General features: G+C 41.9%; 2 protein-coding genes across 2 annotated transcripts; both read left to right on the top strand.

Moving 5' to 3' along the window:
* Positions 1-14,436: 14,436 nt before the first annotated feature.
* On the top strand, positions 14,437-18,260 carry LOC144224960 (uncharacterized). Its single transcript, XM_077756054.1, has 2 exons — positions 14,437-14,985; positions 18,183-18,260. Exon 1 carries the CDS (start codon positions 14,437-14,439, stop codon positions 14,959-14,961), a length of 525 nt encoding a protein of 174 aa, XP_077612180.1. The 3' UTR covers positions 14,962-14,985; positions 18,183-18,260.
* On the top strand, positions 18,188-55,849 carry NR4A3 (nuclear receptor subfamily 4 group A member 3). The gene is made up of 8 exons (XM_077756098.1): positions 18,188-18,356; positions 19,243-19,314; positions 20,581-21,131; positions 24,835-24,964; positions 25,425-25,597; positions 35,744-35,943; positions 38,227-38,405; positions 52,567-55,849. Exons 3-8 carry the CDS (start codon positions 20,583-20,585, stop codon positions 52,812-52,814), a joined length of 1,479 nt encoding a protein of 492 aa, XP_077612224.1. The 5' UTR covers positions 18,188-18,356; positions 19,243-19,314; positions 20,581-20,582; the 3' UTR covers positions 52,815-55,849.
* Positions 55,850-72,089: the final 16,240 nt, after the last annotated feature.

Raw genomic sequence — 72,089 nt, 5'->3', positions numbered from 1 at the left:
GCGTTCTGTGTTCCAGTGCCACACCTGGAAGTTTCATCCCTATTTGCTGTTTAGCAAGTCCATTAGCCTCTACTGTCTTATCAGTAAAAATGGGATAACTAGACCTATGCTACTATCCCCCAGAGTTCTGATAAGACTAAAATGAAATTATGGATCTGAAAACACTTAGAATACTATAAAATTCTATGCAAATATGTATTCTTCTTCTTCTTATACTTTATCTGGAATTCCAAATGAGGTTTGGAGCGTAGGCTCTTTATTCAAAATCCACTTGCTGTAACCCTTTACACAAAAATCAATACATGCTTAATTTTAACAATGCCAAAATTCTATCAATTCTTAATATCATATTTTATTTATAGAGTTAAGCTATCACTAGTATACATAGTACCTCTTTAGTGCTAGGATTTAATGAAGGCCTAATTACCACTAACCCTATCATCTATTTCATTTCCCTCCAGATAATCTTCCACTACTGTCATACTAATTTAGTAAAGAGACCATCTAATTGGTTTATTGCCCCCATATATATTAACAAATCAGTTCTAGCTGATTTGCCTTCAACAATACCTGTGAACTCACTTAACATAATCATAATTCTTTCTCTAGCTGAACTTAATTATTCCAAACTGAATTTTTCTCAGTGAAGAATGAACCATTAATAACCTCTTCCTCCTATTTCTGGTTTTCCCCAATAGGTAGATCCTGATCTACTGCCAGACCTAGTTCTTCTTTCTAAAATCAAGTATATTTATGAAGTATAACCATAAACTAAGGATATTACTTCCACAAGTTATGCACAAAAGTTCATTTCATAACTCTATAATCTTACTTTACTCATATACAAGTACTTATTTCCTAGAGAATTTTTTCCATTTTTATTTCACATAAAACATTTTCAGACACATTCTAAGTTATTAAGAGGTTGGTTCTATGGCAAGATGCAAAAGTCTTTCCTTCGGGGCAAAGAAATTTGACATTAAAATAAAGAAATGGCACTTGGATAATGCAGTCTTGGACTAGAGTTTGTTTTCTTGTGCCTTAATCATTCTATTTTGTATTAGAGTACAATGGCACTCAAATCTTTCTTAGATCTAACCCAGAGTTCAATAAAAATTTGTTGTCTAAAATATTGCCTCTTCAGAGATCTTTAAGTAAATGTAAAGAATTCTTCCCAAACAGCAGTTGAACAATAAAAACTTGAAGGACTTTGAGATTTGTAAATGTAATAATCACTTGTAATTATTACTATCAACAATATACATTCTTAAAATGAGATGCCCTTCAAGAATGCATTAGGTGTTCCTACAAAACCACTGAATTGTGGGTAATATGTTATTTTAATCTACGTAACTTCACTACCTTTCAATAGAAAGCAATTAAATCAACTTCAAGATGCATGATAAACATTCAGTTCTCAGGATGGCCCTAAAAACTTTCAAATCAATAATTATACTTAGGAAATCCACAGCCATTATTTTGTATACATAGGTGAATACTACTGTGTGGCATTATCCATAACTTTAAATATAGGCTTTATCCCCCTACAAATGGATTTATAAAGGTACCTACTGTATTATCTCAGATCAAGAACAACAACAATAGTCTTATTTTCATGCTCTCTTAAATGACCTACAAAAAAGTAAACTGTGAACCACCTTCAACTGTAGCCTCTATATTTTTCAATCAATTCCACATGAGACTGCCAAAATACTACTTAATCTATGTGTTAATTCCCTTGATAAGGAAGATGGGGTGAAAAATCTTCCTTAAAAGTTCTGACTCTAGATCCTCAGAATTCTTCTTAAGAAAATTAAAAAACTTCCTGGAACAACTGGCTGGCTCAGTTGGTAGAACATGAATTTTAAGGTTGAGCACCACAGGGTGTACAGAAATTACGTAAAAGTAAAATCTTAAAAAACAACAACAACAACAACAAAAACCCTTTAAAAACATGCTAAAAAGACATCCGTTCCCCAATCACCCATCTTAGCAACCAAAGTATAGAATCTGGCCCCTCGCCACTAGAGGGGGGTGTTTCTTCTATTGGTTTCTCTTTCCCCTAATTTGATTCACCAGAATTTCTGGTTGGACTAGAAATAAGCCTCAAGATAAACATTCTGACCTTTATTTCTTCTTCATAATTGTGTTCATTCATTTTATTTCAGGCTATATGTTGCCACTAAAATATCAACTTTAATCCATAATTACTTGTATTATGACCCACATCACACTTCTTTGCCTTTTTATACAGGCTAACAAGCACTACACAGCGCTGATTCTAGAGATTTCGACATTAATTCACTGGAAAATAATCCTAAAATCCAACCAAGCCTGAGAATTCATTTTTTAAAAACTTTTTTTTCTAAATTTGCCATGTTCATACGATTTCATTTGAATCACAATAATACCATGAAGAAAAAAAAGACTTGGTAACAAATTTCAAAGAAAGCAGATGTCTTCAAGTGGCTTGCCCAAGATTACAGGTATGAAATAGTAAAGCCATAATGAAGACTCAAATACTCTGACACGTACACATTCCTGGTACTACTTAGTCTAAGACACGAGATGAGAAAATAGACCAGTTCTTTACTGCATTCTGTGAAGAACCCTGGTCTGAGGCAGAGCCCCTTAGAGAAGACAGAGACAAGAACTGGCCGAGAATCTGCATGCACTCTATGAAGCCAGAAGTCAGGAGAAGGAAGAACCCTGATAAAAGTAAATCTACCATAATAAAATCAAATCCATCAGATGTAAATCTGCTTGGGGCAAAGTAGGTATGACCACTCAGAATGCTTTTGGCTGCAAGTGACAAAATCCCAAATCATGCTGTATTATCTCACAGAACTGGAAGTTCAGAAGTAGAGCAGACCAAGAATATAGTCAGCAAGTCAGTAAGGTCATCAAGGACTCAGGTTTCTTCTATTGTTCTGCTACCTTCTAGATGAGCTTCATCCAAAGCTACTTTCTCTCATTGTCCTAAGAAGGCCTGAGCAGTTATAGGCATCACATCATCAAAGGAAGATGAGGTACCATCTCTCTTTTCTCTCTTTTAGGGACAAGAAACTCTTTCCCAGAAGCACTCTGGACCTCCTCCAGACTTCCTTTCAAATCTCATTGGCCAGAACAGGTTACAGGCCATTCCTAACCCTTCACTGGCAAAGGAAATGGGATCAACCATAATTGCTTAGACTAATCATCTGGGATAGAATGAATGCTGGAGAGTCCATCGCCATGACCATACCATGGGCAATTTATAATGATGAGCATTATTGTGACACTGTTTTCACTCCAGAACAAAACAGTAATTTAATTATGCTGCCTCCATGATCATAACAATGAGGCATGTGCTTTGCGTGAGACTCAGATAATTACTCCTTGCTCACATCTCATATTTATCATCATAAACTTATTCATTGGATATAAAACATTTTATTAAAACTTTCTATTCAATTCACTATTTTTTAAATCTTTAATGCAACATTGTAGAGCAAGAATGGCAAATAGATTTGTGTCCCACACCTATTCCAGTAGATACAGCTATCTAGAACCCCATTTCAAGAAAGATCCAAAGCAAAGCTTGATCAGTGAAAAACAGTGACATGACTCATTAGCGATGTCTTCCATGGACTTGGGTTTGAGCACAATACAGAGTATATTTGCCAACACTGATTTAGAGAAAATCTCTTTAAATAATTTCCCTCCAATGATCATGGATTTCTCTGCTGCAATGCCTCATTATTTGTATTTTAGTGGAAATTCAATCTATTCTTTTCCTCTTTATTCTCCCTATGTAATTTACATATATGTAAACATAATATTCATCAAACACAAACTCCAAGAATTATCTTATATATAATCAGAATTCCATAGGAATTCTGAAAACTGACCCCTTTTCTAAGTTCATAGAAAAGCTTGGCAGAATGGCTTCATTTACAAACTGTCTCACTTAAAGGCAGCAGAGAGTCTTTGGGGCCCAGTCTGGATGTGGGCCTAGGCAAGACTAAGGGACAGCAGGAAAAAAAAAAAAAAAGAATGGCCATCTATTCCCAATGAAGATGGCCCAGTCCACAATTGCCAGACAAAAACCAGAATGGAACTAAAACCTAATCCTAGACAAAGGTGACTAATCAATAACTGAAGAATGCTTAACTAATGACAGATTACAAATGACATGCAGAGTTTATGTGTATAAAATGCATTTGAAAAGACAGGGAAGGACAAGAGTGGTTATTCTGGGATGAATTAACTTAAGGCTTTTTTCTTTTGTCCTTCTATTTCTTATCTACATTTTTCTGAGTACCCTGTACTGCACATACACTGCCTTTTTAATGAAGTAGAGGGAAAAAAGGAAAGATTTTTATCTTATCATTTGTTGTTTTTGTTGTTCCAACTAACCTCTAACCGCCTTGTAGTTAAGATCAAGCTTGTCCAACTATTCCTAAGGTTGGGAATCGAGGTTGTTTTAATTTTTTGATATCAAAAGCAACAAAATATTCTTGTAGCTGAAAATTAATTTGAAATATAAGAGAAGAAAAATTAGAAAAATCCCTAAAAAATGAATCAAAAGTGTTAAGCACCTCATAATACTCTAAAATTATCACTATTCAAAAATTTAATTAACTTAGGATATTCTCTCTTTCTCTCTCTCTAAGTCAAATCATTTTTTACCCAAACTGCCAGTTGACCAGTTTGCTTTCACAAAATTGGTTTTGGACATAATAACTTTTAAGTCAAATTGGTATTGGACAAACAACACACCATCAACATGAGGGGAAAGTCTGAAGGCACAGATAAGAAATAGGATCCCCAAAAAAAGTTCAGAAATAAAGAACAAGCAAGATAGCCTGGACAAAGTCTGAAAAAGAAAAATCACCTAGGGCAATGGTTCAAAAGTGGAAGGAAGTCTTTTATTAAGGCAAGCAGCTTAGTAAGTGCTAGTAAGGATACCAAGTAAACTGGCTTTCATCAGCCTGCTTGGATTCTGTCCCCTGGGTAGAACAGAACTAGGGTTTTCCCCAGGTTCCTCATGAAAAAGTCTAATCTGCCTAAGGCTCCAGTTGAAGACAAATGTTCCCCAAATCATTCCATAATCACTTTCCCAGTAAATGAGGTTCTGGAGCTGGCCACTGCATGACAAGAGGCATGTTATGGTTCCCATTCTAAACTATAGAAGGTAATATCCCACATTGTCAGACAAAGCACAGACGGCAGATGATACAAATTTGCACAGAAAGAAGCGACCCAAACCAGACTGCCTTAGGAGTGAAGAACTCAGGTAGCGGACTTCAACTTCTACAATAGCTGGTCAATATGGCTACCAAAAGCCAGAAGACATCCCTCGTTCAAAGCCCTCTAAGGAACCTGATTATAGTTAGGATTTCTTTTTAGCCAGTTAATGTTCAACGGAAAATCCTGGAAAGCTTTCTGGGCAGCCTATATTCAACTCAAATATTAACTGGTTGCCAGGCTGTGGGTGCTGCTGAGGCAAGTAAAGAGGTAGTAGGGCAAAAGACATTCTTGCCACTATCATTAAGAAAGGTGTTCTATAGGAAGGAAAGCAGAGAACAGTATTTACATTCAATCACAGCAAAGCAGGTATGAAAAAGAAATAGGTAAGTCAGTCTTGATTTTGGAAAGAAACAAAACAACATAGAGATGGACTATTCACAAATGCTTCTGGGGCAAGTGAGGAGCCATTTGGAGAAAAATATAGTTGGATGCATCCGTCACCTATACACCAAGAAAATGGGCAAAAACTTAAGTATAAAATAGAAACCACAAAAATAGTAAAAGATAATATGAGAGAATTCTTTTACAACCTTGTACTGGGACAGGCTTTTCTAACTATGACCCAAAATCCAGAAGTCCTAAAAGACTAACAAATTCAACTACATTTTAGAGAAACTCTACTTAGCAAAAACACCATAATCAAAGATGAAAGACAATAACGGGGATGGGGAACATGTTGCAACTCATATTACAATGGGCAAATTAAACACATCAGCTACAAGGTGATTTTAAACGAACAATCCCTCCCACCCCCCAAGGAAGGTAGGGATAAAAGACACACTTCACAAAAAAGGAAATACAAATGGCTCCTAAACATATGAAAAGATATTCAAACTCACTCATAAGGTAAATAGAAATTAAAACTACACAAAGATAACATTTTTCACCTACCCGGCTGGAAAAATCCAAAAGTTCAATAACACATTTTGTGGGCAAGAATATGGGTAACCAGTCACTCCTATACATTTCTGGTGGGGATGTGCATTGTACAACCTCTGTGGAGAGCAATTTGGTAGAACCCTATAAAACTATAATGAGATATAAGATATACTCTTTGGTTAGCAATTCCACTTTTAAGAAGTTACCCTACAAATACATTTATACAAGTATGAAATAATCTGTGTAACAAAAGTACATATTGCAGTATTGTTTGCAATAGCAAAAGACTGAAAATTTCCCAAATGCCCATCAATATGGGACTGGTTAAATAAATGATGCTATATCCTCACAATGATGTGGAAAAGACTTCCAATAGATTATTGAAGTGAAATATACCTGGGATATTTTCTCAGTGCAATGGGAAGAACTCAAAGAAACACTGTTAAGCGAAAAAGGGAGAATAATACATATAAGCTTCCATTTATATAAAAAAGAAAAACAGAATTTATATTTGTATCGGCTTGAATATGCACTTAAAAACTCTGGAAGGAGGGGGAACAGGGGTGGAAAGGAAACTGTTCATTTCTAAACATTCTGTTGTTTGAATCAAGTGAATGCATTACCTTTTAAAAAGCTAAAATTTAAAATGCTTAACATATTAAATGTTTAGTAGATATAATTCCAGTGATATCTAGTGAATGTTCCACATTTGGATCCCTCAGTCTATGGGTGATAGATGGTAGGCAAGTGACTATGCACTTGGAGGCTGCCTTAAATAGTAGCATCCAGAAATGAAAAACAAAGTGAGGGTTACAGTTGGAAACCTGATGACTAGAAGTGAAGAACTCACTATGCCCAGGGCAGAGGTGGTGAAGAAAAGAGGAAAGAACACAATCTTATGAAAGTATTATAGTAAGAGAGGCACATCAAAATAGAGATAAGCCTGAGATTAATTCTTATGGGCAGTTAAGGTCAAAAGGTGGTACAATTCCTTAGGATACCTGAACTGGTTCTTAGTTCAAACACAGATGTCACAAGGTGGTATGAGTAGGGGCATGGTCCTTCTGTAGACTAGCTGCAATGGTGACAGCATGACAATGCCCAACAGGCCTCCTTGACTGCCCTCTTATGCCTGAACTCTAAGTAAAACTCTCTCAGAAAAGTTAGTAAGCCACAAGATTGGTTAGGATAAAGAAAATAGAATATTTTGAATAAAGCTTCTTGAAAACTGCTTTCATTCATTCATCAAATGTTTACAGAGAACCTACTCTGTGCCAGGAACTGCTCTGAGTACTCAGTAAACCCATTCCCCAAAATAAATATGTCCAGAGTAATTTAAACAAAGAAGAGGTTTTAAAAGATTTTGAGAAAACAGAAGCTTCTCTTTAAAAATGTTTTGAAATATGAAAAACTAAAAAGTCAATTGACAGCTCTAAAATGCTATGAAACTATGGTAAATGAATTTCAATTTTTATCCAATTTATTCTATTGTTTTAAAAGAATAAAAATAGTGACTGAACATATGAATTTAAAATAAAACAATCATTCTCAGAAATAATAAGGTAGTTTGTTTCAATTTCACTAAACTTAAATAGGATAAATCTTTAAAATATATGCTTTCTATTCTCATCACCACAATCAATAAAACAGGAAAACATAACTGGAAAAGGGAACTAATTCAGAACAGATGTCAGGGAGGAATTTTTCCAGTAGTGAACTATAAACATGCGGAATAAATACTGGAAAATGTATTATGGTAAAAAAAAAAAAAAATCAGAATCAGTTACTAATTACATGATCTAAGCAGGAAACCAGATACCTAAATATGTAGAACAGGCATTTTAAAAACAGCCCTAAGTTAATGGGCAAACCATGTTTTGACTCTCCAAACCTCAGATAATACATAAACCTGCAATGGGTTAAAATGCAGGTATTTCTCAATGAATATAAAGTTGGCTCCTATTTATCCATAAAAATGTATCCAACTGCAAATGTAACGAGTTTGCAAACAGAATTTATTGTATTCTTCCTGCTTGATGTGCCAATATTTTTTTCAACCTAATACCTATTTGGTACTTTCCTTTTGACCAGCCTTCTTAATATTTCTACTTACACTCTACAAGGAGATATAAAGACTTACAACCTCACCATCACCAATCATTCTCAAGAAAAAACCAAAAAGGACAGTTATTCCTTGGCTGCTACATCTAAGAAGAAATAAATGGTTTCTGCCTAGCATGCAGTGAGGATCAGAAAGGAACTGAAACAAACAACAGTATCCATTCCAATGAAAGTTTATTAATTTGTATGAAGTCAATTTGCTGCTCATCCATATTCAAATGAAATGTACAAAAAAACAAATTCCATAGCTAAATATAAAATGACTTTTGGACTATCCAGGTTTCTGCTTCTTTCTACTTTATGGATAAGAGAAAGCTGTGATGCTAGCAGTACATTAACTCCTTCAGGCTACCAGGATCCCACTTAATAGCTACAACTAATTATCACACAGGCCAAAGCAGTTTAATATGTTACTAGTAATGTTACTACTATAAGCACACATGTTAGATACAAAAGAGTTACTGAGCCTATGTCAGGTAGTGACAGGAAACTAGACCGGAGCTGATTCATGATTCATAACCGGCCTAAGCAAGCATTCCACTCCAGAACCTGAAAAATCCTTAAAGATCACACAGTGAGCCCAACNAAAAAAAAAAAAAAAAAAAAAAGGTTAATAAACTCACCCAAGTTTGGGCAGCCTCATGGCATCAAAGCCAGACGCAGGCCTCTGAGAAGCAATCTAGTGCTCTCTGGGAAATACAGCATCCCCCTCTTGGAGAACATGCTGAAGCAACTGAAGTACATGTGAGGCAATCTTTCTTATTTCACAGTTGGGTGATAAGTAAAAGGGTTATGTGGTTATATCTGGAAAAAGATTAACTTCATCTATCATTTCTAGCTCAAATAAGTTCTCATTTTATAGGTACACATAATATCCCAAGTTGATTTATCACACAAAAGTAATAACTTTTCTCCCCCAAATCCCTATGGTCTTCCAGAGTTTACCAGCAACTGGGGAAAAATATGACTAAGAAATAAACTCTCTTGGGGCGCCTGGTTGGTTGGCTCAGGTGGTTGAGCATCTATCTGACTTCAGCTCAGGTCTGATCTCACATTCTGTGAGTTCAAGCCCCACATCAGGCTCTGTGCTGACAGCTCAGAGCCTGAAGCCCGTTTTTGGATTCAGTCTCCTTCTCTCTCTGCCCCTCCCCTGCTTGCACTCGGTCTCTCTCTGTCTTTCTCTCTCTCTCTAAAAAATAAACATTAAAAGATTTTTTTAAACAAATAAGAAAATTAACTCTCTTTTTAACCACACTGCAAGCCTGTTATTTATTAATGAATTAAAAAATATATCATTTAATAAGATTTTAAAATATTATTAGCAGTTATGCTATTAAGTAAATTTTCTATCTCAGCTTTCACTCTTTCCTAAAATCTTTTATATAGAAAGCCTTCCCTCATCTATTACTTCTTCCTTTTAAAGTAAATTTTAATATTCTAAGTCACAAGAGCCTCTCTCTAAAACTTCCTACAAATAGAATTCCAAAATCTCTTTGCTGAGTTCACTTCTGCATATACATAGTGTCATACACATCTAGTTAAATATATTTCGGAAGAGGTAGAAAATTAAGAAATTTTTATATTTAACTCATTATACACAGATGTCAGAGTTCTCAATTTTCTAAATCTTAAGAAATTTTTCCAAAAGCATATGACATTACATTTCCTAGCCTACAGCATCCGGTTCATCACTAAGAAAAAGCAGCATAAGAGACAGTGCAAAGAGAGGGAGAAAGAGGGTAAAATAAGAATCAAGTCTATCAGGGGGAAAAAAATCATAACAAAACTTCCTATACAGATACAACAGGTACAAGCCGAATTGCAATTTCCTTGTATCAACACGCAACTGCCTGGGCTTGTGGTAGCCATTATATGACAAGGTATCTTCAGTCAGGACTGTCAGAAGTTGAGGTGAAGAAAGGTTAATGTATGATCTCATATACACCCATTCATGCCAAGAAGATCCTAATCTATATAATTTCCTATTTATATTATGGCTGGTCTCTATTTATACTCAAATTTAGAAGAGAAAAATATTTTATGGATATTTACTATCTATGTTAAACTTAGGTGCCACAGAAATTTCAAAGATTGCGCGAAGCATCTTTGTTCCTGAAGCGTATAGCTTGACAGGGGAATAAACTATGAACACAAAAGCACAAAAAGAAAGCAGTAAAATAAGAACTCTTTAAAGGACTAAAGCACAATCTGAGTTCATTTCTTGAGCTAGTTTGACAGGAAAGATAAGATCTCGATAAGCTAAAAAGGAGGAGAAGGGAATGTAATACAAAGGAAAACTATGAACAAATGTGGGAGGGTGAAAAAATGTTTGAAGAGCAGTAAAGATACCAGTTTGATTTGACTAGAACAGGGGAATTCTGTGGAAATAAAGAGGCCAGGATGTGGAGACCTCTGAAGAGAATGTCCAGCTGCGGAAGACTTTTGAGCAATGACAGAATTGATATGGAAGACATGACATGCAAGTAGATCAGACAGAAAACTACTACAGTAGTACCACATTCCTGAGTCCAGAACACTAAAGTTCGTAAGTGAATGTCAGCTACAGTTACCAAATTTTACACACACAACTTTTACAGTGATTCTAGAAACTTTGACTTATTCTTCGACAATTCTTCTACTTTCCCTACCTATTTTCATTTCAGGTAACATCTTCTGGCTTGGACTTTTTATTTCACTTTTCCTTACCCAATCATAGCATTAATAAGAATCATCATCACTCATTGTTTATTAGCAAAATCAACAATATATGTCATTGCTTAATCAGAAGAGCATTTAAAGCAATTGTTTAAATCCCACTTTGTTAAAACGATTGTTTTCTATCACACACAATAAATCTCCCCCAAACTTCATATTTTATTTTCCAAGAGCAAGAGCACTTTTTTTTTTTCTTGAAGACTTCACCTACAAAACTGAAACAAAATGAAAGGTTAATATCCAATGAATCTATAATAGTTACTTCATAGAAAGGCTTTTTTACATATTGGCTGCCGTACCTTTCATGAAAGCAACAACTAACTGCTTTCTTTGCTTTGTATGTGTAAAGTAGGCCACACATGAATGTCCCTTTTCTAGAAAAAGGACCAAACCAGGTAAGTTTTCAACATTTCACAGATTAAGGTAGCCTTATTCTGTTTGATTTCCCAAAAGAAGATATTTAATTCTAGAGTATTAGGTTTCATTTAATACAAAATAATCATCAAAAAGGTAATTTAGACTACTGAAATAGTCATATTACACATGCCTTGCAGAATATGAAAAGGTATAGATCAATACATATTAATTTGAAAAAGAAAAGAGAATGATTCGTTCTGTTTGAGGAACTGCATAGTTTAGAGACCCAGGATTAAGCAGAGGATGGTGTCCCAATTTGTAAGAGAGCCCTCCTTGTCTCAGCTTCCATGACTTTCCATTTGAGTGCAAAGATGTTGCCACTTATCAGTGACTATTGGAACCTCTCCAACAGTCAGCCCAACTTCCTACCCAGAGGAGTACTAAGCCAGCTGATTGGCTCAGTGCAGTCAGACAACAGCCCTCAGCCCAACTGCAGTCAAGGAACAAAGATTGGTGACCTGATACTCAGGAAGGAAAGGATGTAAAAGAGGGGTTGGGGAAAGCACAGAATTAACCAACACAGGCACCCAGAAAAACACATCCATTTAAAAGATAGAAATCCTTTACCTGAAGATATTCAGCCAGGGATGGATTTTTTTTTTTTTAAAAGGTAAAGATTCGGGTTTAAAGATTCTTTAAAAAGAATCGCTCACTGGAGGAGCCCGATTCATATGAACAAACTTAGTAACTTCATAACTACCCTGAGTGGGCAAAGACCTTTTTATATATTAACATTTAGAAAATGAAGTTTATTCAATAAAGTCATTAAAAGATGTCCTGTTTCCTAAAAACTGTACCTAATTTTAGGGTTCCTGCTTTACAGTCACTCCAGTTCTGCATGAGATTTCAAACTGAAGGGGGAATGGGTGGGGTGCAGAACACATGAAATTTTTACAGCATGGAAATAAAAGTATTTTTAAACCTTCTTGGGGGTGAAGAATTAGGCAAGAAGTAATACGTGGAAACTGTCAAGTGCTTCTCTACACACCCACCCACCAGATACCATCACAGCCGGCGAGGGGAGTCTCCCTCTTCTTGCCTGACAGCTTCACTTTCTTTGAGGTCTTGAGCTGGTGATCACACTGGCCCGTCATGGTATTTTCAGTTAACAAAGCAGTTACTCAACAGGGGAAAAAGCCACAAAGGAGCAGAGCAGCTGCTGCTGCACCCGTGATGCAAGTGCAGGATGAGCCCCGGGCCGCCACCGCCGCCTCGGCTCCTCCGTGACGTCCGGGAGGGGTATCCCCGGCTCTCAGGAAGTGGTGGCCGCGGGCGGCTCCGCCCCCACGCGACTNGGCCAACCGCCGAATTTAGTAACATCGCCTGCGTCAATCACGCGCCTCCTGTGCGTCAGCGCCGCGCGGCTCCAGGTCCTTGCTCCCCCCACCCCCCAGCCTTTGAATGGACAAAATGTAGCAGCGCCCTCCTTCCTTCCTAGACTGGATTGGAACCCGCCGCAGTGCAAAGGCTCCATTCCTCTCTGCCGGGTCAACTTTCGGAGCATCCTCCCACGGTCTTCTCCACCCCACCCAGCCTAAAGTGGAAGTGGAATCGAAGAAATACACCAATGCCATACATACGTATAATAGTATATATAACAAAAATAACACTAGTTTTGTTTTCAAGTTTCTGGTGCTAACTCGAACCTTCGATTTTGAACCTTGAGCTGTCGACAGCGGGATGCTTCCCGCCGCCCTACTACGCCACACACACACACACACACACACACACTCAAAGACTGGGACAGGTCAAAGAAATGGAATGCCACATACGATTCAAGTGGACCACATGGGGACCATGCCTGTCTGCATTGTTTCACTCAAATATTTTCTCCATCTCAAAAATTAATTTCTAGAAGAGGTTGCTTTCGCTCAGATGCACGTTGGAACTAGGAGACTTTAACTCTGATAAATTTTTGTTTTTGTTTTCAGCAAGAAATTCACACTTAAATTCAACATTTCCAGGAAGAAATTGCTCTCCTTCACACAGTCGCCCAGGCTTTCAGCACACCATTTCATGACAAATGTGTCCCAGAAGACCAGAGCAAATCCCATGGCGAGGGACTCACTAATAAATCTTGTTGATTGATTTCGAAATGTTTATTTTGGGAAGTTGGGAGAGGGGCAACTAGCANCGGGGGGAGGGGGAGTGAGGCAGGGTTGATTTGCAACAGACCCGCTCAGCTGTTCAACACGTGTGTTTCTTTTACACACATTAGTTTCTTCTGCAGCGCGCACGTGGATGATGGATGTGCACTCAGTTGGGTTACAGTGGGTCCAGTTAGGAAATCCACACCTTAGTATAAAGAAATAAAACCTTATCTTCCCGGAGCCATCTGGATCCCAGTGCGAAACACGCATTCAGCAAATGATACGAGGAGGTGGATTAGCCTAGACGCTGAGGGCCAGAGAGACTTAAACAGCTTTGGAACTGTTGCTTGAGGAAAGCGCAGCTGCACCTCAGGGAGTCTTCGGGCCAGTGCCTGACTCCTGCACCGGCTGCCAGGTCACTCGGAGAGGCTGGCTGGCGGAGCCTTCCCTTTCGGAAGAGCTGTCCTCTCCCTTACCCCCTCTCCCTGGCTCCATGCCTCGGGGCAGCCTCGGAGGCGCGCCAGCCGCACTCCTCCAACTCTACTCCACCCGAGCCTGACAGCTGGGCGGTCCCGCCTGACCCGCGGGCGGGCCGCTGCACCCTCTCGCAGACTCGCGCCCTGGCGAGCAGTGCCGCTGCAAAGGGATTGGCGGCGCGGGTCCAAAAGGCCCCCCTGCCGGGGCTGGCCGCGCGGCGCAGTTTCCATTGTGCAGCCCTGAGAATGGCCGGGAAACGCACGCGCGCGCGCACACACATGCACACACACACACACACACACACACACACACCCTCCCTCGCACACGCGGAACCGGCTGGGCCAGGGGAGGGAGGAGGAGGGTGACGTAGCGTCCCATGGCGTCACATTGACGTCTCGCATTCCAGGCACTCTATGGAGAGGCCGCTAGGGCTCCTGTGGCATAAATGACGTGCCGAGAGAGCGAGCGAACGCGCAGCCGGGAGAGCGGAGTCTCCTGCCTCCCGCCCCCCACCCCTCCAGCTCCTGCTCCTCCTCCGCTCCCCACACACAGACAAGCTCACACCCGCTCCCTCACTCGCACACACAGACACGCGCGCACACAAGCTCCGCACACACACTCCACTCTCTCCCGCGCGCTCACACCCCTCTCTGCCCGCGCCCTCGCCGGTGCAGAGGTGCGCGGCAGCCGGACGCCCCTCCCGGACTCACTTTGCAACGCTGACAGCGCCGGCGGTGGCCTTGGAGGTGGGGACTGCGGCGACATCCTCCCCCTTGGTCGCGGCCGGAGCCCGGACGCCCGCGGAACCCCTCGCCGGCACTCTCCCATGAGTCGGGATCGCAGCATCCCCTGCCAGACGCGCACCGCCTCTGGGAGCCGCTGGGCTTGTACACCGCAGCCCTTCCGGGACAGCAGCTGTGACTCCCCCCCAGTGCAGATTTCGGGGCAGCTCTCTAGAAACTCGCTCTAAAGACGGAACCGCCACAGCACTCAAGTACGTATGAGATTCGCCCAGTTAATTGGGGGACTTGTTAAAAAGTTGGCGCGCCGGGAAGCGTCGCTCCCGAAATTGACAACTTTGAGTGTGGGGTTTTTCCCCCTCGCCTCCTCGCTCTGGCTTTGCTGGCCGAGTGGCCCGGTGGGTTCTGCTCTGAAACTTTTCCCCTGTAGCGGGCCCGCGGGGATCTCTGAAGCTCGTGGGATTCCTCCCCCCACCCGAAGAGGCGAAAAGCCTCTAACAAAGAGGAGGACCGGGATTTGTGCAGTAGCAGCTTCAGCGATGTAATTCAGGGTATTTCGGCTCTAGTTGTCATGGTAATGATGCTCTCGGCGGCGGCGGCGGCGGCGGCGGCGGCGGCAGGGAGTTGCAGCCCCGGTGATGAACGGCAGTAATTTTCCTGCCTTTTAACTAGGATTGAAAATAAGGGCTTCAGTGGGTCCAAGTTAATATATCTAATGGTGACTCCCAGCTGGTTGGCTGGGAGGAAGCTTGGGAGGGAAGGGGCCTGGGCAGCAGTGGTTGGAGTTTGCAAAGGCGCTCGGTTGATCTCTGGAAAGAGGGCGTAATTGTAGGAATGTGGCTTATTGTATTGAAATGAGCCTGGGGCTCCGCTAGGCACGTCTGCCCGGCGTAGCCTACTTGCCCGTGTACACTTTTCCCTTCAGGGGTTATCGGGTGTAATTGCTGACTCCCGAGCCCGGACACGCGTGGGGATGGTGTTCGTTTCCTTCGGGCCTTGGCTTGGTGTGGGAATGTTTTACTCTTAACTGACTTTTGGAGAAGTTGCTCTGAGTGTTTTACTCTTAATAGAAATAAATGAAAGTTCTCGGTGGTGAGAGGAGAGCGGTTCTAGAGCTGAGAGCGCAGCCTGCGGAGATTGGCTTCCAAAGGCACCTCTCGAACCCGTTGGAAGCTTGGGTCAGCCGTAAGAGAGAAAGCATTTGTCCCTTGACTCTAAGGAACGTTCCAGGAGATCGCCTTTTATTTATGCTTCTGGATTCTTCCGAGGGAAGAGCTGCAAGGAGTTTGGTAATCAGAAATCTCGGAGCCTTAGGGTGCCAGGACAGAGGTAAAGGGCAAATCTGTCCTGAATCTTCTATTCCCACGACAGAGAAATATTTTACAGAACTGAGTTGGGGAAAGAAAAAAGCTGCCCAACGCGGCTACCGGGAACAATGAATGAAGTTGGAGTTCATTCGAGTTATCTTACCTGTATTCGGCGCTCCTAACGTGAATATCAAAGACTCCCTTGGCTAGGCGACCTCCACACCGGCTCCCTCCCCCCCGCACCCACCCACCCCCTTCCCCGCGACCGCGCGCTCGCAGAAATTCTCCCCCGCGGTTTGTCTCCTCTCCCTCGGTCTTTCTGAGAATCTCTGTCTTTCCCTTTCTGTCGGTCTCTCCTCCACTCCCGCTGCCCCCGCCCAACCTCCGCCCCCGCTCCGCTGGGTTGGAAACTCCGCGGAGGAGCCCCGGTCACAATGGTGCGTTTCACGGTTTCCTCCACACACTTCACCGCGGGGAGGGGAACACGGGGGTGTTCCTTTCGTCTGCCCACGAGAAAGAAAGGAGCTTTGACAGAGGTAGTTATTTCTACCTAATTTACAACCCCGAGGCTCAGCGCTGCCGGCCTCGGCGGCCGCGAGCGGAGCGGCGGAACGTGTTTCCAGGCGCGGAGGCTTTGCCTAGGTAACCGGCCATGGGAGTGGGCGGGGGGGCGCCGTGCGCTCTTGGCTCGGCTGTAGGAAACGTGGTTTTTTTCCCCGCGAGCGCCCGGAGCTCCAGGGGAGCCCATTCCCTGAGGGGACGCACCCCTCGCCGAGCGGCGTCAGAAGCCGAGCCTCGGAGAAAGACTCCGCTCGAAAGGACCCAGGGGAGGGCAGGAATGAGGGCACCTACTGCAGGAGGTGTTGGAAGGTCGCTGGAGACCCGCATTAAAAATTCGGGGCGGGCGGGAAGCTCCTGCTACAGCCGTGGGAAGATCCGCCCGTGCTTGCGCTAGAGCGAGCGCAAGATTTCCGTTCGCTCAGCTGGGGCACGGCAGGGGCTGCGGCTGAGCGTGGCAAGGGAATCCCCCATTTCCTGGCTTTCCAGGGCTTCCTGGACCTGGGGGTTCTGATGCCCCCTCTCTCTTCCTTAAGGCAAACCCCTGGCGCAGGGGCGGCGGGGAACGAAACTTAACACACCCGTCTCGGCCCGCGCACCCGCGAGGTTTTTTGGGTTGTGTTTTGGTTTTTTTCAGTTCTGTGTTCCCAACCCTCGGGAAATGAACGGGTCCTGGCAAAGGGGGCGCTGTAGGCCAGAGTTTGGGGCAGGGGATCCTTCCCCCGAGGCCCACGGAGCCGCGCTTCCAGCTACNGAGGCTACGCGCAGAGCCGCCGCTCGCCCCGGAGCCGCGCTTGGCGCCCTCCGGAATGTGCCCCCTCTAGGCCGCCGGATGGCCCCGAGCCTCGAAGTCGCCCACCCTCAGGGATACCGCCTGCTGGGTGCAGGGGGCCTCCCTCCGCCCACCCCACCAGCCTGGAACTCCAGCCGCCTCGTCCCCTTGTTTCCAGCGCGGGCCTATTTCCACTGTGCCCTTTTGTTTGCTTGACCCCTGGCCCCCGAAACTCGCGGCTAATAGAAGCGAAGCTCCATTAGCATTTAGAATGAAAAGCGCAGACTTTCTTAATTCCTCGGGGCATTCACGCATTCGTTCCGGACCTTGTGCATTTCCTATGCAACGTGTAAATTTTGTATTCGAGGGCTTGGGGGGAGGACAGGAGTTGGAAAATGGCTATTTTCCGCTCGTGCACACTCACTGACCCCTTGAATTCGCGCGAAACTCTTCCTCAGGTGCTCTTTCTTTGGTTTTCCGGACTTAACGAGCTCAGAACCAGTTGTGGGGACAGAGAGATCAATTTCCGGGCGATGACAGAATACATTTTTTTAAGCCTAGGTTTAGGTGCCACAGAACGCCAGTGAGTGCAGTGTGTGCTGACAACCTTTCTGTGGCTCCCCGGAGGTGATGCCCAGGGACTCCGTTCACCTTAAGCACTGCTTTCTAGCCCTTACAATTCTTTGTAATTAATGTAGATAATAACATAGATACCCCCCCCATCAGCCCGCCCTCTCCCAAAACGCCCAGCCCAGACTGCGAAGACCCAGACTGGTCTCACTTTGAGCTCTGTCCTCTCTCCCGGTGCCCGCAGAGCCCACTGCGGAAGAGCGCAGTCCGGCAAGCCCGGGCCCTGAAACTGGACCCTCAGCGGAGCCGGGCAGCACTGCCACTGCTTCGCCTCGCCGGACTTCCCCACCTCCTACCCTCTCAGCCTCTGCTGGAGAGACCCACAGCCCCACCATTCAGCGCGCAAGATATCCTCCAGGTAGGTCGGAAAGCAAGACCCCTTATCCCTCTCAGGTTTGGAGAGGTGGGGGATGGGGGGAGCCACACACCCAGCAGGCAGGCTGTTCGGACTTGCCCAGCGCCAGGACAGTGATTCCTGGCCACGCATTTCACAGCACAGGTGGCTTCCTTGCACGAAGCTCCTCTGGATACCACACCCTGTTGCTACCTAGTGGAGCAGCCAGATTAAATTAAGCCTTGCATTTCTCAAAAATATTGTTCCTAAGAAAAGTGTAATGCATATAAAAGATTAGGATCTTTTTATACATTTTAATGTCTTCATTTTTGCTCTCCTTTTAAATCCAGTTTATGCTTGTAAAAGTTATGGGATCTGGGATCACTTTGAGCAACACAGAGCTCATGTTTGTATAAAACCCAAATCATTTGGTGCAGAAGGTTGGATTACTGAAGCTCAGAGGAAAGAGAAAAAGCATTTGAGCTGAAAACCAAGGAGTAAATTCGATTGCAGGTTTTGGCTTGTTACACCTCTGTATGCATTTGCTAAAGAGATACCAGGTCCCTGGGCTGTGGTCACCAAAGATATACAGATAAACAGAACTTAGTCCCAAGCAAACTCATCTTCTAGCTGGAAACCTCAGAAAGACACAGGGAAGAGCATTGGGTAGGGACTGGCAGGGAAGGATGACAGAAGACTAATAGAGAAGTCTAGAGGTGCTGAAGGAAGGAGAAGAGACAGAACATCGGGCAGTGGTCTTTCTTTTAAATCATTAGCCTTTCATTTCACCCCAACAACAAGACAGCAGGAAAAGTAATCTTTTAACATCAAACTAGGGAGTATTTTTAAGCCCCTTCTTGAAAAATGAAGGCTTGAACTGGCCTTTCCTTATCACTCCTTCTTCCAACAGGCCCTCATCACCTTTTTTCAAGTCAAGATTTCATCCAATACACACATGACTCAATCAGATTTGGAAATGTGGGTAAGAGAAAGATGTCAAAGGAAATGTGAAGTACTCACTTTTTTTTTTTTTTTAATTAGTCACAACTTCTATACCGTAGACTCCAGGTAGAGGTTAAGCACTTGGGTTTCCTTCGGTTCAGAAAAACCAACCACCAGAAGCTGCCCATTTTATCATTTCTAGTTAGCCATAAAGAAAAGGAAATAATTAGATGAACATCCATTAGATCCAATCATTCTCAGGGCCTTCTCATCCAGCTCAACCTCTCTGAACAATAATAAGCCCCCAGGATACCCATCTCTTTGGGGATTCAACATGGAAACTAAACCTACAAAGCAACTGCTTTCTTTTCTAAAGGTACTCGTTCTTCTGCCATAAGAAAATTTGTAGACTAACTCACCTATCACAGTAGCTATGAACTGTTGTCTTAAAACAGCTACTGATATATTTTATTAGTCAGAATTGGAAAAAATATATATATATATACTGTACATGGCAGAGAGCACGTTTGGTGGGTGTTGTGTTGCAGCTGCTGATCTTTTTCTTTGCAGATGGCACTCACTCCCCCGAGTCCATTTCCTGGGCCTGTGTTCCCACCTCTCCACCTAGCTGGCTGAAGTCATCAACAGGGGTCCACTTTGTGTAGGCTGCTGGCTGTGTTTGGAGAAATGGGGAGGGGGTGGGAGAAAGAGACCACAACGTGTGTGGGTAGGCTCAGTTGGCACTCATAAAATGTTAGAATGTCAGTCTACCTTGGCCAGTAAGTCCCACATAGGACACCTCCCCCCCTTTTTTTTTTAACTAACTCATACATTTATAAATGAATGTGTGTGACTTGGGGGACTCCTGGCCTCTTACCCCAAAAATAAACCAACAGATCATTTCACTGGCTTTCTTTTTGTCCTCCCAACTTGTGGCTGAGACCACACCCAATTAGTTTATAGGACTTAAAACCACTTTGTAAAAACATCACTGGGCTTATCAAGGAAGAAATCAAATTTTCCGGATCTGGTGGAGGACAAGGGCAAGGGAAGGAAGGTGGGCACAGAGGTCCCCAGGAGTCCCAGTTTGGGCATCCTCTGCCCCTTTGACAGTCTGTCAGGGATTCTGCTTTCTTCCCAGGAAAGAAAAGAAAGCATGGAGCTTTAAATCTATCCTACCAGAAGGAGGAAAAGATGTCACTTCCTATCCCATTTCCCAGATTAGCGAGTCATGAATCCAGTGCTACCTGTCAGCTAGGAGAGAGTGCTGACTTGCTTCTGAAAGACCGTTTTCCCTGTCTTGCAGATATGCCCTGCGTGCAAGCCCAGTATAGCCCTTCGCCTCCAGGCTCCAGTTATGCAGTGCAGACCTACGGCTCCGAGTACACCACGGAGATAATGAACCCAGACTACACCAAGCTGACCATGGACCTTGGCAGCACCGAGATCACGGCCACGGCCACTACGTCCCTGCCCAGCTTCAGTACCTTCATGGAGGGCTACTCGAGCAACTACGAACTCAAGCCCTCCTGCCTGTACCAAATGCAGCCATCTGGGCCACGGCCCTTGATCAAGATGGAGGAGGGCCGCGCGCACGACTACCACCATCACCACCATCACCACCATCACCACCACCACCACCAGCAGCAGCAGCAACAGCANGCGCTGGCCCCCCCGCCGCTCGGCCTCTCGGCCTCCCCCACCGCGTCCAGCCTGCTGGGCGAGAGCCCCAGTCTGCCGTCGCCGCCGAACAGGAGCTCGTCGTCGGGCGAGGGCACGTGCGCCGTGTGCGGGGACAACGCCGCCTGCCAGCACTACGGGGTGCGCACCTGCGAGGGCTGCAAGGGCTTCTTCAAGGTGAGCGCACGCCGCCTCCTGGCGCCCCTCCCCTCTGCTGCCGGCCGCCCGCCCGTGCCAGCCCCCAAGTGAGCATCCAAGGGGTGCCATCCTGTAGCCCTCTCTAGCACCTCACATGCACTCTCTCAGGAGGTTTTAACTTGAGGCCTATACAGGAGGCCAACCCGAGTGGACTCCGGGGGGGCTGTGAACCGCCTGCCTTGGCTTTCCCTCGTGAACATATTTTCCCCGAGAGAGCCTTCAGCAGATTCTCAAAAGGATCCTTGACCTGAATAATTCAAAAGCCTCCTCGTGTTCTTCTTCTGTCCAACCAGGGTGTCTGAGGGGATGGGACCTGTGTGCCAGGCCCTGGACATTTGTGTCTCATTTAATCCTCATGTAAGAGCTGGGACTGTAGGATTAGACAGACCTGAGATGGAATTCTGGCCACCCAGTAGCTATTTTATTAACAGTGCCTTGAAAGTAGATACGAATTATCCTTGTTTCACAGATGAGGAAATGGAGGCTAGGAGATGTTGTTCAGCTACCCCAAGACACACGCTCAGAGCGAGGGGGAGGCAGGATGCCAACTCATGTTTGCATGATCCCAAAGCGTACACCCTCTTCACAGATCTGCGATGACAGAATAGACAGAAGTAACTGGCCGATGCACTTTGGGGCAGCTCCCTCTGTAGAAGATAGAAACTGGGGTCTCACCAATCCCCCCAAACTCTGTGCCACACGCAGTGCCAGGTGTAGGTGCTCTTCATTATCTCAGCCCCAAAGGAGACTTTTACAGTGAGAGGGGCTTCAGCCTCCCCCACACTTTACCTAGGAGGAAGCGGAAGCCTTAGAAGGAGAAGCCTTGTGCAATCCAGAAATGGTGATTTAGTGGCATGTTTGGCAGTTTCAGCTGGTTTCTCTCACCTCTTGAGGCCAGTGCTCTTTCTACCCCTGAGGGAGAAGAGGCCTTGTTCTCTTGCTGCTCTACTTTTGCTATTGACTCCCAGACTTCTACAGACACTTAATTCTGTGCCACCCTCCCCACTCCCCTGACCATTATCTCAGGCATTTGCAAACCCACAAATGTTTTCCCACAAAAACCACTCCCTAGCCTCCAGTGCTGGGCAGGGTGGAGGGAGAGGGGAAGCTAAATGCTGATTGGGCAATTGGTATTGGGAGGGGGCAGTACGGTATATCTGAGAGTGTGCTAAAAATTGGAGTCAGAACGCTCCAATAGGAGTCCTTGATCTTGTCACCTACCAGTCTATAACACTGAGCATGATATGCCTTTCTTCAGTTTTCCGGTCAGGTGAATAAAATTCAGAGAAGGGCCATGAGTACTAAGTTAGATAAGACATTTATGAATGTACTTTATAATCTTTATAGGGCAATAGAACACAGTTCATTATTAAATGAAAACTGCAAAGTATTTGTAAAAATGCACATGTTTGTGGATTGGTATACCTACTGGCAAGCAACAATTGTTTTTTGATCTGGAGTTAATAATCACGTGCTTAATTAAAATCTGCAGATATATGAGAGAATGCTTGTGGAAAGACCTTGCAATATGCTAAGTGCCATACAGGATAGTATGCAAAAGTATGTTATGTTAAATGTAGAACCCTCAGGTTAGCTTTTTTTTTTCTTTTTTTTTTTCCTGTCTTAACTACCCAAGCTTTACCAAGGTTACTTTCAAGTTAACCACTTTCCTTTAGCAGATTTCATTTTCACAGCATTTCGGTGGAAATGCTGGTGGGCAAGGACACAGGCAGCCAGAAAGGGTAAAAGAAAGGAAAAAAACAATTAAGAGAAGTACAATTAACCCACAAATATAATCACCTCTGAATAATTGAGAGTTAACCAAAATACAGGAGTGGTAATACATTCCTAGTCTAGAAATGTCAATTACGTGTTCCCCAACAGCGTCCCTTTTCTGCAGCAATGCCTTGAAAACAAATCTATACTTGAAAGGGTGGGGGAAGGATGGGGGAGAACCACCCCACAGATCTGTTAATTAAAGGAACAGGAGCCGGTTTTACCCAGTGGCTTTCTACCATTAAATTGAATTCTTTAAAAATGTGACATGAAGTGCAGTTAATGATGGGCATTCAGTGATTGAACCATAACGATCTCTCCCTGTCCTTAAACTGTGCAGCCACACACAAATGTGGAGAAGCTTTCAGGTTATTGGGAAAATGTATACCTGAAGCAAAATGCTACCAGCACTCAAATTGGCAGATAGCCTTGAGGATGATGGCAAGAAATAAGAGTTTTAGAAATTACTGCATGTCCAATGAAAGAGAGCTTCATTCAGGAAACATAAGTTTCCTACCCTTACAGGCTGTTGAGAATTTAAATGCTGGAAACTCAGAAATATGTTTGTGTTTTGGAATTTTGCATTTTAAACTAAATGGATCTGGCTTTGGTAGATTTTTTAAGTCTCATATAAGCAATTTAGAAACTATTTCCTAAAATGAAATTAAAAGGTGATAGGGTGAAAACTTATACGTGGGGATTGAAGATTGCTAAAAGGAAAAGACTGAAAGTAAATCTAGAATTTTGGACCCAAAATAGATCACCAGTCCCAAATTATCTGGATTTCTTTCCTTTTTTCTTTTTTTTAATGCAACCCAGGCTTACCAAATAAAATCCAACTTTCTGCTCTATGTGGAGTTGTATAGATTCAGGTAATTTCTGAATGATTTCCCCCAAGTGGTAAATACGCATCCCTTTGCACAAATGTCTATAACTTTTAAAAAATCAATCATTTTTTTAAAAAATCTGGAGCATAAAATATGCTTAATTATTTCTCCAGGTGTCATTTTAAAATTATATGTGATTCTGAAGAATACAACATCATCTATACCTGAGTCCAAATTTTATGATGTGTCAGTTACAATATGGCTATTTTGATGTCTATGTCAATAGTCATTTTTGAAATGACCTATTAATGGGAGTTTTCACTGAAAATGTATGGCTCTCATATTTCTTTCTTTTACTCTTTTTTTATTTTTCCCCTTATATGTGAGAGTGGTTTTTTTAGTAACCAATTTTCAGATTTTGCTTTGAAAAATCAGAAATGACCAGTTTATTATACATATTCTCTTGAGAGAATATTCTTTTAATATACATTATCTTAATATTTTGAAGATAAAATAAATGATATAGGCAGATTGAGTCGGGTTTTTTTTTTTTTTTTGCATTTAAACATTTCCTATATGTTTTAACTCGTCAAGTCCTCATTTTGCTTTTTACGATTTCATCTCTATTGGGAACAAAGCCAGTTGCTGTGATATTTGACTTACAATAGTGATAGCCAACAAAGTACATCCCAGATAATTTTGATTTTATTTTAATAAGGTCAGCAATAATCAGGGGAGTGGAACAAGTAGAAAATTGTTCCCAAAGGGATATTAAAAGTGGAGATAATCTAATCCTCCAAGGTATGATATGTTGACCTGGTAATTTCAGATATGATTTTATCATTCAGACTTGGGTGTCTCCTGAGACTTGCTTCAGAACAATCCGAGATGATTTTCATTGTCAGCAGCTAACACTAATAAAATTGTTTTTCCTGCAGGCTAGCGTGTTAGGAAATTAAATTTATCTAATTATACGAATTGCACTGTCGCTTTTCACATTGTAATTAAAATACATCTTGTCAGGTCCTACCTCTTTCCAGAAACTATTAGTTGACTATCTCTGTATTGTGTTTTCTCAGAGAACGGTTCAGAAAAATGCAAAATATGTTTGCCTGGCAAATAAAAACTGCCCTGTAGACAAGAGACGTCGAAACCGATGTCAGTACTGTCGATTTCAGAAGTGTCTCAGTGTTGGAATGGTTAAAGAAGGTACGGACATGATGCTTTTTGTTCAGCTTGCTTATGCATATTCTTAGATATCACTGAAAAAATGTTAATATTGACGCTGGGATGGTGAATTTTCCCATTTTCCCTTTCTTTCCAACATTTTATTTTTCTGGTGTATATTAGCATTTAAAAGTAGCTGAGGACCACTTATTCTAATTTCTCAAAATCAATAGAGACTTGTGTACACACATCTCTGTTCTATTTAAGAAGGAGACTTTTAGAGCTAATTCATTACCAAATGTAAGTATGGGTGACTTTTATTCTGCTTGTTTCAACTCTCATTAAATCATTGTGCACATATTATTCCAAACTTACTGCCACTTTTAAATGGTTGGTCCCATTAATGAATGCTCCATTGTAATGTGTTTTGATCCCTTTTTGTGATTTATGGCTCTTCATGGATATCTTTGAAGACATTTTTCTTTCTTTCTCTTGGCATCAGTTGTCCGTACAGATAGTCTGAAAGGGAGGAGAGGTCGGCTGCCTTCCAAACCAAAGAGCCCATTACAGCAGGAACCTTCTCAGCCCTCTCCACCTTCTCCTCCGATCTGTATGATGAATGCCCTTGTCCGAGCTTTAACAGACTCAACACCCAGAGATCTCGATTACTCCAGAGTAAGTTTTATGATGTCCTGTTTTTCAAATGGATGATCAGAGTGTCTATTCATGATACTAGTAATAAGAGTAGATTGAATGACTTTGTGCCTGGCACTGTACTAAACAGTTTTCATACCTCTCCTATATTTCTCACTTCATTTAGCAATTCCAGTGCATCCACTGCACCAATCATTTTTGCCTTATTGGATCTCTAAATGCCTTAACAAATGGCCCTAACGGTGCTGCACCTGTCATACCATTGTTGTAGGATTCCTGGTGGTTGTGCCAATGAAAATCTGCACAGGTGAATTGCAATGTGTAGGCTTCTTTCATGGTTTAGAGGAAATGACTACTGTTTTTTTCATATTGTGATCACACCATCTGGGTGGGCCTCAAGTTATCCTTAAGCAGTTTACCCAATTGCATCGGCATTGATTGACCGGCTGCTTATTCAGAGGGATTAGACCACTAATGGAGAGGAGCAAGCTCTGGCCTTGACGTTGGGAGGTGTCAGGGACACTGGGATGGAACACCGCATCTGCTGCTTCCTGCCTGTGTCACCTGGCTCCTGCTCTTGGCTTTCTCATCCCTACAGTGGAGATGATTACAATATTTAACCCCAGTGGGATGTTTTGAACATCAGTCACACCAGAATGATGGTTTCAAAAAACATAAATAAGCACCAATATTGTTATTGAAGTCAACCGAAGCATATCAATATTTTTATTTCATAGAGATGTAGTAAAATATCACCAGCTTGAACTGTGAAAATTTCCAGAAATTTGGATAACACAGAGGAGGACCACGAGAAGGGATGTTCTGAGCAAATGTATAAACTTTACTGAAAGGCAGTTTTGACAAAGACTTAGAAGAGCAAACTTCTAATAAGACGGGGTCTCACCAGACAGGGAAAGAAAGGGGGAAAAAACAAAGTTATTGAGCTATTTCTACATGCTAGACATTGTGGTATATTGTCTCATTCTATCATTTAAAAAAACATAAACGGTGAGGATGGTTACCCCCTCTCTGAGACAAGAAAACTTGTAAACACAGTTTGCACACAGATGAGAGAGAGCCCAGTCGAGGGATCTCCAGTTGGTTGATCTGGGCCTCGCAGCTACTACCAGACTGCCGTCCCCAGGTCTAATCAGTATTTCAGGTTTCTGATGGAAGAGCTGGCAAAGAGAGTGTGTGTATCTGCTTCGTGCTCTCCTTTTGGGTTGCAGTGTTGACAGAAATGAAGGGGTGATTGGTATACCTGCCGTGATCCTCCTTCCCTCATCCTCACCCTCATTATAGGCGGTGAAGCCTCCTCTCCACACCTGATCACAAGACTTCACATGAGAAGCATGGTAGATTCTTAGCACCAAAGGTTGAGGACTCTTATTCTGATTACAAGTAGCATCTCTTAACTAAAGTCAAGTCTCAAATAATAGTTTCACAGAATAATGCAGTGGTTAAGGGCTTAGGCTTTGGAACCATGCAGGCCTAGATGAAAATCCAAACAACCATCATTTAGTAGATGGGTGACCTTGAGCAACTGATTAAACCTTTTAATGCGTCAGTTTCCTCGTCTGTGTTATGGAGAAATAACAAGACTATCTACTTCCTGGGGTGGTTTGTGAAGATGATACTTATCAAAGCTTTAGCATAGTACACTGTACATTATCTCCTTGACCAACCTTTCTTACTTTACCATTTGTTTGAATGTATTAATAAATGTGAACATGATAAATGTCAGGCACCATCCAGCCATACCATTAAGTTAGGTGTTATCTGTTTCACAGATGAGGAGATTAAAACTGGGAAAGGTGAAAAGAGTGACTTGTCCAAGGTCATCTAGCCATGTGTCAAAGAGACAATTAGAAGCCAAGTGTGTTGGACCCCAAAGTCTGAGCCCCTACATACCCATACCATGTTTCACTGTGTCTCAGGTTTCAATGAGCATGGGTGCTAGAAAGGCATTTGGGAATAAAGATATCTCCTCCCTGAAACAACTTTGGCCTTCCCTGATGCAATTAGTCTGAATTAATGAAGCTGTTCCACACTGCCTACACTGAGGCCATAGCACACAGGCTGACGTTGTTCCGGCGTATTGGAAATCACTATTGATGATCAGTGCAGAGAATTTAGGCCCCAAAAGTGGTTTTTTGGCCCCAAATTATCCATTTATTGGTGTACATGGCCTAATTAGTCATTCAGTGGCAAACCCTCTCCAGCACTTTGAATTGTCCCAGCTGGGAACTGTCTCCACACAGAAAAATCAATCCAGTGTGTTTGCTTGCCTCTGCACTATTCAGTGTGTTAGACTAGAGTCATCATCCTCATCAACAAACATTTATCCAATTTAATTGTTAGCTTTGTCCAAAATAGCAGATTGACCATGCCAGAGTCTGGGTCACATTGATACTACCTTGGGAACCTTGCTCAATTCTGTAAAGCATATTTATTTTAATTGCATTGTTTTGGAATCAGATTGAACCTCGTAACTTGGATTCTCCTGCTTTTAGATAGCTTTACAAAATTATCAAAACTTGGACTGAAATCAATTAAATTAAAAGACTTTTTAAAAATACAGTGAGTTTTCATCAAAAACTTGGATGAAGGCATGGAAGGCATGCTGATCACATTTGCAGTTGACAGAAAGCTGGGAGGGATCGCTAATATGATGGATGTCAGTATCAACATTCAGAGTGATTTCGACAGGTTGGAACAGGATGGGCTGAAGCCATCACGAAGAAAGTTAACAAAAATAAATATGAAGCTCGGCATTTAGAATTTTAAAACATGGGAGAGCCTTGGCCCATCAGTAGTTCATGTTAAGATCTTGGGACTTTATTCCATACACACTATGAACAATAAAGTATATGTGTGGTGGAAGGAAGGAATGCTAGATCACACTGGGCTGCAGCGGTAGAAGTATAGGACCATAGACTCTGTCCTGGGAGACCACACTTCAAGGATTAAGTCCAACCTTAAGTTTAAGAGTTTAAGAGGGATGTGGACATCCATTTCTGGAAATTTGTAAGGGATGGTTGGAGAAAATGAAGATACCTGGACAGGAAGGGAAAAGGTTTGGCAGGAGTAGGTCACCCTTTTACCCTGTGGAAAGAAGACTGTTGCTCCTAAGGGTAGATCTAGAGGGAGAAGAAGGGGGCCCCTTCCAGTTCATTCTGAAGATAAAGATGAGCTCTCTGAGCCATTAAGAGCTGCTGTAGAAGCATGAGTCCATCAACACAAGAAGTAACTGAGGAGGACACAAAGCAGGATTTCCCACATGCAGAGAAGTTATTTTGGATATTGAATTCCTTCCAACTCTTAAGATTTGATGATTCTGGGGGTTACTTTATTGTCCCAAATGCAAATGATTTTTCACTTATATGAATTTATATTTATATATACATATATAATAATATGTGTTAACTTGTTATTTAACAAGATTGAACTTGCTTTGTTCTCTAAAAAGCATTAACATAACATGAATAAAGTAAAATGAATTTATTGAGTGCCTACTTTGAGCTAGGCACCATCACATATGTTCTTATACAATTTCACTTATGCCACAGTTTTATGTGTTATAATTTATGGTTTCAGTAATTTTTTTAGGAATGTCATTCATTGAAACTCAGTTTTCAACTCAGTTTTCATTNACAAAACTGGAGGTGACCTTGAGATCATCTAATCCAAACCTCCAAAGGAGGTTAAGAGCCTTGCCTAACTAAGGTCAGTGGCAGAGCCAGGGCTAGATCTAAATCTCATCACTCCAAGAATTAAGTTTCTGTTTCACCATACTGCCATTTCTATCTAATGACAATTTACTAAGGTTTTTTAAATTTATTTTTTTAAGTTTATTTATTTTGAGAGAGACAGAGACAGTGCGAGTGGGGGAGGAGTGGGCAGAGAGACAGACAGACAGACAGACAGCAGACAGAATCCCAAGGATTGGGATAAAAACTGTGAGATCATGACCTGAGCTGAAAGCAAGAGTCAAGTCAAACACTTAGCCAACTGAGCTACCCAGGCACCCCTTACTAGTTCTTTTTTAACTAGAATTTTTTTTAAGTTTTTAGAAATTACAATAATAGTAAAGTATGACCATTGGTTTTTTTTTTTAAAAAAGCAATCCATTTAGAAGAGGATAAAGTGAAAAATGAAAGTCTCTTCTTCACTTATTCCTGACTAATCCCACTCCTCAGCGGTTAACCAATGTTAACAGCGTGTGTATCCATAACTTATTACATTTAAATAAGAATTCACCCTGTCAGGTTTGCATCAGACAGTTGATTTGACCAAGACATCTTACTGACATGACTATGCCCTGTGAACCAGGTGAATAGAGAAAGGAGAAAATGTTTGCCCACAGGTATGTTCTAACCTTCTTATTCAGGCATGTGTGCCTTTAAGGTAGTAAGTGAGTGGGTTTTCCTCCTTTGTGGGAAAGGGAAGTTGAGGGGTTGTGTTCCAAGTCACAGAGGGAATGCATGTTTTAGAAGCCAGAGAGAGAGAGAGAGCTCCTCGCTCTGTGAAAGTGTTCCTGGCTCTGGGACCTTCACTACTCCTTTGGGCCAAGCTTCTCTCCTTCAAAAGTGAGCTCAGATCATTGTATATCTGGGCAGTCAAAACATGTCATGTTTGATTTGTTTCTCCTCGAAATGTAGCTATTCTCTGTCCCACAGTTGCTTTTCATTTAGCAATACAAGTATATGTAGATACTGGCCTTGGCTTCAGAGCCTGCATAATTGCTAATGAGAAAATACACTTAACTTCCTCATTAATTGGTCATTTCAAGTATTTTTCCGCAAACTAGGATGTTGCTTGGTAATTGGTGTCACTCAGTGTAGTAGCAGACTCCAAATACAAGAGATGCTGCTGGGATAAAACCAGGCACCAGCAAATGGCATTTAAATATGTTAACGAGATAGCCTGAGAATGCTTGCTAACAAAGTAAACACTATAAAGACTCTGCAAAAAAAAGTGCTTTCATGAAGCTACACAGAAAACCCTCTCAAATTGCCAGCAATTCGCTAGACAATTTCAGGCCAGTTCCTGAACTGCGGTGGGCTTTCGTTTCCTCATCTGAATGGTAGAGATTGGACTAAATGCACTGCCCATGATCCCTTCCAGCCTTCTCATTCCCTGACCCTCTGAATTACTCTTGCTGTAATTTCACTGAGGGTAGAGCTCAGCGTTCCCCAAAGTGTGGTGTGTGCCGAAGGACCCAGGGTGCCTGCTTAAAAATTCAAATTCCTGGGCCACGCCCAGACCTACTGAATCAGAACGGGGAGCAGGGGAGGAGGCAGGCAGGAATCTGTATTTTTTTTGAGGGCTTTTAACTTTTATTCTTTTTTTAAAAAAATATCATTTATTGTCAAGTTGGTTTCCATACAACACCCAGTACTCATCCCAACAACTGCCCTCCTAAAGGAATCTGTATTTAACAAGTACCTCAGATGACTCATTGGCACACTAAGGGTTGAGAACCACCAATATAGTTTAATAATAACACTCCAGTTTTACCTGAAATCTCCTATTTCCCAGAAGCCTTTTGTGAGACTGAGAAGGGATGAGCAATAGACATATAAATTTTCCAGAGAGTAACTAAGTCATTCAACAAATATTTATTGAATAGCTACTCAGTGTTAGGCCCTGTTCTGAAGCAGCGGACACATTGTAGAGCCAGAGAAGGTCCCACCCTCACGTAGCCAACATGAAGAGAGAGAAAGTAAGCAAATGTGTAATTGCAGTGATGCCATTAGTGGGAGGAGAGGAGGCTTTTTTGGTTTGGTTTGGTTTGGTTTTTTAGCACGGGTGGCAGTTAGATCAGAAAAGAAGAAATTTGGGGGGGAAAGTATTCATTGCCAATTTTTAAAGTGTCACTTTTTAAACTGTAAGAACCTGAGAATATGTGTACATAGTTTGGCTCATATAATGATCACATCTAAAATGTACAAAGAAATATAATATAAAGACCCAGGGAAAAATAACGTTCTACGGGGAGATAAAACGTTCTTAGGACATTTTACATATTTAGCCTGGCCTGGCAGTGAGAGAGTAAATATCAGATTCCCTTCTGCTACGAAAATGTCACATTGCTGATGCAGGGCTGGCATTCACCAAGGGTTTCACTTGATTCCCATCCGAATAATTTATTTTAGGCCAGGGTTGTTTCTGAAGTCTGACCTACACAGCCATATTATTGCCATATGGAAACTAACCTCCATGGTTGTTTTCAGCTCTAGATTCCCATTCTAGGTAGTTTGGAGAAACTTCCATCAGACATTAGCTATATTCTCTTCTAAATGGCTAGGAAATGTAATACTGTGTCTTTGACTAGAGGTAAAGCCAGATTTTTGACGGATCAATCATGCATATGGGCTGGAATAAAAAGCATAAACAGGAAAAAAGATTCATTTTTAAAAATTTTTTAAATGTTTATTTATTTTTGAGAGAGACAGAGAGTGTGAGTTGGGGTAGGGCAGAGAGAGAGGGAGACACAGAATCTGAAGCAGACTCCAGGATCTGAGCTGTCAGCACAGAGCCTGATGTGGGGCTCAGACTCACAAACCCTAAGATCATGACCTGAGCCGAAGTCGGTCACTTAACCGACTGAGCCACCCAGGTGCCCCAAAAGATTCATTTTTTAAAGTTGTTCTTTATTTCACTGAAATTTGATTGGAATGATCAATAAACAAGTGTTTCCAGGTTTTCTCTGGTGAGCCCCAAAACTGCCTAGCCCAGAGATAGAGTGATGTAGAGGAGAACAGAAGCAGAGAATGGGGATCTGCTTCCTCCAACTCCAGAGCCAGTATGCCTTGGCAACGTTTGATAAAAACTGCTAGGCCAGGTGAGAAAGAATATACAATGTTTTATTCTGTTTCTTTAAATCCTACGTTCAGTAGAGGCAACGACGCTGGGTTTGTCTTTTCCTCTATCATTGGATGCTGACCCACCAGTCACCCCCAAGTTACCGGTGGCTCAGGCTGAATCCAGTTTGGCCCCAGAATTCTGGAACGTGGACCAGAACCACTGCAGGGGAAGCCCAGAGGGTCTGGCTGGAGTCTGGCACGCCAGGCCTGCTGGCTTTTCTCCTTGCTGGACTCCATCAGAGACAACCACCCATGCAGGGTAGGCAGGGACTGCATCTCCCTGTGTGCAGGATGCATGAAATGTGAGCCCAGCAGGGACGGAGCCCTGCAGAGGATGCTGGGCAGAAGCTAAGCACTCCAGAGGATTCTAAGCAAATATTGAAACCAGAGGGATTATTGAGTTGTGAGCCACCGTTTCAGAGAAGTCAGTGCAGGAGGGAGCTGCTAGGTCCCATTACTAGGGAAAGGTTTACAACCTCTGGTATTTTTAACCACACATACTGTTGTTTCGTGTACTATTTTAAAACAAAATAATGCTGACTCAGTGTCAAATTCCAGGCAGTAACATCATACCTGGTATGATTAGCAACAGTTAGAATCATCAAATGCAAGAACCCACATATGGAACATTCGCTAGGATGGATGATAGTCTGGGGCATAAAACACACCTTAACAAATTCCAAAGAAAACAGACAATGTCTGTTGTCAAACCACAATGGAATTAAACAAGAAATCAATAAGAGAAAGATAGCTGAATGCCAAGAGCCAGATGGAATCTTAAAAATCATGTAGCCCAGTCACTTCCTTCTCCAGAGAAGTTAAGTGACTTTTCTAGGGCTGCACAGCAAATGAAGACCAGAGCCTGAAGGAGGACCCCTTGGCCTGCTGCCTGGCCAACATTCTTTTCTCTACTTCAGTTATCACTCAGGAGTTTCACATGTAGAGCTATCGGCTTCCTAAAGGGAATTTTCCTCCTGTCCTTGGAGTCATATGGAATTAGATTCATATAAGAAGAGAAAGAAAAAAAAAATTAATTAATTATTTAATTAAATAAAATCCCTTTCTCCACTCTCCTCCAGTTAGTGGTGTATGTGCTGAAAGGAAGTGTTGGGAAGTGTCATGACCCCAGCATCATGCTGATATCCTGACTGTCTGTAGGAAGAAGGATTACTTCCTTCTCCCAGGCTTTGCTTCTATGCGGTCCCAGCACATCACAGAAATATCCAGGACTTCCTAGAATCCAAGCCCCGGATGGGATTATTGAGAGTGGAGAAGTCAGGACTAGGATCCTAGAAAGTCAGGGCTGAGAATTAGAAACCTTCTGGTTCAACCCCTTCCCCCATTTTATAAATATAGAAGGGGAGGGACAGTGTTAGTTCTAAGTATCATAATCGTTATCAGTATCATCACTATCATCATCAGTCACCTTCCTTGTGCTGGGCCCTTCAAGGATATTATCACATATAATCCTTACAAGAGAATCTTGAGGAGGACTATGATCCCCATTTTACAGAGGTGAAAACTGAGGCTCAGAAAAGTGAAGTCTTTTACCCCAGGTAACTGAAGTAAGTGGCAGAGCTACATTATTTCACAAATTAGGGTCCTGGACAAATCTAGGATTAAAGCAGCTGGGCTCTTCGACTGATGGTGTCTTTTGTTATTTCATATACTTCCTGGGAAAGTAGAAAGGGGGAAAAAAAGAGACCCAATTGAGAGAAGTGTCTCATTTCCTCATATGTAAGACCTCAGTTAGTACCTGGTGCTTATGGGCAGTTCTTCCCCCACCCAGTCAGGTTAGGGCAAACCTAGGCAGTCCCATGACTATTCTTTCATTGAACACTATTCAACAACAATTTGTTAGAGGTCCATTATCTGCCAGTCACTGTGCTGCTGGAGACCTCCAATTAGAGCAAAGCAAAATGCTTTTTAAAACTATCCCACAGCTACCAGCTTGGAACATCAGACATATTAACAGCCAGGAAGAGTAGGAGCGGAACACACAGCCATGTTTAAGTCTTCACTGAACCACTGTTGGTTGTATACCTTGGAAAGTCTCTTAACCTCTCTGAGCCTGAGTCTTCTCATCTGCAAAGTAAGGATTAAAATCCACATCCCAGGAGGAACTGAGAGAAAGAAAGCAAATGCACACCGAAGGAAATGATATGCATACTTACATGTGTGTTTCTGCAGATCTCTTAAGTCTCTGTGTTGTTGGTTGTCCCTTGATTATTATCTTGTTGTATCAATCTTCCTGCTTAACGCAGGAAAGTTTTTTTTTTCCTCTAGTGGCTCAAGCAAAACCTTGACTCTATCAGAATATCCAAAAGCTGGGCAGGAACTTTATTCCTACTTGTACCTTTCTTCTCCTGGGATCCTTTAGATCAGTGCCATGCAGTGATGGAAATACTCTATACCACACATGCCTTTGATCACTTGAAATATGGCTAGTGTGACTGAGGAACTGAATTTTCTACTGTATTTAATTTTCATTCATTTTAGTAACCACAAGTCCTGAGTGTGATGGCACATAACTGCCTGAGCCCCGCTAAAGACACACCCTCCCCTTCCCTTCCTGACTTGTTTTGTTGCCAAAAAATCCACATGCAGCAAGCAAAATTCATTCTCTTCTCCTGTTGGTTAGTTCTGTGATTCCTAGACTCCAGTGTGCATGAGAATCAGCTAGAGAGCATAATAAAACAGTTTCTTGGGCCTACCCTCGGAGTTTCTACTTCTGCAGGCCTGGAACGGGGCCCAAGATGTTCATTTCTGGCACATTCCCAGGGACTACATTTTGAGAACCGTGGCTTAATGAGCATCTTGCTTAGGGACAGCCGTGCTCTCCTAGAATTGGTAGACCCTAAAGGCCTTCTTGGACACAAATCTCTAAGGATAATGGTTCTCAACAACAGCTGCTCTTTGGAATCACCTGGGGAGCCTTCGAAATTCCTGCTGACCAGTCCCCACCCCAGACCAGTTAAAGTAGAATCTCTGTGCCTGGGAGCTAGACATAGTGTTTTGTGAAGCTCCCTAGATGATTGCATCAAGATTGAAAACCACTGCACTAATGGGACTTAACCAGATTTCTTTTGTGTGTGAAGAGGTAACAAAATTTGCTCTGTTAACATTGTGAGAATCAGATGAGACTAAATGCAAAAAAAAAAAGAAAAAAAGCGTTGGTAACTGTGGGACCTAAAAGTGAGGATTCAGGCACTGACGGTCAGGGAAGAGCCAGCTTGCTATGGCTGCTGCTGCTGCTGTTGCACGGAGATAATGCTGCTTTGTGCGCTTTGCATTCCAGTACTGTCCCACCGAACAGGCCGCTGCGGGTACAGATGCTGAACACGTGCAGCAGTTCTACAATCTCCTGACAGCCTCCATCGACGTATCCAGAAGCTGGGCAGAAAAGATTCCCGGGTTTACTGATCTCCCCAAAGAAGATCAGACATTACTTATAGAATCAGCCTTTTTGGAGCTGTTCGTTCTCAGACTTTCCATCAGGTAAGCACTATCACTTTATCTGTTTCCAGTCCTCTCCTTGCTTTGAAGAAGTTGGAAACCTGCTGTAACTGAGTCATCGGTGAAAAGTTTGCTCAGGAAGGAAATAGGAAATTTGGTCAGGCATTAAAACACCGGGTGGTGGGTAGCTCACCAGACTGGTAGCCAGGACTCCTGGGTTCTAATCTCAGTTCTAATATGGACTTGCTATAAGACCCTGAGCAGGTCAGCGGCCTCACCTGAAGTTCACTTCCCTTTGTAAGATGAGGCTAGAGTTGTTGATCTCTGAAGCCCATTGCAGTTCCAGCATTCTGTGATTGTACAAAGGTTCTCTCATGGTGCACAAGGTATTTCCTGGCAGCAGGTATTTGTTTTCAACATTGCATTTACCTCACGGGTTTCTATTTGACAAGTTACTGCCCTAGTACACCAGCTGGGGTTCTAAAGAGTTCGCACAGCTTCTCAACCCCCAATGTCTACTGCAGGAGAGTAGCTTCTGGTTCAAAAGATGTGTGTGGTTCAACCTATCATATTCGGTGACACCAAAGACAGAAAGGCAGTGATTTTTCAAAGAGCTGGAACCTGGGATCTCTCTAAGTAAGCTTTTCCTGCGGTGTTACCAGAACCTCTTGTTTAAACTGCAGATTCCCATGCCTCCATTCCCAGCTATTTTGGTTTGGAGCTACCGTGGAGGAAGTTCAGAAATCTACATTTTTAACTCACGTTCCAGCAATTCTGAGGCCAGTGGCCTGGGGTCCATGTTTTAAACTCTGAGATTGAACCATTTTGTCCTTTGTGTGCCTCTGTGGCAGGATCTGTGAGAGAGAGAGAGAGAGAGAGAGGTGGAGTTCCAACTAGGGAGTCAGGAATTAGCATAATTACAGTGAGGCTGGTGTGCACAGGAACCAAGCCAGAAGTGTGACTGTCACCTGGTAGGCAGACAGCAAAGTAAGTAAGGGACAAGCTCCATGCAGGCAGGTGCCATATATGCCCCATTCAGCAAGTTTTCTCCAGTGCCTGGCTCCAGTAGTGGCATATACTTGGTGCTCAGGAAATACTTGCTAAGCGAACGAATGAATGAAGCTGCTCATCTAAGAAGCACAAATAAAGAGATATTAACTTATTATTGCAAAAGGCTACATGAGATAAATATGTAACAAGAGACTGGAAAATTAAAGGAAAGGTAAGATTCAAGTAAGGACCACAGAGAATTCAGAATTAGTTAAACCTTTTACTCTTTGAGTTCCTCGTGGGTTCCAGGCACGGTGCATGGTCTTTCAGATCCTTTATTTTATTTCATTCCCACAACAATCTTAAGAGGAAGCAATTGGGATTCCTGTATTACAGGTAAGGAAAAGGAGCAGTTAAAGGAGGGACGTAGGCCCTGAGGCTAAGCAGTGACATTCAGGTGTTCCAAGGTACCTTTCATGAGAGAAGAACGAGGTGATGATGGACATAATATAAACTATCCGCATATTTAGAAATAGCCCCACACAGGGGCGTCTGGGTGGCTCAGTTGGTTAAGCGTCCGACTTCAGCTCAGGTCATGATCTCGCAGTTGGTGAGTTTGAGCCCCATGTTAGGCTCTGTGCTGACAGCTCAGAGCCTGGAGCCTGCTTCCGTTTCTGTGTCTCCCTCTCTCTCTCTCTCTGCACCTCCCCCACTCATGCTCTGTCTCTCTCAAAAATGAATAAACATTTTAAAAAGTTTTTTTAAGTAGAGAAGGATATGCAAAATAACGACTGTTTTACTTTCAGTCACTTTTTATTTTTGTGATTGACTTCTGGCAGTTGCAAGGACTTGGTGTTCTTGGAGTCTACACCATGGAATTGTAGTGTCTAGTCTCAGGTCTTATCAGTTTTTAACATTTAAGAGTAAGAAGGAGAAGTCCTGGCCAAGGAGCCCTAAAAGGAACAGGCTCGCATTGCCTACAGAAGGAGGCGGTGCACGGTGCTTCACAGCCATCCTCCTGGAGTGCCTGCTCCTCTGGGTCCCATCCCGGGTGGGACAGCAACTGATTCTCATAATAAGAGTGCAGGTGCTCCACCCCCAGCTCCCCAGGGCTGATGCTCACCAGGAAAGGTAGCACAGACAAGTGGTGGTGGTTGTTTATCCCAAGAGCACAGTATCGTGCATCAAGAGTGGGCAGGTCCCACAGCTCACACTGCTGGGTTCTGAACGCTGCCCCGTGTCTGCTTAGGTGCCTGTGTGTTATGGTGCTGGACAGACTAAACACACCCATTTAATGTGTCTCTCTCTCCCACCCGCCGTGACTTTGTCTTGTAGGTCGAACACTGCGGAAGATAAGTTTGTGTTCTGCAATGGACTTGTACTGCATCGACTTCAGTGCCTTCGTGGATTTGGGGAGTGGCTCGACTCCATTAAAGACTTTTCCTTAAGTTTGCAGAGCCTGAACCTTGATATCCAAGCCTTAGCATGCCTGTCAGCACTGAGCATGGTCACAGGTAAGCACCAGCCTGGTCACCAGAGTGACTGTGTCCCCACCCCCTTCCTCCCCTTTCCTGTGTTAAGGTGGGTTCTGGCTTTGCTGTCATACACACACACACACACACACACACACACACACACACCAGTAAACTAGGATAGTGACTGCCACTTTTCTAAATTCTGCAAAGTTTAACCTTGTTTAAACAAAGAAACATTTATCTGCAACTTATTGCCATGAAGCTTCAGGAAAAATCTGAATTTCCACAGAAGCTCTGTTGACAGTTGGACCAACTGCTTCTGGGTTATTTTAACATGGGGTTTTTGAAGGAAGTTTACCTTAACCAGACGGTTCCTACAGGGCAGAAGGGTCAAGTCTTCCTTTCTCCCTGCCCTTGGTCGGTGACCCAAAGTAAAACCAAAACATGTGAAACATACCTTTATGTATTTACAACTTTTAGTTGGCAACTTCAGCAGAGAACTGAGAAAAATAGATATTTATGAAAAGCAAAAATGGCTCAACTCAACAATTTTTAAAGGTTAAGAACCAGAAGCAGGGTACCTGGGTGGATCAGTCAGATAAGCATCTGACTTCAGCTCAGGTCATGCTCTCACAGTTCGTGGGTTCGAGCCCCGTGTCAGACTCTGTGCGGACAGCTCAGAGCCTGGAGCTTGCTCCAGATTCTGTGTCTTCTTCTCTCTCTGCCCTTCCCCCACTCATGCTCTGTCTCTCTGTCTCTCAAAAATAAATAAATACTTAAAAAGTTTTTAAAAAACAGCCAGAAGCATAACCCATATTCAATCTCTGTGTTATGCCTTCCTCCCCCTAGATGCCTCTCCCTTTCTTTTTCCTTTAAGTTTTATTTATTTATGTTAGAGACAGAAAGAGAAAGCCGGGAAGAGCCAGGGAGGGGCAAAGAGAGAGGAAGAGAGAATCCCAAGAAGGCTCTGCACTATGAGTGTGGAGCCCAAGGCAGGGCTCAAACCCATGAACCATGAGATCATGACCTGAGCCAAAACCAACAGTTGGAAACTCAACCGACTAAGACACGCAGGCACCCCTCTCCCTCTCTATCTTTGGGAGGTAAAGATACCCAAGGCAGAGTGAGAGAGAAAGAAGAAGGGATATCAGTGAGAGAAGAAATACCATCTCCTTGTGGCTGCTCTCAGGGCCCCAGGCCCCAGCTCCCTTCGCGCCCCTCCCTCCACTTCCAAAGTGTCCTGTTCAGTCTCATCCTTCTCATCAGACTGGGGCCTGGTGAGCCAGTGACAGCAGATGGAGGCTTCAGAAGAGGCTAGCCAGACCTGGGGCTCACCTGCCATCCTTTTATCAGAGCCAAGTATGGACTAGGCTCTCAGACTAGGAATTAAGGTGCAGATTTGCTACACTCTTAGCTGTCGAAAACATGTTTTTTAGGAATATAATGAGCTTCACAGAGGACCAAATCCATCCTTTGGTGCAAATGGGCCCATTTTTTCTCATGCATCAAAAATGTGCATTGTTCACATACACCTTCTTGTGACAGCTTATGACAGTGAGATGCATCTGAGCGCCTTAAGAGGCTAGGTTCGTTCATTAATTAATGCTTTACCTGAAGGCAAAGAGAAGTAAATACACGTGCTACAGTAGGACTCAGACACTACTTTGTTCCCTCAGTATTCCAAGTGGAACCCCACTTCTTCCTGGTCTTGGGTCTTTCTTTTGATGGGGCCTACTAGAGGTTTCCAAGGGAGCCATTAACAAAAACAGAAGTAAGTCAGTCTTGAGGAGGACAAATTCCGTTCAGAGGTTTTCAAATGGCTTGCGAGAGACCTGAGGAAAATAAGCGTGTTTGGGACACAAGCTTTTTGCTCCGTGAGGACTGCAGTGAAGTTGGTTTAAAGGCTACCTTTGAACTAAAGCTCTTCAGCTCCATTTCAAAACCATTCAGCTCTTCCTAGGACAGTTCAACATTCAAAACTAGAAAGTACAGAGTTTAGTTAATTAAAAAAAAATACTAGAGCCAGCCTTCGCTCTCAGTAAATAAAACCGGTACATTGCCACATCTCTATGGAAATGACTGTTGAGTCTAATTAATCAGCAGGGGTGTTCACTGATCTTGGCGCTCTGCGGCGTGTCAGTGCGCTTTCAGAGTTAGCACACATCCCTGGAGGAGACAGAACACGCAAACTAGTGCATGTGATACAGGGTGTCACAACACCCTGTATGGTGGGGATGTGGGAGTGGGCACGAAGTGCTGAGGAATCGAAGGTGGGGAGTGGTCTTCTCAAAAGAGGTGACCTATTAAAAACATGGATGGTCCTAGCAGCACCTGGTTGGCTCAGTCAGTTAAGCATCTGACTTCCGCTCAGGTCACGATCTCGAGGTTCGTGAGTTCAAGCCCCGCGTCGGGCTCTGTGCTGACAGCTCAGAGCTTAGAGCCTGCTTTGGATTCTGTGTCTCCCTCTTTCTCTGCCCCTCCCCCATGCACTCTCTGTCTCTCTCTAAAAAATTAATAACATTAAAAAGAAAAAGCTGGGATGGTTCTTGATAAAAGCACAGGATACCTCCAGGCAAAAATGGAAGGACTGAGAATTCTAGGGGTAAATAAAAATTTGCTAAAGCCATTGGAAATATGGCTCTCATCAGTTTCAGAAAGGAAATGACCAAAAAAAAATAGAGTGCTGGGCAATATAGACTGGCATGACAGCTAAGGCTGTGGCAAGCAAGAAGGACCTCTCACATCAATGAGGAGGTCAGAGTTTATTTGGGAAGCAGTGGGGATCCATGGAAAATTTTGACCAAGGGAGAATCATAGCCAGGCTTGTGTTTTAGAAAGAGCTACCAAGGAGCACCTGGGTGGCTCAGTCGGCTAAGCATCTGACTCTTGGTTTCGGCTCGGGTCATGGTCTCATGGCTTGTGGGATCGAGCCCACACACCGGGCTCTGCACTGCTAGTGCAGAGCCCGCTTGGGATTCTCTCTCTCCCTCTCTCTCTGCTCCTACCTCACTGGTGCTCACTCGCTCTCTCTCTCTCTTTCTCTCAAAATAATAATAATAATAATAATAAGCAAACATTTAGAAAGAGCTACCCTGGTTTTGAGCACAAGTAAGAGGGAAAAGTCCAGTCCAGGTATAGAAGCTGTGGTTTAAGACCAGAGCCATTGAGGCTTACATCTTTTGTTGGTTTACTCTTTATGTAGAAATTAGTAGATGACTATGAGGCCAGGACATATGGGTGCCAGACAGTCTCCGCCTGGAGATACTGGGCAGCTCAGTGCAGAGAATACAGAGGAGGAATTAGAAGGTGGTGCTAGTGCTGCCTCTGCCTCCAGTCCACCGTGTGTCCTGCGGCTACAGCTGCTCAGCCCACTGCCCTTTCTGTGGGGATCTGCTCGGGGAGCAGGCAGTCTGGCATAGCAGACACAGCATGGACGGTGGAGTCCGGCGCCCCCTGGTTTTCATATGGGCGCTGTGTTTAACGAGCATGTGTTATTCAGTAGTGCGTTTCGTTTCTCTGAACTTCAGTCTTCCCATCTGTAAAGTGGGGGTGACAACAACTATTCTATGAGGCAGCGGTATGGTTACAGGAAAGCAGGTTTGTGATGGAGCCAAAACAGATTCAGAATGGGCACTCCACCCACCTACATTCCATCCTGGAGTGATGGTGACAGGGACCCCCTCAAATTAGGCAGATGCCTGCCCCTTCCCCTTGGAAGCCCTAGGTAGTCCAAAATCAAACTCTGTGGCTTGAGACAGCAGGTGGTGGCTTTGAGAGGTATTAAGTTTGGTGAATATCTCCTTGGATGCTTGAGAGACTCAAAGGATGACCCTGGTATTGAAGGAATTAAGCTGCACTTACCAAGCACTTGGGCACAGCAGGGCCACGTCCTTTATGGGGTACTTCCAGTCCCTGCCCTCAGTCCTGCCCGCCGGTGCAGAGTTGTTACAGGTGCTGTGGGTATAACCCACAAGAAAAGTAAACCCCTCTTGTCTCATTTCTGGACCTTGCAATACTTTGTGATTTGCTGGTTGGAGGGGGTTTGAAATGTGTGAAAGCTTCAGGAAATGGCAGAAAAGGTGGCGCCTGGAAAACAGCAGTGTGTGTTGTCGTGGATATTAATTTCCATTTGAACATGGGCTCCTGTGAAATCCCGACTTCTGAATAAGCCCCACTGATTGTACAGGGTGTTTGTGGAAAACCAGTTGGGCTGCTGGCATCGAAAAATTCATCCTAAAATCATTGTCTGCCCCTAAACCACAGGGAAGAACTCCTGAAAAGCAAACAGGATGTTAGAAGTTTTAACCAGTCTCTTTTCCAGGAAAATTATTAAGAATCTGTGCAGTATTCGAAGTTTGCACAAACATGGCTTTTATTTTTAATTCTTTTTTATGCTTCTTTCACCTTTCTCTAGGCCCCTCGCAAAAAACTAGGTGGTGAGGTGGGGCAGGAAATGGTTTCTTTCAGATCACTCTCGTTCCCCACACTTGTGGTTGTCAAACGTTTTTAAGTCCCCAGGTTCTGCCCTAACCGCCCTGTTCCACCGGGCCCCATCCCTGACATGGGAACAACCAACAGGCTTTGCTCCTGACGGGGTACCCATGAGGGGATATCTAGTTACAGTTAATTATATTTAATAGATAAGAAGCTCTCCCCAACAGAAAGTTAGTACAGAATTACCATTTTTTTAAAATGGTAATTATTTTAAAATTATTTTTGAGAGAGAGGGACAGAGCATGAGCGGGGGAGGGGCAGAGAGCGAGGGAGACACAGAATAGGAAGCAGGCTCTGAGCTGTCAGCACAGAGCCCCACACGGGGCTTGAACCCACAAACCGTGAGATCATGACCTGAGCTGAAGTCGGATGCTTAACCGACCGAGCCACCCAGGTGCCCCCGGAATTACCATTTTTATGAGTATCCATTCATTAAATAAATATTGAGGGCCTGCTATGTCAGGCCAGGCCTGGTGTCAGTTTCTTGGGATGTAAAGATAATCCATGGACAGCCTACCAGGAAGTCCTATGTGATTATGATGTAATGAACTTGATGTGTGGTAGTTAGTGCCCAGGTCCTTAAAAGGACAGATTTGGTGCAGGGGAAGTCCTGACAATTGTGCTCACAATTTTCAAGGTAGAGAAAGGTGGAGGTGCTGGTCATGAATGGCTTCCCAAGGAGGTAGCATGTAGCCCTGGGAAGATAGAAAAGAAGGGCATTCCAGACCAAGGAAACAGCATCTCAAGGGCTTGGCGTGGAATACCTCAGCACCTTTTGGGAAAAGCAAACACGGTGGCATTGCATTGCACGTGTTAAATCACACATGTAATTTTAATAGGAAGAAGAAGCAAAGGAGTGCAGGCTCTTATACTTGATGACTATGTGTCCTGGAGTGAGCAGGAGGGAGAAGATGTGAATCCACTGTGGGCCCTAGGCTCTCTGCTTCTGGTGGTGAGAGCTGCACTTTGGGGAAATTTAAAAGATTTTCAGGGAAATGATTGATTCAATATGATATTTATCTTATGGCCTGGGATGGTGACCTAGCCTCAGAGTAAAATGCATTGCCCACATAGTGAAAAGGGAAGAAAGATCAGAAAGGTCGTTTTGGACCAGATGCTGGAGAGAATCTTGAGAATTAGCCATTTTGCTAATCATTTCACCAAAAGAACGTTCTCCACAGCTTTCTTTTCCCTCACAGGTCTTCTGTCAAGTGAGAAAATGGCTCTTTTCTCTTATGCCTTATAGTCTTTTTCCTGGTCTTGTTGGGACATGAACTCTAAGGTTGAGGAACAGAAAGGAAGGCTGAACCAGGGGAAGAAAGCAATGAAACAGTGTCCCAGGAGGACCAGGCAGGTGGCTGATCCTGCCACGCCCTCCACCACCTGTCCTCCCAGAGCTCATTCTGAATGGTTACCTGGTTACCCTGTTTTTATATCGTGTATGGCCATCAGCTGCATTGCAAAGAAAACTAAGTGTACAACCTGGCAGGGCAATATCGTTTTTTTAAAAAGAGGTGGGGGTTATCTCGGGATTTGGAGATTAGAGATCTGAGTTCAGGTCTTCACTCTGCTACTTCCTAGCTGGGCAGTCTTGGGCTAGTTGCTTACCCTCTCTGAATCTCAGTTTTCTCATTTTTCAGAGAGCTAATAATGTCTACTTGTAGGTGTCCTATAAAGATTAGTGAGCTAATAAGTACTTTGCAGAGAAAAACATATTAGCCAAGACTTCATTATTATTATCCTAAGTGTTATTTTCCTACCTCCAGGGAGAACTAGCTATTCTCCTGAGAATCCAGAACAATTTCTTGCATCCCTACAACTGCATATACACATCATATTAAGTAACCTATTTGTGTCTCTTCTTTTCTAAATAGACTGTGGGTTTCTTTAAGGGCAGGGAGAGTCTTACTCATCTTTATAATTACTTTGGCATTTAAAGGTGTCTGGCACATGGCAAACACTGGTTAAATGAGTGGGTTAATTGTGAATTTCAGAAAGTCTCCCAAATTAGGAAAATTAATTATTTTTAGCCTGCTATTTTGTTATTAGAAAATAGTCTGAATTCCTGAGGACTACTTTATTTCAATTCAGATTAATTCAGAAGTATTTATTGAGCATCTGCTCCGCGCCAGGCACACAGATCCCTCCTCCTCAAAGAGTCTGTGGTATCATTGAGAAGACAGACACATACTCTAATAAGCCAAAGACAGGCAGACTGGAAAGCACTATTACAACCTCAGAACAGACTGCTGACCAACCTGTGGCGTCCTGATCGGAGTGGGCTTGGTGTCTCTGCGGACCACCGAGCAGTGAAGGATGTTACATATGCAATGAGAAGTAGCAATGAGATGACTTCCTCAAGAAAAAAGGGGAGCTCAGAGCAGGAAGGTCCTGAGAGTTTGTTGGGATTCATTTTCCCCTTCGGCTGGAACGGTCTCACTGCTGCCTCCGTGCTGGCCTGTGCCCTGAGACTTGCTCAAAAAAAAAGGATTTGCTTTTCCTTATTAGGTCTCCTGATGGAACCATCACCCTGTCCTCATCCCCTGCTGTTTGACATGAGTAAGAGAATTTCTTTCTTGTATGGGTCCAACAGACAGAACTGGGCTCTGTAAAATTCAGCTCAGGTTAAGAAAAGCTTGATCCAGGAGCAAGAGGCATTGGGGAGTTAGGTTTACAAACAGAAGCTAGATGGCCACTGGGTGCGGACTGGCCTGGGCATCTCGTGGGGACCAGGATCGACTAGAGCAGGGCTTCCCTAACTTTCACGTGCATGAAATCACTAAGCATCTTGTTAAACTGCACGTTCTGATTACATAGGTCTGGGGCGAGGCCCGAGATTCTGCATTTCTAGCAAGCTGCCAGGTGATGTTAATCCTGCTGGAGCAGGGACCACACTGTGTCACAATGGACAATGAAAGCTATTGGTAATTAGGATCCTGTGAAATTAATAATAGCTATCATTTTAAAATACCCAGTGCCAGGCACTTTCCAAGGGTTTTACGTGTGCTCTTTTGTTTAATGTTGTTTAGTAAATAGATTCAGAAGGACCTGGGATGGATTACAGCAGAGATGAGAAGCAGAGGGACTAGCCAGGAGGTACTGAAATGATGTAGGCAACAGATAGGGAAGCCCTAGCCCAGAGGCAGTGAGCTGGAGAAGAGGGCTTAGATGTGGGGAACATCTCAGAGATAATAACCAAAGTTCTCGGGAGGTATTAACTAGGACGGCCAGGGGGAAGGAATCATTAGGATTGTTATGTGAGTGATGTGAAATCATTAAAAGGCAAACTCAGAGAAGTGGCTGATTTGAAGGGGACAATAATGAGTTGGGTTTTATACATAGAGGATACTTGCTACTATTTATAAGTACTTATTATATGCTGGCATTGGCCCAAATACTTCACATGTATTAATTCATTTATTTCTCACCACAACCCATGTGGCAGGTACCATTATTAGCCATATTTTATTAATGTGTCAACAGTCATCAGGCTCGTGAGTGGTAGATCTAGATGGTACATCCAGGAAATCTGGCTCTAAAGCTTCTAATGCAGGAGGTTTTAGAGTTTGTAGAGTTCTTTACCATTGGGTGCAGCAATAACTCCTAACTTGTATATTTATTGTGAGCAACCTACACATTTAGTATTCAGTGTATCATATTTTTACAGATCATTGTTCCTCCATGCGCATATTCATTAAACAGACATTTATTGGGTGTCTCTTAAGGAGTAAGCTTGGTTTTATACGTATAATGGTGAACAATCACAGTCCATGCCCCCATGGAGCTTATATTTAATGGAGGATGCAGGCAAATGGCTGATTTCAACCTGTTACATCCTTCAAAGGGAAAAAATAGAATGCCATAGGAGAACATGATCTAAACTGGGAGTAAAACGGAAAGTTCCCTTGAAGAAATATTTGATCAGCAATCTAAAACATGGGCAGAGGGGTGCCTGGGTGGCTCAGTCGGGTAAGCATCCCCCTCTTGAGCCCCACATTGGACTCCACATTAAGCATGGGGCCTGCTTAAGATTCTCTCTCTCCCTCTCCCTCTGACCCCCACCCTTGTTCACACTGTTTCTCAAGAAAGGAAGAAAGGGAGGAAGGGAGGGTAGATCTTAACCAGGGTGAAAAGGGGAAAACATAAGCACAGACCTAAATACCTCTGTTGTTTCACTCGATCTCTCCCTCTCTTTCTCCCCCTTTCCTCTCTGCCATTCTTCACTTTTCCCCCTCCCTTCCTCCTTTCTCTCCTCTTCCAATTGTCTTCATTTCCTCTCTCAGCAGAGATGTCTATGGCATGGACAGCTAAGATTGCATGGAATCAACAGTTTCTTTAGATACTAACACTACACAGGTCAGGAGTATATGATCTGTTGTCTGTCTGTTTTAGTCCCTGCTCTACCTCAATGGCTATAACATTGCTAGACACAGAATAAGCACACAATACATATTTGGTGAAAGAATAATGCATTAATTAGTTTATTAGGCACACAGAAAGTAGGAAGGAGTTACAGGGAGGCTGAGCTCACCTCAGGATGAGGAAGAACATTCTAATATGATATTCAGGGCATCCTAGTATAGTAGAAACACGTCTGGACTTGAAACAAAAGAAATTAGCCATTTGCTAGTTTGGACTGTGGCAAGTCACTTAACTCACTGAGCCTCGGTCTTCTTAACTATGAAATAAAGATTATCTTTGTCCTGCCTGATTCACAAGGATGTTGAGAGGTGTGATAAAATAATCTAAGTAAAAGAGAATAATGTAGAGTGCTATTAAGTATATACATTTTATTGTCCAGTTAGTTCTGGACACTATCTTCATGATCTCCTGTGATGGGGATTCTTGTCTTGGGTGGGAGTGTGATCTAAATAATTCAGATCCTTTCCAACTTGTATGTGCTGTGACTGTAACATATAAATCTATTACTTAACCATATTTATAAGATGTAGTTTAAAGCTCTGAATACAGTAAGCTGAGTTAAAATACTAGAGTACTGGGTAAAAATGATGTAGATCAAAAAGAAAGAAGTGCCGAGGACCTTGTTTTAATGATGGACAAAGATCTTACACAAAAATCTGCATATGATTCTGCAGGGGGAAGTCCAAATGTCCAAATTCCCCTAAGATTGATGAAGTCTCTGTCTATTAGCACTGCAGCCATGTTTACCAAGCTGAGAAAAGAAAGGAGGTCCCTTAAACTAAAATGTCAGTTATTGGGGTTTTAAGGAATTTCAGATTACTAGGAAGGTCAGACACTTAGTGACTCCCTAGTGATTTGAAAATTTGCTGGCTGCTGGCAGTAGTTTGCATGGAAACTGAATTTTATCTCAGCCCTTTTGAAAAAGTAAAGAAGCCACAAATCCAGTAGCTGTTCTAAACAACAAAGAAGGTGCCTTTGGCTTCTAACAGGAGTGTCTCTGAATTCCTCAAGGAATTCCAGGCCTAGGGTTGATCCAGCTGGCAGGGAGGTATCGATCTCCACTTGAGTTCACTGAATAAATAATGGTTGCCATAGTTATTGAGCAGCCACAACTGGTTGGAGAGCAGGGACAACTCTGAGGCACCTTTTGTGAGTTTGGCCATGAGAAAGTCTAGCCGTAAGGTTCCATAATCAACCCCCCTCCCAAAATCCAGCCAACGCCTTGCTCTGTTTCTTTATCCTAAAAATGAATATGGGATCTTGAATATAACGCAAGACATGGGGCACTAAAAGGAAGGGAAAGTTCAAATCAACGGATTGGTATTTTATTCTGGGAAAAGCGTCTCTCCCTGGGTTATGAACCTAATTTGATAGAGCTCAGTATTAATAGAATTTACTATCAGCAAGATGACTGTTTGATCATGTTACAGCTAACCAGAGCCACCAAATCCCAGATTGTTCTGTGTTAACACTGTTTCGTATATAAATGCCACTAACTTGGAAATTTTAAAAGAAAGGAAAGGAGTTATCTGACAACCTCATAAATATTTTCACTTTTTTGTTTCATTTCACCCTTCTCTATATGCGGAAATAACTTTCGCTTAAATGTCATCACAGCTCAGATACCATTTTATATTCTATTCTTTCTTTAATGTGATATTCTGTATGTGTCCATGTTGTTCCTTTGTCCTTTCTCATGTCTACAGAATCTTCCATTACACGCATATACCATTTTTTACTTAACAGTTTCCCTATTCTTCTGCCCCTTACCTTTTTCCAGTTTTTTTTAACAGATACTGCTACCCCCGATGTCTTCATGCATACAATTTCATTCTTCTGAATTTTTCCTTCAGATAAATTCCCAAGAGTGGGATTACTTGGTCAGAGGCTGCGCACATCTTCTAGCTCTTGAAGTTTATTATGGCTTGCCTTTTCACTTTTGGAGGGAAAATAAAACTTGAGGCAGAACACTATTGCAGGCAGAATTTCTCTTAAAGTTCACTCCTGGGTACATCTTTTGAGACTAAACAAAGGGACTATACGTGTGTAGTAAAGATAAACGTAGAAGACAGGTTTGCACCTGGGCTGATTAGCTAACAGTTTCCTGGGAAAAGCAAAATCACGCACTGCTGAGCTTGAGAAGTAGGGAACTTCACTGCCCTTTGTTTGACCCTGCAAGTGCCAACTGCTTGCCACATGTCATGCACTAGGTGCTGACTGTACCATGCGTGTAGCACCCTGCAGTGGGCAGAGCACTTCCAGGGATCATCATCTTAGTTTAGCCTCCTGGTACACTTTATTATAATGCCATTTTTTTCTTTTAATTTGTTGTGTAATATTTAAGACACACAGGGGCGCCTGGGTAGCTCAGTCGGTTAAGTGTCTGACTTTGGCTCAGATCATGATCTCCTGGTTCATGGGTTCCAGCCCCACGTCGGGCTCTATACTGACAGCTCAGAGCCTGGAGCCTGCTTCGGATTCTGTGTCTCCCTCTCTCTCTGACCCTCCTCTGCTCACGCTGCCCCTCTCTCTATCAGAAATAAAATAATAATAATAATAATAATAATAATAATAATAATAACAAAAGACACACAGAAAAGGGCATGCCTGANCAGGGGCGCCTGGGTAGCTCAGTCGGTTAAGTGTCTGACTTTGGCTCAGATCATGATCTCCTGGTTCATGGGTTCCAGCCCCACGTCGGGCTCTATACTGACAGCTCAGAGCCTGGAGCCTGCTTCGGATTCTGTGTCTCCCTCTCTCTCTGACCCTCCTCTGCTCACGCTGCCCCTCTCTCTATCAGAAATAAAATAATAATAATAATAATAATAATAATAATAATAATAACAAAAGACACACAGAAAAGGGCATGCCTGACTGGCTCAGTCGGTAGAGCATGCAACTCTTGATCTCCAGGTTGTGAGTTCCAGCCCTATGTTAGGTGTAGATATTACTTAAAAATAAAATCATAGGGGCACCTGGGTGGCTTAGTCAAGAGCTTCTGACTCTTGATTTCAGCTCAGATCGTGATCCCAGGGTTGCGGGATCAAGCCCTGCATCAAGCTCCACCCTGAATGTGGAGCACCAAGCGTCAAGCATGATTCTCTCTCTCCCTCTGCCCCCTCCCCCACTTGCATGCTCTCTCTCTATCTCTCAAATAATAAAAAATTTTAAATAAAAATCTTAAAAAATAAAGACACACAAAAAGAAATGAAGAATACAATGAAGACTTGTGTATCTGCCACCCTGTAACTCCCATTCTCCTAGAAGGACATTGAGCTTCAAAGAGATTAGGTCACATGGCTAGTAAGTAACAGAACCAAAACCGGAAGCCAGATCTGTCTGATTGCACATCCAGTGCCCTTTTCTCTGTATTATGATGCACTGAGATGAGATGCCTACAAGTCACAATCCAACTCAGATGCCACTAGCAATTTTCATGGTTGTACTTTAATATAATTATAACCATCAGGGCTGGAAGGGACCTGAGAGGTCATTAAATTCAGTCTCCTCCTTTTAAGAAAAGCCTTGGAGAGAGAGGAGCTCACCCAAGTCATACACAACTAGCCAACCTAGGGAAGAATGCAGATCTCCTGGCCCTGGGCCTCCTTTGATTTACAGCAGGAGAAGAAAACAATGTCTGGATATTGCTTCCTTTTGCTGATTGACTTTTTGTTTTTGTTTTTGTTTTAAGGAAATCATTTCCCTAACAAAAATATCCCCAACTGAGGATTAAGAGTACACTTATCTTGAAGAGCACTGAGTAATATATAGAATTGTTGAAACACTGAACACTTTTGTACACCTGAAACTAATAATGCTGTATATTAATTATACTGGAACTATATATATATATATGTATATACACACACACGTACACACACACACACACACACACACACATGTATATATCCCAACTGAAAAAATAAACCAAGAAAAATTAGACACTGTTGCTTGATTTCCCATTGGAAGGGTGTCTTCCATCTCACAAGAATTATTGTTTTACTTGTAGATATACTTAGAGATAAAACCCTGACTGAGATATCTGGGGCCAAGCCCTTCTCTCAGGAAAGAGGCTCCGGTACCTAAATGCTGAGGGAGAACAAAGTGATTTGTACCGGACAGCAGGCTCCTTTCTGATTAGAGATGCAACATTGCTCTGGGGCAGGAGGACAAAATTTGCCTCAGAAAACTGAATTCAGATCAGCTTAGCAGTTAAGGTTTATCACTTAACCTTAAAATAAATTAGGAGATCATAATACTCAACATGGGGATTGTCTTATGTATTGTTTTATAATATATAAGATACTGGCGTTCGTGTATCGATACATCATAGATGCTAGCGTGCCTGTTTCTGGGCGTTTTCCCTTCTCTTTGACTTTTCCATCTCCACAGCCAGAAGACATGTATTTTGTACAGAGTGCCTAATGTAGGTGAATAGGTGTTTTAAGGGGGTGAAAAAAACAAGGAAAAGAAAAGCTGGATTCTTCTCAGTGCTGGTTAGAATGAAAACATTTTACTGAAAACATGAAGAATGTGCTTTATGCTGGGCCTTGGGGGGCAGCCCTTGCATAGCAAATGGAACTCACAGAGCCCCTTTCCCCATCTGTCAAGATGGGAACATTAATTCATTTGCCTGTACGTGTTTTTTTATCACTCTGAAAAAGAGTTGCTTCCTGACAAGGCTTTCATAGAATAATGTATGCAAAATAATAACCACTCTGTCGTTCATTCAGTGTGATTATGTGCCAGAAACTGTGTACTTCACCTAAGGTGGTCCTCCCGGAAACCTGAAATTAGGGACAATTATTATCTTCATTTTGTAAGGAAACTGGGGCTTAAAAATCAAGAGGCTACCTCGGGGGCATACAGCAGAGAAGTGGCAGGAGTGGGATCCGAACCCTGGTGCCGTTGGAGCCCAAAGGCTACGAGTTCCCTCCAAAATGGAGGCACTCGCATTGTAAAATGTCATCCGAGAGAAACAAGAGATGGTTCTCCATTAGGGATTCAGTCTCTTAAGATTTAACTGCCTCCTGAGGCTCCTGGGCACCTCAGTCAATTAAGTATCTGACTCTTGACTTCCTGTTCAGGTCATGATCTCACGGTTCCGTGAGTTTGAGCCCCACATTGGGCTACGGAGCCTGCTTGGGATTCTTTCTGGTCTTCCGCTGCTCAACGCATGTTATCTCTAAACAAACAAACAAACAAACTTAAAAAAAGGTTGTTGTTTTTTTAAATAAAAGATGTAACTGCCTTTCAAACTTGCCCCTTTTCTATTGCTCTGCAGAACGACATGGGTTAAAAGAACCAAAGAGAGTAGAGGAGCTATGCAACAAGATCACGAGCAGTTTGAAAGACCACCAGAGTAAGGGACAGGCTCTGGAGCCCAGCGAGCCCAAGGTCCTGGGCGCTCTGGTAGAACTGAGAAAGATCTGCACCCTGGGCCTCCAGCGCATCTTCTACCTGAAGCTGGAAGACTTGGTGTCTCCACCTTCCATCATCGACAAGCTCTTCCTGGACACCCTGCCTTTCTGAACAGGAGCAGCCTGAGCGGGGAGCCACCTCACTGGCTAGCGCCTTCGACTTGCTAAGCAGCAGAGGAATTGGGTCTGGACACCTACCATATTCTGTCCTTGACTAAGAGAAAAAAAAAAAAAAACAGCTCCTGTAGAAAAGACTTTTTTTCTTTCTGGCACTTTTCCTTACAACCTAAAGCCAGAAACCTTGCAGAGTATTGTGTTGGGGTTGTGTTTTATATTTAGGCTTTGGGGTTGGTGCGGGAGGGGAGGGTATAGTTCATGAGGGTTTTCTAAGAAATTGCTAACAAAGCACTTTTGGACGATGCTATCCCAGCAGGAAAAAAAAAAAAAGGATAATATAACTGTTTTAAAACTCTTTCTGGGGAATACAATTATAGTTGCTTTGTATTTAAAAACAAGAACAGCCGACGGTTGTTCGCCAGAGTAGGATGTGTCTTGAGGTTGATCTTTAGAATACACTTCCTGTGTCAAGGGTATGTATGTGGTGCAAACAAGGCAGAAATTCTCTCTTGTTAATTTCTTTTTTCCTTTATTTTATCTTAACAAATGGTGACAGATGAGGATTACTTATACATCAGACATAGCAAAATGATAATGGCTGTTCGCTTCCATATACAAGTGCAATTTTTAAAGTGCTGTCTTACTAAGTCTTGTTTATTAACTCTCCTTTATTTTATATGAAAATAAAAAGGAGGCAGTCGTGCTGGCAAGTAACACATGTTAATTTTCCTAGCAGAGGCTTTGTCCACCTGCCCTATAGAACCCTTCTGAGGTATGGTCCGTCCAAGATTTTCGGTGATTCTTAATGGATCCAGATCTCTGCCCTAACTGTCCAGCTGTCCCGAGCAGGGCTCACATTATAAAATAGATCGCATACAACTGCGTTGGTCGCGCTCTATCAACCCAGACAGGGTTCCCTAAACTCGCTTCAGTTGATAGCAACTGACTGACACATTCGTTCAGAAGCCCTAGGAGCATTCAGTGAGTCTCACGTGTCTGATCCGTAAATAAGAACACACAAATAAGTAGGAACTGATTATACAGGGTAAACACCAGAGGTAATAAGATTTTTTAAATATATATAATTTGATTTTTGTTATTGGTTACAGAGACAATTTTGGAGAACGAGCGAGTCTTATTTTAAAAAAACAATAGTATGAATGTGACTACTAGACAGGATTAGTGGGCTGCGTTTCAACATTCCGTGTTCGTACTCCCTTTTGTATGTTTATACTGTCGATGCCATATTACTACTACGAGAAACTTTGTTGCATAGTGTCCTTATTTGTACAAACATTTGTATGCACGTATATCGTACTAGCTTTGCCTGTATTTATTGCAAGACCACCAGCTCCTGGAAGCTGAGTTACAGAGTACTTAAATGGGGTGTTCACAGTGACTTGGATACACCAATTAGAAATTAAATAAACAAATATATATATAAATATAGCAGGTTACATATATATATTTATAATGTGTCTTTTTATTAACCATTTGTACAATAAATGTTACTTCCCATGCAGTTATTTTCTGGTTCATTTGCAGTGACTTTTAAGGCAGTACTGTTTAGCACTTTGATATTAAAATTTTGCTTATGTTTTGCTAAATTCGAATACTGTTTGAAGATTTTTAGGTCTAAAAGTCTTTATATTATATACTCTTTATCAAGTCAATATACCTTTGGCCATTTTGCTAAGAAAAAAACTTTGAATGTCAAACTGATGTCACAGTAGTTTTTGTTAGCTTTAAATCATTTTTGCTTTAGCCTTTTTAAAGAAAAAAGAACAAAACTATGCTGTTTATACTGTCATTAAATTATACAATCAAAAAAATGCCAAATGAATTGCCTAACTGCTGCAAAGGATAACCCAGATAGCAAAGCATATATGGTCTTTTTTTCCAACAGTCATTCTGATATTTGATCATGTATTATGTTTGTGTGAGCTTTTATAAAAGATTATTATTTTTATATCCAGGTGATAGGGTCTGTGATATTAGGATCTTGGAATGTTGGACTTGGCAGGGGACTGACTTGTCAACTGGTCCCCACCACTCCGAAACTCATACAGGAGAAAACTGGGGCCCAGTGAAGAGTAAAGATTACCCAAGGTCCAACAGGCTAGTTGGACGAGAATCAAGACGAAGAACTGTTTCTCCTTTCCATAGTGTTTTTACTCAACGTACTGCATCTATAGGAAAGCAGGCTTTTAAAAATAAGCATGACTATTTCCTGACAACCATGAGGAAAGTAGTACTTTTGCATTAATTTTTTGAGCTTATATGCAAACATAATAAACATTGTTAAATATCAGGAAAGCTAACATTTCATACAAGGTAGCTTCAGACCAAATTCAAATTGAATTTGAATAAATTAGAAACACTGTGCATACATAACCCTTTTGTGCACCTTTAGTATTGAAAAGTTAATCCTTGTTTTTTGTCATACCCATAAGAGAAAAACAAAACAAACAGAAAAACCAGAGCCCTGGAGAAATGCTGTTACTTTTTAGTTTGACACCCGTCAGATTTAAGGAAAAGACTTTGTAGCCGTAATATTGATTTGTTGAAAGGAATGAAGGTTTTTAATTATAGGTCCAGATACTAGTGCTGAAAATAAAGGTTATAGCCAGTGTTCTTCCGTCTTCCATAGTTGTAGTAACTATGAGAGCCTCCCACGTTAATCCATCAATTCAACTCTCTTTTTTTTTGTCTTGATGTTGACACACAAGTTTATACAGAGTGGATGACCAAGCTAGCTCAGAAGAGGACAGCAAGAATTAAAGCAGGTGATTCTTCCCTTGTGGGAGAGCTCTCTCAGTGTGAACATGCCTTCTGTGGGCGGAAATCAGGAATCCACCAGCTGTTAATGGAGAGTGCCTTGCCTTTCATTTCAGACAGCAGAGCTTTCCAAAGTTTCTCTGCTCTTCTAACAGCATTGCTCTTTAGTGTGTGTTAACCTGTGGTTTGAAAGAGATGCTCTTGTACACTAACAATGTAAATTTAAATGATTAAATTACATTTTATCAATGGCTACCGGTGTGTTGAATAAGCATGCTTCATTGAACAGTATTCTCTTCATCATTTATAGAATAGTTATTTGCTGCGAACTCTTAAACATATCCCAAAATAGATTTTTTTTAAAGGCTTACTAATGCTGAAATATTAATAGGCATTCTGAATCGGAAATATATGAAACCTCACTGATTGGGAAGGACATTCTGAATTCAATAACCATTTATTGACTACTTCCTGTGGGCAAAGCACTCCTGCGTGCTTTGAGGAGATACAAACATGCACAGTGTATGAAGCTATTTTTCTTTCAACTATATATAACTAAATATATATATATACATATATATGTATATTAAATGGAGCTAATAATTTATTGCCTAAAAGAATTATTTAGAGGTATAAAAGATTTATTTCTATCTCAAGATGTATATTAATTTTTATGAACCAGAATTTATAAGAAGCAGGATTAGAGTTCTCCAGGATTGATCAGAACTCTCTGGCTTTTTGCTGACGCCATTACTACTATATTGCCTAGAAACCCCTTGCTGTGGGCAATTCAAATGCAACTTTCATTCAACACTACCCCAAACATCATATATTCTGAGTTAGTGCAAATATATTTTGTGTGTGCATTGATGGCTCAAAAAGAAAAATATGGAGCTCTCCCAATCTACCAAATCAGTTCATGCACAGAATATTTTCCATGACTTCTAAGTGCCATGTATAGCTCTGGGCCAACCCTTCTTCCTGCTTCTACAGTACCTTCATTTCTTCAACTATACAGTGTGATTAGTAAGAAAAGAATGAGCGAGATGGTAGAGCCCAATCCTGCAAAAGAATTTAAATATGGGTGCTTAGCGAAAGGGGAAAAAGAGAGTTCAACTTCTTCTCAGGGGACTCCAGAGGCAAAAGTCTGGTTTGAATGAATGGAAAGGGAAGTGGGAAATTCAGGGCTAAATAAGGAGCACATGCTTGTAGTTGAAATTTCCAGAAGTTAAATGAACAAAGACAACACAAGAAGCTAATTGTTGACTTTTCTTAACTGAGGTGAAATACCCATAAAACTTATATTCTTAACCATTTTTAAGCGCACAGTTCAGGGATGTTAAGTACATTCTCACCATTATTTAACCAATCTCCAGAGCTCTTTTCATCTTACAAAACTGAAACTCTATACCCGTGCGACAGTAACTCTCCATTCACTGCTTCTGCAGCCCTGGTAACCACCATTGTTTCTGTCTCTATACATTTGACTACTATAGGAACCTCATATGAGTGAAATCCTACAGTATTTGTCCTTTGGTGTCTGCTTATTTCACTTAGTCTAATGTCCTCAAGATTTATCCATATTGTAGTATATGTCAGAATCTTCTTCCTTTTTAAGGCTGAGTAATATATCATTGTACGTATATACTACATTTTGTTTATCCATCAATGTGTAGATGGACATTTGGGCTGCTTCTTCCTTTTGGCTATTGTGAATAACACTGCTATGAACATGGGGGTACAAATAACTTTTCAGGACCCTACTTTCATTTCTCTTGGCTAACTGTTGACGGTTGAGCTTAAGCATAATATAAGTGCTTTGCAAGGATAATCTTGATTATAAGTGATCTTTTAGCCGCAGGCACTGATTTCAGACCTTCCCCATTTCTCTCTCTCAGAAGGCACCTGGGGTTATTCCTTGAGCAAGTTGTTTATAAACCTTTGTTCTAAGACCAGGCTAGAAATGGAAAGGACTACAATCTAAGAACAGTAAAGGGTCCGACATCTTGTCCTAATACTTTTCTTTGAAAAATTCCATACTTTGCCCAAGGGGTTGAAAATCCCATCAAATTTCAAAGAGGGTTTTTGCACCTTCTATTATCCGACACCCTTCACCATGAACAAAATTCTTCAAAAAATGCTTCAGAAAATTCTTCCTTGGGGCTGTCTCTGAGTGACACTGTGACGCTAACACAGATAATCTTTTTTGTTTGTGTATTCTGTTTTGATAATGTCGCAAGTGGAGTGTCATTCTTGTTTTATTTTTTCTTTGTCTCTGCCCATCTCATTGTTCCATCAGTGACCCCGAGGATCAATGGCCCCTTCTCCGATTACCTGCTGTGATGCTAGCCATTCCTCCTGCTGCGCCTCTAAGGGCATTTGATTTAAAGAGAAGAGAGATCTAATATTTATTAGGCATCTATTGTGTGTGCCAGACAATATTTACTCTGGTAAATACTTTCATATGTGATCTCATTATTAGACTGTTATATCAGTCTGAAAATGGGGAAAGAGCTGGGAAGGGTTAAGTACCCTGCCCGAGATCCTATTAGATTTGAACACATTTCAGTATGACTCTATAGCTCCTGGCTGCCTTCCTGCAACTTAGTCTTTAGACTCCTGTTCCTCTCGGGAGCACAGAGACCATTCACCCTCAGTTTCCTGCTCATCAGCAAGTGATGAGGAATTCTACACAGGCACTGGAGCTACTATCCTATACACAGACTCAACCTCATTTCCCTGCTGATCCACCTTATCACCTGTCCTACTAATCGTTTGGACTATGTGACTCAAGGCCCCCACTGTTTTGTCTCTAGATCTCTAAGCTTGTCCCTCACCAGCCTTATATGTCCCTCACCTGAAGAGTCTTATAATAATGAAGCTCTGCTCTACTTCTGGTCATTTCTGGTGCTTCCCCCTCTGAATGCAAAAGCTTCCTACCCTGAGAGCAGACTTCAATCACTGAGCCTTCACAACTCTTTCTTGCCTCCAGCCAACCTCCCAATTTCCAGGTGATTTAAAACTTCCACTCGTGGGCTCCTAGGTGGCTCAGCTGGTTAAGCACCCAACTTCAGATCAGGTCATGGTCTTGCGGTTCATGAGTTCAAGCCCCACATCAGTCTCTCCACTGTCAATGTGGAACTCACTTCAGATCCTCTGTCTCCCTCTCTCTCCCCCTTCCCTGTGCACACTCTCTGTCTAACTCTCTTTCTCTCTCTCTAAAAAATAAACAATTAAAAAACTTTTTAATAAAAAAAATAAGTAAACCTTGCACTCAGGCTCTATAGTCAATAGCTTCAAAGTTGTCCTCCTTTGGAGTCTACAACCACCTCTCTGCCCCTTTCTGGCCACATTCACTAACCCCACAAAGACCAGTCTCATCACATGCAGAATCTATGTTCTTTGTCCCTGCAGAGAGATCTTGGAGCATTGCAGAGAACCGGGCTGTCCTTAAGCATCTTAGACTTGTTCTCTTCCTTACAGCCTGGAGTACATTTGCCCATTGAATCTATGTGTCTCTTAACACACTTTCCACCTTTTCTCCCTCTCCCTCTCTTACTCTCTCACTCTCTCTCTCTGAAAAATAAGTAAACACTTAAAAATAAAAATAAAACAATAAAACTTTTTTTTTAAAAAAGGGATGCTTGGATGGCTCAGTCGGTAAAGCGTCCGGCTCTTGATTTCTGTTCAGGTCATGATCTCACTATTCATGAGTTCAAGCTCCGCATTGGGCTTTGCACTGAGAGAAAGAAGCCTGCTTGGGATTTTCTCTCTCCCTCTTTCTCTGCCCGCCCCCCTCTCAAAAATAAATAAATATTTTAAAATAAAAATAAATAAAATTGTAACACACTTTCACCTTTTACACCTAAAATCCTAATTTCTTCTCCCTCACCATCTCATCCTTGCTCATTTTTTCCTGCCAGTTTCTAATCAATTGTTCAGAAGTATTCAAAAATATTTTTAATTATATAGAAAAAACACACATGTAAGTATACTACCTAACAAAGTTGCTTGCATATGTTTCACTGTCCATTTGTATACACTCATGGGATTTTTTTATTTTAAAAAAATAAGGAATACATCCTTTACTTTGTATTTTTGCTTTTAGCATTACCAAGATTCTGTGGAAAGTTAAAATAATGTAAAATTGAGAAAATATGATTAAAAAAACAAACTAAAATATTTACATGTACAAAAAAATGGAAGTGATCTAAAAGCAAAAAATTATGATGAAATGATTTTTTTAAAGCTTATTTATTTTCAGAGAGAGCATGCGTGCACGTGCACTCATGAGCAAGATCAGGACAGAGAGAAAGGGAGAGAAAGAGAATTCCAAGCAGGCTCCGCATTATGAGCACAGAGCCCAATGCAGTGCTCAGACTCACTAACAGTGAGATCATGACCTGAATCGAAACCAAGAGCTGGTCACTTAACCCACTGATGCCTCCAGGCGCCCCAATAAAATGATTTTTAAGGCCATTTTTAATTTTATTTTATTACCCCTTTTAAAAATCATTTTGGGTTTTTTTTTCAACATGGTAGATGTTCTCTTTAGTCTCCATTCCCTATTTCTCCCACCCTCCACACCCACTTCCCCTCTTGTAACCAACAGTTTTTTGTTCTCCATAGTCAAGAATTCACTTGGCTTGGCTTCTCTCTCTCTCTCTCTCTCTCTCTCTCGTCTCTCTCTCTCTCTCCCCGCACCTCACCTCCCACTCCCAATTTGTTTTGTTTCTTGAATTCCACATATGAGTGAGATCATATGGTATTTGTCTCTCTCTGACTGACTTATTTCACTTAGTATTATAAATTATAAAATGATTTAAACATATAAAACCACCCTATAGCAAACACCTAGGAACATACCTAGGAAGGGTTGGAGGTTGTACTTCCCCAGCTGCATTCCCTCTTCTTCCCACTAGCCTGAATTTTGGTTTAGCATTGATATGTAGACATTCCTAAACAATTTATTGTTCAGAGTTACATTTTCAAAATTTTATATCAGCAGTATCATGTTCTTCTACAACTTGTTTCTTTGCTCAAAATTATATTTGAGATTTATCTATGATGTTATAGAGCTTTAATCTATTACTTTTCATTGCTCAATAGTACTTCTCTTAATACATTATAATTTCTTTTTTTCAATGTTTATTTATTTTTTTGAGAGAGAGACAGAGACAGAGCACGAGCAGGGGAGGGGCAGAGAGAGAGGGAGACACAGAATCCGAAGCAGGCTCCAGGCTCTGAGCTGTCAGCACAGAGCTGGATATGGGGCTCGAACTCACAAACTGTGAGATCATGACTTGAGCTGAAGTTGGCCACTCAACCGACTGAACCACTCAGGTGCCCCTACATTATAATTTCTTAATTCATTTTCCTGTCAATGGATATTTAAGTTGTTTCCATGTTCTTGCTATTACAAGCTATATTATGAACATTTCTATATACATCTCCTGATAAACATAGTCAAGAATCTCTCTAGACTAGTGGTTTTCAAAGTGTGACCCCAGGACCAAAAGCATCAGCATCACTTGGGAACTTGCTGAAAATACAAGTTGTCAGGCCCCACCCCAAACCTACTTCATCAGAAACTGTAGGGGTGGGACTCAGCAGTCTGTGTGTTAACAAGACCTCCGGGTGGTCACGATATATACTAAAGTTTGAATCGCTGCCTTAGGCTTACCAAAAAATAGAACTGCACGGCTATGGGGTATACAAATCTTCTCCTTTAGCAGATAAACCAATTTTCTTCAAAAGTACTTGTCTCTGTTTACAGTCTGAACAACAATGAATGAGAATTCCTGTTGTTTTAGATCTTCCCCAATCCTTGGATTCATCAGAATGTTTTGTTTTAGCTAATCCAGTGGCTATAAAATGGCATCTGCACTTTATACAAGTATGAATAGAGTTGCCGTATGCATTTATCTACAGGTCTTTGTGTGAACATGTTTTATTTCTCTACAGTAAAAACCTAGGAGTGGAATTGCTGGGTAGGTTTAAGTTTATAAGAAGATGCCAAACCTTTCTACGTAGAAATAGAATATTTAACCAAGCACATGGTTGCTCAGGATAAACACATTTCTGAGACTTCCTTGCAGTTAGGCATGGTCTTGGCCCGCAAAATGGATGTAAGTGGAAGTGTTCATCTGATTACTGTCTCCTGTATGTCACCCTCTCCTTCCAGACGGCATCTGACAGTGGTCTTCTAGAGACAACATTATTATTGTCTGGCCCCAGAAAGTGGAGGTATGGATGGAACTTTCAAGGTGGAGAATCAAGAGTAATATCCTGATAAGTCATATTTTAAGATGGCTTATCCATATATCTGGTCTTGGAATATATCTGATGTCTATTGTAACTCACATGTTAGCTGGGGCCTCCTCCATTAGGATCTAGAAGAGATTGTTTTGATCTCCCTATTCCACAAATAGAAAAATCCAAAGACTTCCTCAAGATACATGCAAACTCTGCCAATTTTTACCTCAGTTCTAGCTTCGGGGTCCCACTTCTGTTTGTTTAGCTCTGCTAATGTACTATCTTGCTGTACTTCTGCTGCCAGCCCTATTTCTGGCGTTGCTCTAGAAGTGGAACTTAGATGCTTTCCTTACATTCCACCCCAAAATCACATGTATAGGATATTCCCAGTTTCTAGAAACCTATCTTAAGCAATAGCTGGTGTTTTTTGCCCCTTGTTTCTTCCTCTCTCCATCTTCCATCTGGAACATGGACGCTATGGAGATAAGGGTACCTCCTACGGATTGTAGAAAAGTAAGTTGGAAGAAATCAGAGTCTTGGAGGGGTTTTTGGAGAAGAGCTACCCTATCAGTCCTGGATTGCTTCTACCCAAACTTTCCATAAAAGAGAAATAAATTCCTTGTTTAAACCACTGTTGTTGTTGTCGTTTTTAGTTCTTCAATTACTCAAAGCTGAACTATATCCCAACTAAGATGCATAAGATGCACAAAACATAGTCCATCTGCAGCATAGGTTAAAAAAGAAAAGTCAGAAGTATTAAGGATAGTGATTCAGTGTGAATCATTCATGTTCAAGGCTACCAAACAAGCCAAAGACACCTTAGGTCACAATTATTTATTGATTAATTATTTGATTCATTCAGCTTTGAACTAGATCCTATGTTTGTAGTTCCTCATAACTTTGTAGACCTAATGCTGCCTGCCCCCTTCACATTCTTCTTTCTTTCTTGTGCCTTCTCTCCTTCCATCTTCTAATTTCACTTTTACCACTAACTGTCTTATTCAGCGTTTTCCAATTCCTATTCCTGAAAGAGAAATTCTAACAGGTTAGCTCAACTTTTCTTTCTAGGCCAAATGTAGGTCCCTGAACAATCTGTGGATTAGGTGTTCTTGCATCATCTCTGGTCTAATCAGCTATCATTGAAGAACACACATTGACCCTTCAGAAAGTATTGTGACTTGAATAGTCTCACTCTGAAGGGCCTATGAATATCATAACACTGTGACCGTCATGTCTGGCATAGTAGGAAGTTTGACTTGGCTCATGGCGCCAATTGTGGAGGGCAGTTTTGGTAGACTCGTTCCTTCTTGACCTCCTTAGTGCCTACCACAATGTCTAGTTCCCTAGAAACCCTTAGAAAATGTTTCTTGAGTGAACTCAAGGTGGATATTCATTGATGGGGGTGAAAGATGGAAAACACATCAAATTCCCAAATTCCATACATCATTCCAAAGTTGGTATCTAGAACCAAAGGTCTAGTTTCATATTTTTCTGAACTTCAATGTAAAGAGACAGAGAGGGAGAAGAGGGGAGAGAGAGAGAGAGTGAGAGAGAGAGAGAGGAGAGAGAAAATCAACACAATCCCTAGGAAGGTTTGTTTTTTCCTTTCCTTTAGAAAGCAGCTGTCAGTTTAACTTATCCCAAAATACTGTCAGTGATGAGCATGACTGAAAATGCGTTTTATCTGTAATTAGAGAGATTACATTAAACACTATTATTTGCAGACACACATTGAATTAACCCTAATCGAGGCTAGCAAATAGTAGAGCCTGCCTATTTTTTGCCCCAAAATTTTTAGAAAATTGTGACAGTTGACACACGAGGGACAATGCTGACTAGATTTCTTTCCATCAAATACCAGACAGTAATTGTAATTGCCTTTAAAAATGTTTTAAGCAGTTTTGTTAGTAAATCAGAAGTTGCCACAAATCATGCTGAATAGTTTCTAAACATGGGGGTTGTTGACTGTGCATTCCAATATGAGTTTAATGAATTGGTTTTCTGAGGAATTTAACTTTGCATCTGTTTTCAGGTATAATTAATTCACTCTGATTAATGTGATTAGCATGGATATCAGTGGATTACACATGATGCCATTTATTTATTCACTTATTTTTCATCTGCCACACTGTCCACTGGGAAATTATATAAGTGTTTTGGGGGGAAACATCTTGCTGGTGACTCTGATCACATTGGATTACTGCAAAGCGGAATCCTGGTAGGAATTTACTGATTATTCACAGCCTGTGCAGCAATGTACTTTTGTTTGAGGGACCTATTAAAGCTTACACAGTCCCTGCTTTTAAAGAGCTTACAATTCAGAAGGGAAGATGAGACAAACATTCCAATGCAAGTCACTTACAAAAAAGAATGGCTGTCCTCAGATTCTTCTTTCTCTAAGCATCTTTCCCCTACTCTTCTTAAATAATTCTATTCCTTAAGGTATGTCAATGCCCTCCCCTCCTCTACTGCCTCCCACTGTCCTGAGCAGTTCTATTCATACCTCCGCTACCACTCCCAAATCTACATGTCTAACTCAGTCCTTTCCCCTGAGCTCCAAACCTAGAGGATCCGGGGATGCCTGGGTGGCTCAGTCAGTTAAGTGTCTGACTTCAGCTCAGGTCATGATCTCACAGCTTGTGAGTTCAAGCCCCGAACTAGGCTCTGTGCTGACAGCATGGAGCCTGGAGCCAGCTTTGGATTCTGTCTCTCTCTCTCTCTCTCTCTCTCTCTCTCTCTCTCCCCCTACCCTGCTCATGCTCTGTGTCTCTCTCTCAAAAATAAATAAACATTTTAAAAATAATAATAATAATATTTTTTAAAAAACAGACCTAGAGGCTCCAGATGCCTCCAGATACCCTCACTTAGATATCTCATGTGTACTTCAAATCTAATAAACCCCAATTCACAATTTCCAACCAAATATGCCCCTCCTGTCTTCCCTTTTGGGAACAATTGCCCTAGAGAATGACAAGAATGCAAGCACATTTCCATGATTCACCAAATCACTACTATATGAGGAATCATTCCTGGAGAATGAAAGCCCAAGAAAAGAATCTCCTGTTTACTCAAAGGATACAAAATACAAGTTCAAACAGATATACACCTCAATGTTTATAGCAGCATTATCAACAATAGCCAAAGTACAGAAAGAGCCCAAGCGTCCATCAACTGAGGAATGGATGGATATATATAATGGAATATTACTCAGTCATCAAAATAATGAAATCTTGCCATTTGCAATGACACAGGTGGAGCTAGAGAGCATTATGCTAAACAAAATGAGTCAGAGAAAAACAAATACCATGTGATTTCACTCATATATGGAATTTAAGGAACAAAACAGATGAACATGGGGTGGGGGAAGAGAGGTAAACCATTAGAGAGACCCTTAACTATAGAGAACAAGCTAGGGTTGCTGGAGGGGAGGTGAGAAGGGGGATGGGTTAAATGGGTGATAGGTATTAAGGAAGGCACTAGTGATGAGCACTGGATGTTGTATGTAGGAGATGAATCACTAAATCCTACACCTGAAACTAATATTATACTGTATTTTAACTTCAACTGGAATTTAAATAAAAATTGGGGAAAAAGAGGAAAATCTCCTCTACAGAGAGCATTTCTGCATCTTCCAGAGGTGGTATAAATTAATGAAACAGCACGTGATTTAATATTCCCTCATCTGTCAACTATGTACTGAGTGTCTGCTCTCTGCTAAGCATAGTGCAAAGCCCTGGGTAAAACCATGATACTATGATTTTTTTTTTTCATGTATATATATATGTGTATATATGTCATCAGGTGATGGACACTTGGGCTGTTTCCATACTTCAGCTATTGTTGATAATGTTGCTATAAACATCGGGCTGCATGTATCCCTTTGAATTAATATTTTGGCATCCTTCGGGTAAATACCTACTAGTGCAATTGCTGCATCATAGGGTATTTCTGTTTTTAACTTTTTGAGGAAACTCCATACTGTTCTCCAGAGTAGCTGCACCCATTTGCATTCTCACCAACAGTGTAAGAGGATTTCTCTTTCTCCACGTCCTTGCCAACATCTGTCGTTTCCTGTGTTGTTAATTTTAGCCATTCTGACTGATGTGAGGTGATATCTCAGATACAATGAAGTTTTAAAATGTGAACTCAGGCAATCTATTGAGACGTCGTGTCTCATCTGTAAAATGAAGATAATGATGCCACTACATGGACTTTACAAGAAATATCATATAGAAGTGTATATTAAGTACCTAGTTCAGTGCCCGGCACATTGATTTTTAACAAATGGTAACTAGTTCTTATTTTGATGTTAGAATTAGACATTCTAAAGTGCTATCCAAATGCTAGTTGTGATTATTTTTAGCATTATTTCATAGATTCCTCATTGAGCTTACCCAGGTAGTTAGCTGGGCTTTAATAATATGAGAAAAGGCCCCAAACTGAAGACATGGTAGAGCTTTGGGGATTGTAGAGCTCAGAGTTTCTTTCACTCTTTAATAGTATTGGGGCTTAGGTGTTAATAATCGTTTCCAAACTTCCCTCCAAAAAAAAAAAAAAAAACACTTTTCCACATTGACATACTATTTGATTAATTGTAATTCTTCCAGATAAACTGGAATTGGCTCAGAAGCCAAAAGGAACAACAAAATTTGATCATTCTTAACCATATTCTAGGATTTCAAGTGTCACATTGTCTGAAAGGAAGGGGATATGGAGATAAAAAGAAGCTTTCTATTTATTATTAAAGACTAAATGAAGTACTGCCCAACAACAGAATGCTATCAAACCTATGGAAATGGCATAGATTTGAACTTATTGACATGGAAAACCTGGCAAAGACAGCAGTATGTATGTATGTCATTTTGATTTTAAAGAAGAGTAAGGCTTATTTATGTGTCTCTACATATAAAAAAAAGCCTGGAAAGATACACACCAAATTGTTAACAGTATTTATTGTTCTGTGGAATAATTATGATATTAATCTAAAGATTAGTCTGTAGTTTCTAGTTTTTATCCAGTGACTATGTATGATTGTTATAACAAGCATTTAGAAAGGAAAGAGAAGGAGAGAATGCATCCACAAATCTTACAAGGAACAGGTAAATCTGTGGAAGCACTCAGGCAATAGTTTTTAATCCTGGCTGCAAATTTGTATCACCGGGGACTTTTAAAACATCTCAGTTACCACGCTGCCCCCAAGACCAATTAAATAAAAGTCCCTGGGGCTAAAATCCAGGTTTCAGTATTTTTTAAAGCTCCCCAGGTGTTTTCCATGCGTAGCCAAGGTTGAAGACTACTGCCTCAGGAGACTGTGTCCTGCATTTCCTTGCTCTGGGTAGGCCCCTGGAGCTCTGGCTTGGGAGTAGAGGGAGTTTGGACTCATCCCCATAACAAAACTCATCTCCCAAAAGAGACGTAAGTGTTTCTTGCCTCCCAATATCAACGTATTTTTATTAAAACTTCAGAATACTTTTGAAATGGAGCAGAGGCAGAAACTACTTCAGCCACTGGATGGGTATGAGTGAAGTGGTGGAAAGATGTTGAGTTAGAATATCTGGGTTCCTTGGGAGGTCTGTCATCTAGCAGATGTGTGATCTTTACCAAGCGACTTTTCTCTTCATCTGAGGTTCCTCGCAGCTCTGCCTCTCTGGGTTGCTACTAGGATTAAAGGAACTAAAACCCATCAAAAGTTTTGTAAAAGGTAAAGTACCATAAAAGTATTATTATTTTTATTATTTTGTAGATAATAATATAAGGAACCTACTCAGGGAAAGATGATATCTGAGGAAGACACTGAGAAAGGTTGATTTAGGCCTCAGGATGGACAGGCAGACCTAAGTTCAAAGAGAATTAAAGAAGGGGACAAATCCATGGACTGAAATTAAAAGCACTTGACAAGCCAAACATGAAACATTTCTTTCTGAGAAATCCAGAGGAGAGACTCTGAGAAAGATCTTTTCTTTGCTTTTCTGATGACTTCCAGGAATATATCCCAAAGTGGTGATGTCCCAGAATAAATAGGTTTTCTTCTCATAATTAAGCCAGAGGTTCTGGGAATGGGCTGAGCACAAGGCTGAATTCATTACTGAGATTGCTCGCAATTTAATTCAGGTCCTAAGGAGGTGTTCCCTATGTGTCACCAGAAAAGAGTCTTTGCATCTAGACAACAGTCCACATATGTCTCTAGATTGACTTTTCCTTTTCCTCTGGATTTAATTTTTTTCTGAACAATAACAGGCCCTGGAAGGAACATTATTGCAACACTCTCTGTGGGAGGAGCTCAGCAGTGGATGGGGCCCTTTGAGATATCATTCGACATCAGTAGTAACTGAAGGAAGCTGAGAGTTCCTTAAGAATAGGGACCATGACTGGGGTGCCTGGGTGGCTCAGTTGGTTGAGCACTCAACTTGGGCTCAGGTCATGATCTCATGGTTCATGAGTTTGAGCCCTGCATCAGGCTTGGTGCCGACAGTTCAAAGCCTGGAGCCTGCTTTGGATTCTGCATCTCTGTATCTCTCTGCCCCTCTCCCACTTGCACTCTGTCTCTCTGTCTCTCTGTCACTCAAAAATAATACACATAAAAAACTTTTAAAGGAATAGGAAGCATGACTTTTTCATCTTAGTATCCCCTGCAAGTCACATAGTGCAGGACCTAGGAAAAGTTCACAGTGAATCAACACCTTGGAAACTTCTCCTGCAGAAACAGTTCCTAACTATGGTAGGAAGTTAATAAATATTTGTGGAATGAACAGCATTTTCACCACATCTAATACACTGAAAATGTCCACTGTTGTGTAAGCATGTTTTCCTTTTATTCACCTTAGACCACTATTGGCTGAAACCAATAATAAGTGGATTGATTGCCCCATATTTTCAGGGTCAGTGTGGATCTACACTGAAGATAAACCCTAGCATGTATGTGGTGCATTCTAGTTGTGTAATTCAATCTTCATGACTTCAAGAAGAATAACTAGTGTAGTGATCCAGGCAAAGGATAAAGGAAACCCAAACAAGGTGAGTGGCAGTAGGAGGGAGAAAAGTGGCAAGCTTTCAAACCAGGTTTCTGGCTTGGATACCTGAGTGGACGATGGTGATTTTCACTGAGGTGTGAAGGAAATATAGTTTTGAGGGGAAATATGATGAGTTTATTCATGGACATGCTGACTTGTAGGTACCTGTCTTTCATCCGGGTGTGGTGTTGAGTAGATCACCGGACATACAGATATGAAACTCGGAGGAAACATCTGGATAGATATACTCTTGAGCACCATTAGCATATATAAAAAAAATGTATACATATATATACTTAAAATAGAAATCCCACAAGAATGAGTATAAGGAGAACAGTGAAAGCAGTTTTAGGGAGAAGGATGTGACAGATCAGTAGCAAAGAATTGAGGCGAAAGGTGAAAATGGGCAGAGCCAGCAGTAAAGAAGAGAGGGTAGTGCAGGAAGGGACATGAGGTCAAAGTGAAGATGGGAAAGACATGTTTAAATGCCAATTGGAAAGAACAAGATGGGACCACCAAGCCCCTCTGTATCTGCCCATCACTACACCTGACCACAATGAGCCTCAGAGAGTATTGGTCACTGCTTCACTTCCGCCTTTGAAACGTAGCACATGTTCCTCTCTTAGCCAGTTCTATCTCAGAATCATACAAAAAATGAAATTGTAAGAAATACAGTTCTCAGTTTATCCAAGTTGACATATTACAATCCAGCACAGTCCCCACTCCTTGTCAACTCAGTCCACACACACTTCTTTAACCATACTTAATTTCCAAACAAAAACATCAACGAGACCATGCTTTTGTATATGATTAAATTACCCTCTGTACAACTGAAAACTTGTTAACCTTCTCTTAATAAAAAGGTACACAAAGTCCACTTCGTCTATCCTGAAGAGCAAAGTTTTGCCACCTATCTGGCACTAAGCTGAGTCTTCAAAAAGCTATTACATATTTCAATCAGGTCAGTTGCTTCTAAATGATAGGAGGACTATTACTGCACTCACTCTCTGTAAAATGAGTTCCTTGGTCAGAACCAAGGCTGATTGGATACCATGATGACAAATAAAGCATTCTGTAAGTGCATGGATGAATGGTTTTGGAAGAAACACTGCAGAAAGGGAAGGGACTTCCATATCTGAAATAAACATCTATTCTAGTAAGAACAACGCATTTCTCTTCTATGGTGGAAATGGTCCAATGTAATCAGCCTGATGTCAGGTGACCTGAGAAATAGTGCCATATCTCCAGGTGGTGTTGGGCTTTGTTGTTGGCAGTTGGTGACACAGGAATAGAAATAATCATACTGGCTGACCTCTATCCCTGCAGCCATGGCCATTTTATTTATAAGTGCATTGGGCAAAGACAGAAGTGACTGAGGAAAGATACTTACTGACATCCATAAAACAGGTCATCTTGTCTACCTGATTATTAAGATCTTTCTGTGGTAAGATTGGTCTTTGGTGAGCATTCACCATGGACATACATTTCATATTCTGTGTTCATTCAAAGAAGTCTATACTCATGTCCCTTCTCCAAAACTCTTTGCTTCTCATTCTTCAATCATCATCTTTCCAAGTCCATAATGAATCAACCAAACTATTAGCCATTGCTCATGAATTAATGCAGATCCATACTTCTGGTCATTTCTCCTTCCAGGCAAATTAACCACCAGGTACACTGTTTGGAGTTTTGCCCACTGAGAGGATCTCTTCAACACTGTCCTTTATGACCACACGAAGTGGGGCTGTAGTGCTGCAGGCATACAATTTCAACTTCTGCCAGCATTTTTGGTAGACATATCTGTAAACCCAATGCATTATCTTCCATGCTCGACCAACTGATCATAAAGAACACCCCATGAGACCACAGATGCAGACTGAGAGGAGAGGCAATGTAGCAAAAGTGGGTTTCACAGGAATCTGTACCACTTACTGATGCAATCTCTTATGTCTTCAAGCTGCTTGAGCCTGATCTCTTTCAGAGCATTCCCATTCCCACTTGTGGATGAAGTGATGCTTATTGAGTCAGACATCACTCATTTTGTGATAAGCAGTTCAGATTGCATGGTAACTCGGTGTCCCATGGTCAAGTGTTTAGACTGTACTAGGGCCCAGTAATAAGCCAGAAGCTGTTTCTCAAAAAAAATAGTAATTGGGAGAGGATGACATAATTTTGTCTCAAAAATCTCCAAAGATCTGTGCTATGATTCACCCACAAAGGCTTGCCAAATGCTCTACAATCTCTGTTTAGCCACTTCTCTACGTCTCTGTTTAGACACTTCAAGATCTGCTGAGTGAGACAACTGATTCTGGTGGTCTTTACCAGTGGGCATTTAGAAAAAAGCATTTGTCATAGCCATAGCTGCCAAAGCGTATGTTGTTTTGCTTCCATGAAGACACCACATCTGGAACTGTAGCAGAGCAAGCAGCTAGAAGGAAGAGCTACTGGCAAAATGGAGGAGCACAAGGGCAAGCTAGAACTTGCTGGAAACCTGTGTGTGTATCTATTACCATCTCTGACTACAATGACTTTCAGACATGGCTGCCTCTCCACTTCCATCTTCCATATTTGTACAAGTTCCTCTTTCAGCCAGTCCTAGCCATGAGTCACAGAGTCAAGGGAATACGAGGAACACGGTTCCAGTTTAACCACGTTGACCCAGAATAATCCAGTACACCGGGTTTTGTTATTGTCATTATCTTTTATTCTTTAGCATGTATATACACATTATGTTTATTCTTTTGCATGTGTGATTTAGTTCATAATTTTAAAAAAAGATGTTAAAACCAATTTAAAAATTGATGCACGGAAGTTCTTGCTATAGAGATATTTGTAAAAATATTTGTGACTGAGAAAAATTACAATTATTTTTTGTACACCACACTCTTCCTTCTCCTGAAGAAGAGATTCCTTTTCTGAGTGCTGAGATGAGTCTAAGGATGCAAACTGGAGAGAGAACTATGAGTTGGGGGTGAAGTGGCAGTTTGGGATAAGGGGCTGAAGAATTTGGAGAATAATTCTGGAGGAAGGGGAAGATTTTTGGAGAGTAAAGGAAATTACTATTCACCATGGGAAATTGGGAAAAGAACAGAGATCATGAGTTTTTAAAAAATATTTAATTATTAAATAATCTCTACACCCAACATGGGGCTCAAACTCACAACCCAGAGATCAAGAGTCACATGCTTTACTGACTGAGCCAGCCAGGTGCCCTGAAAGGGGATTTT

The sequence above is a fragment of the Crocuta crocuta genome, unplaced genomic scaffold (genome assembly GCF_008692635.1).
Source record: "Crocuta crocuta isolate KB4526 unplaced genomic scaffold, BGI_CrCroc_1.0 scaffold431, whole genome shotgun sequence".
NCBI lineage: Eukaryota > Metazoa > Chordata > Mammalia > Carnivora > Hyaenidae > Crocuta > Crocuta crocuta.
The sequence above is the reverse complement of the archived record's forward strand: the minus strand, read 5'-3'. Positions and strand labels throughout refer to the sequence as shown.

Excerpts from the sequence above, each read along its gene's own strand:
- LOC144224960 (XM_077756054.1), top strand. The coding sequence starts at position 14,437 with ATGACGTGCCGAGAGAGCGAGCGAACGCGCAGCCGGGAGAGCGGAGTC.